The 72,089-nt window shown below is 37.6% G+C and overlaps 4 gene segments (V, D, J or C); all 4 read left to right on the plus strand.

The window, feature by feature from the left end:
* The first annotated feature begins 3,680 nt into the window (after positions 1-3,680).
* LOC121677253 lies at positions 3,681-4,402 on the plus strand. The segment is given in 2 exon segments: positions 3,681-3,720; positions 4,071-4,402. Coding segments are annotated over 2 exon segments (372 nt in total).
* Positions 4,403-20,357: 15,955 nt separating this feature from the next.
* Positions 20,358-20,823, plus strand: LOC119818623. The segment is given in 2 exon segments: positions 20,358-20,409; positions 20,494-20,823. Coding segments are annotated over 2 exon segments (376 nt in total).
* Positions 20,824-25,340: 4,517 nt separating this feature from the next.
* On the plus strand, positions 25,341-45,782 carry LOC119819797. The segment is given in 3 exon segments: positions 25,341-25,454; positions 45,304-45,373; positions 45,457-45,782. Coding segments are annotated over 3 exon segments (510 nt in total).
* Positions 45,783-59,024: 13,242 nt separating this feature from the next.
* On the plus strand, positions 59,025-59,479 carry LOC119819798. The segment is given in 2 exon segments: positions 59,025-59,070; positions 59,154-59,479. Coding segments are annotated over 2 exon segments (372 nt in total).
* The last annotated feature ends 12,610 nt before the right edge of the window (positions 59,480-72,089 follow it).

Raw genomic sequence — 72,089 nt, forward strand, 5'->3', positions numbered from 1 at the left:
ATTGAGCTACTGTAGACAAATAAGAACATTGGCAATACCTCATACTGTTCTCAACACATGTGGGCCTCCCTGGTTATTAAATCATAGACAGCTGTCTTGTGCCCATAATAGAGGTGTTCATTAATACCTCATGGTTTCTGGGAGCAGAACAGTTCACCCATGCAGGTATCTGTGTTCAAATACTCATTAGTTAATTAGAACTTTGTACTAAACAGAAAATTCTCCCTGCTGGATAATTTTTCTTGTGTAACAAGGAGCTAGGCAGCCTGAAGGGAGAGAAAAGACATCAAGGATCTTATACAGTAGCAGATCTCATGTTCTACAAATCTCATCCATGAGCTGTCTAATCCATATTTCTGGAAGCATGTATCTCTTATATCCATAGACCATGATCAGAAAAACCACAAGGGCAATGCTAATAACTAAATGACAAGGTTATCTAAATCTCACTACTTTTCATACAATTTTCTGTAAAATATAATTTTTGATAACAATACTGTATCAACAGATTCATAAAACCACACCAAAAACTGAACACAAATTCATTCAGTCAACATATAGAAAAACCTCAAATGTAAAATTAGGCACCTAGGAAATCTTCCTTATTTACTGAAATTTTGTTATAAAATAACTTTATAATCTACATTTCTCTTATTTCATAGTCTATTTTACTTTCATGTTCTTGCATCATTGTGTCATGCAAATGAATTTTATATCCTTTACATTGATATGTTTACATATGTTTCAGGATCCTCATTTTAATATGGATTTCTTACAACTTAAATTGTGTTTCTCTTACACCAACACTTAATGACTCCATTTTGCAAATGATTTCATGTTTGAAATTCTGTCTCCTCTGTTTTTCTGATCTCCTTTCATTTTATCAATATTTTAGTATATCCTTGACCTTAATTCCTCAAACCCCAATGGCCAATTTTAAGTCTCTTGGTTTATATAAAATAAACACACAAACATAATATTCACATCTTGCAATCACATATAAGTGAGAATATGTCGCATTTGTATTTATGGTCTAGAGTGACCTCACTCAGCATATTTTTCCAGTTACATCCACTTATTTATAGATTTCTTAGCTCATATATTACTACTGCTTATTATTTCATTGTTTATACAACCAACATTTTCATTATATATTTGTCCTTTGTTAGAAATATAGATTTGTTCCATCTTCAGAAACTGTGAATAGAACACCAATAAACAATGACACAGAACTGACTCTTTAGTATGATATAGAGTCACTGAGCACATGCCTGGGAGGGATATGGCTGGGACACAGCATAGTTTTATTAATTTTTGTAATACTCTACAAACTGATTTCCCATGTAACTACACTAATTTATTCTTACATCAACCTGTAAACAATCTTTCCCCAGCTCTTACTTGCATTTGCTGTACTTTGTTTTCTTATTTATAATCATTCACAGGTAAAAAGAGAGCAACAAAGTTGATTCAGTCTACATGTCACTGTGAGTTGAGGACTTTAGTTGTAGGGCATAGAGAAAACAACATTGAACTGAACTGGAAATTCTTCCTGCTTGATAATTTTTCTAGTGCCAAAATGTGTTATACATTCTGAAGGGAGAGAAAGGCATCAATAATCTTACACAGCAGAAAACCTCTTGATCTACAATATCAGACTGCAGCTAAGATGTATCCACTAGTGCCTAGTAGTTATGTAATAATGAACTACTTTCTACTTGGATTTGTGATCAGATTCATAGGAACGTATTCATCCTTGGTAAACATGTTAAAAAATACCCATGACTGGATGTGACATACTACTTACATAGTAGATCCTACTTGTACCTTTAATGTTCATATTGTCAAACTGTCTTAAAAATATCTATGTCTATTCCCAATAACTTGATACTCTTCTCAGCCTGATCCCAGAATTTCTTCGGTGCTGTGTTTCATGATTATGCAGACATTCATGATTACTCAAAGTGCTGAAAATGAATGTTTGAGTACACAATCTCAGATGAGTCATTTAACCTCCTACCTAAAGCACAATGATCATCACAAAGAGGCACTGAATATAATGTAAGATCCCGAATAAGGGCAGAACATCATGGAATTCTAATGTTACCACTTGACTTGACCATTGCACGTATGAGCTAGCAGTCTCTATAGTTTCCAGCACAAGACATGACCAAATCCAGCCAAACACAAAGACAGACTGAGAGCCTGTGAAATTGCTGAGCATGTAAAAGTGTCTACTGGCAGTCTTGACAATACTATTTTGATTGCTTGCAGCACATTGTAGAATACAAAAATTTAATTTCATAAATTGCCCCAGGGGTAATTGCATCCCCCTTTGGTGCATTTGTGCACTTCTCTCACCATTAACTAAAATGCAATCATATTTTAAAATATTGCAACATGATGGAGAGGGACTCATGAAGACCCGAACAAACATGAAAGTCTGTTTGCTTTTCAAGAATGATGAGGAAATTATACTCACTTCTCTTTGTATGGTTTCTGTATGTACTTGTGAATGATCCCACCTCTATGTGTGCATATAGCACTGATTGGATGTGCTGTGTTAATGAAGAAAAAAGGTATGGAAATCGGGAAAGAGATTAATTGGAAGGTCCTAAGTGGAGCCAGAGGGACATATTCATGGTAGATTTGATCATAATATATATCATACATCAATAAACAATTAAAGAATAAGCAAACTCATCTTGAAAACTGAAACTAATTAATATATGTTTAGAATTTTCACTCAAATTGATATTACAATATCTACAGTCTACAGACTGTGTAAATTTCCTGAAAATCTCTACACTTTTATTTCTTGACCTACCTGTTTTTCCACTTATTATGCTAGACAGTTTCTTTTAAACATTTTTATGTATTGGTATATGTATTTGTGTTGTCACAAATTCTAAGAACTAATAATGAAATACTCTTATAATGTCTTCATTTCTAAGTCGGTCTTTAACTAATATAGCTATCTACATTTGCATTGAATTTCCTTAGAGTGATGCCATTTCTTTATTCCCTTTAGATAAAATATTCCTGTTGTATTGCATATATAAACACATTTTCTTGATGGAATAATCTGTTTACAATTATTTTTGTTTCCATAATTCAGTTATTAGAGAAAGTGATGTAATAAACTTTGATATACAAGTGTTTCTATGGTGTGTTCCCTTTTGGTCATTTATGTCAGTTTTTACTTGCTTTTGATGTAATAAGATGCAAAGGCAAATATAAATTGTGTATATCTGAAAGGAGGCTACAAATTCTGAAAATTTAGCAGGTTTTGGAATTACTAATGGCCATCATCTTCGAAATCACAGTCACCTCTTATAAATCAATATGATAATCTTGTCTCTCAACTGTTTCAGGCCTGAAATCAATTGAGATCTTAGGCCCTGATGTTATTTACATTGGGTCTGCACAATGCTCAGGGAAGAAGTATGAGATCATTTCCCCAGAAATGATTAGGATTTGAACCTCAACATCTGGCTCCCTGACCAAGGTGCCCTGTACCTCCTTTTTCTCCAACTGAACTAGATCCTTATTTAAGAATTTCCCTGTTCGTGAATATGCAAATCACATGAGCATATGATGGTAAATACAGGGATGCACACACCAAAGCATCATATGATCAGTGTCCTCTCCACAGTCACTGAGCACACAAGGTTCTCACCATGGGATGGAGTTACATTGTCCTCTTCCTATTGGCAGCAATTACAGATAATACTCTCCCCAAATACAGATTTCCACACTCTCAGTTGACAATAGCATCCACTCTGCCTTTCTCTCTGCAGGTGTGAACTCACAGATCCAGCTGCTATAGTCTGAGGCTAAGCTGGTGGGTTCTGGGGCTTCAGTAAAGATGTCTTGCAATGCTTCAGGATACAGCATCACATGTCCTAAATACACTGGGTGAAGCGGAAGACTGGGCAGGGCCTGGAGTCGATCGGAAGGATTGATCCAGCAGAAAGTGAGACTAAATAAGCTCAGAAGTTCCAGGGCAAGGCCAAATCTGAATAGGAAACAGGGACAGAGGTGACAATGACACCTAAACTGTCTTTTCTCTACAGGTGTCCACTCCCAGGTACAGCTGCAGCAGTCTGGGCCTGAGCTTGTGAAGCCTGGGACCTCAGTGAAATTGTCCTGCAGAACCTCTGATGATATTACTAAATACTATATTTACTGGGTGAAGCAAAGGCCTGGTCAGGGCCTGGAGTGGATTGGAGATATTGATCCTGAAAATGGCAATACTGACTGCAATCAGAAGTTCCAGGGCAAGGCCACACTGACTGCAGACACATCCTCCAGCACAGCCTACATGGAGCTCAGGAGCCTGACATCTGAAGACTCTGCAGTCTATTACTACATGAGTCTCAGTGTTGCAACCACTTCCTGAGTGTGTCAGAAAACCTGGAGAAGCAGGAAGCTGCCCTGGGTCTGAAATGACAGAGAGATTAGCCTGGAGACTTGCTGAGAAATAATCACAAGGAGTGTCCCTTTGTCTGCCAAATCAGACTTTTAGGAACTTTGTCACCTTTTCCAAAGGGCTGCTGGGAAGGATGTGATGGCGATTCAGGATGCCTCAGAGCAAGCCATAACTGGACCAGATGTTTACCAATGACCACCTCGATTGACATTATTCTTTTTTTTTTTTTTTTTTTTTTTTTTTTTTTTCAAAATATTTATTTATTTATTTATTTATTATGTATACAATATTCTGTCTGTATGCCTGCACGCCAGAAGAGGGCACCAGACCCCATTACAGATGGTTGTGAGCCACCATGTGGTTGCTGGGAATTGAACTCAGGACCTTTGGAAGAGCAGGCAATGCTCTTAACCTCTGAGCCATCTCTCCAGCCCGACATTATTCTTTTTTTTTGTAAAGAAAAATAGGACAAACTGCTGTAGTACATTATGATATAAATATCTCTTAAGTCTTAGGGACTGAAACTGTTGCTGGAGTAGCTTGGAAGAAGCTACAAACACATCAGTAAAACACAAATCAACAGCATTTGGGCAAACAAAAGCCCCTTTCACTGTCCAGTTTTATTTCCCACAAACAAACAATGGCAGTTTGTTGGAATGGGTCCCTATAGATGTTAGGTAGGTCTTTAACCTCTCCTATAAAATCAAATGGTATGTCTTTAGTTATTGAGTTATTGATACATTGTGGTCATGAATTGCTTTTGGCAGTAGCAATCAAACCTCTTACTATTTTAGGATTAAGGATAGAGCTGAGTGTCAAGCTGTGGAATCCTGAGGGTACAGAATCTGTTACTTTGGCAGCATACTGGACTTCTCCATAGATAGCATTGGGGGCACAGCAGTAGGATTCCAACCTGGGAATATAAATGCCTGGTCCTGTTCATCAGCAGTCCTGGTTGCTTATTTGCTTGCTTCCTGATATTGTATTGTCTTTGTCACCACGTCTAGATTGACACTGACTGGATCAGTGAAATTGCATTTTACATTTTGCAGGTATGTTAGAGGAAGGTTTGCTATCCTGGGCTGATTGTCAATTTTTTGTTTATATTATTTTTGAGAATTTTTATTTTCCTCCACATTTGAAACATATAGGAAGCCACAAGGACACTGCCAGATTCTGACCTTTTTGTTCCTCTGTGCCATGCTTGTATAAAATCAGCAATAGTAAGAGAGGCATTAGCAACTAAACAATGAATCTTTGTGCAGATGAAATTTGTATTTTAATAAGCAGGTGAAAGAGATAAGGTGGGGGTAGCTACTTTATTATCAATGTGCTGCTCTATAGCTTCTTGTAGATGACTTACAAGCATGTGTAGGTTTTGTCTATAGTAAGAAATACGTCTTGGGAATATTAATATCAAGAACTTTATTCCAAGTTCTTATAGCAGCTTGGCTACTTTGTTAACTGCCTATGGGCAAGCAAGCTGTTGGGTCACTGTTTGTAGGTTACCTTGTCTGATAAAGTGATGATAAGAATATTGGTTTTGCTGGGGTTCATCAAAACAACTTTGAGATACCATCTTACACCTGTCAGATTGGCTAAAATCAAAAACACCAATGATAACCTTTGCTGGAGAGGTTGTGGGGTAAGGGGTACACTCATCCATTGCTGGTGGGAATGCACAATTGTGCAACCACTTTGGAAATCAGTGTGGCAGTTTCTCAGGAAATTCGGGATCAACCTACCCCAGGACCCAGCAATTCCACTCTTGGGAATTTACCCAAGAGATGCCCAATCATACTACAAAAACATTTGTTCAACTATGTTCATAGCAGCATTATTTGTAATAGCCAGAACTTGGAAACAACCTAGATGCCCTTCAGTGGAAGAATGGATGAAGAAACTGTGCAATATATACATATTAGAATACTACTCAGCGGTAAAAAACAATGACATCTTGAATTTTGCAGGCAAATGGATGGAAATAGAAAACACTATTCTAAGTGAGGTAACCCAGACCTAAAAAAGCTGAACATGGGATGTACTCACTCATAATCAGTTTCTAGCCATAATTAAATGACATCAATCCTATAATTTGTGATCCTTGAGAAGACAATAAGAAGATGAACCCAAATAAAAACATACAGTTATCCTCCTGGATGTTGGAAGTAGATAAGACTGCCGGGCATAAATTGGGAACTTGGGGGTGGGGTGGGATGGGGGCAAGGGGAGATGGGGAGAGAAAAGCCTGAAGGGGAGGATTGGGAGAGCTTGGGGGAAGGGGATGCTTGGGACATAGGAAGGGTGGACATGGGAGCAGGGAAGCATATATCTTAATTAAGGGAACCATCTGAGGGTTGTCAAGAGACTTGACCCTAGAGGGGTTCCCAGGTTTCCAGGGAGATGCCCCCAGTTAGGTCCTTGGGCAGCTGAGGAGAGGGAGCCTGAAAAGGCCAGTTCCTATAGCCATACTGATGAATTTCTTGCATATCACCATAGAACCTCCACCTGACGATAGATGAAGAAAATGACAGAGCCCCACATTGGAGCACCGGACTGAGCTCCCAAGGTCCTGATGAGGAGCAGAAGGAGAGAGAACATGAGAAAGAAAGTCAGGACCGTGAGGGAACCTCCATCTGGCGACAGATGGGGAAGGTGACTGAGCCCCACATTGGAGCACTGGACTGAGCTCCCAAAGTCCTGATGAGGAGCAGAAGGAGCGAGAACATGAGGGAGAAAGTCAGGAACGAGAGGGGTGCATTCACTCATGGAGACGGTGGGTCAGAACTAATGGGAGATCACCAACTCCAGTTGGAATGGGACTGATGGATCATGCGACCAAACCCGTCTCTCTGAGTGTGGCCAACAGCGGGGGCTGACTGAGAAGCAAAGGACAATGGCTCTGGGCTCTGATTCTTCTGCATGGACGGGCTCTGTGGGAGCCTTCTCAGCTTGGTCGATCACCTTCCTGGACCTGGGGGGAGTTGGGAGGACCTTGGTCTTAGCATAGAGTAGGGAACCCTGATGGCTCCTTGGCCTTGAGAGGGAGGGAGGGGAGGTATGGATGGAGGGGAGGGGAGGGAAGGGTGAGAAGGAGGGGAGGGAAGGTGGAGGAGGAGGGGAGGGAGGGGGGAGGAGGAGGGAAGGAGATGGAAAGTTTTAAATAAAAAAAAAATAAACCATGAGAAAAAAAATATATTCAGGCTTGGGAAAGAAAAGAGAAAAGGTAAAGTCCTTAAGATAAAAAAAAAAAAGAGTAGTTGGGTGTGGTGGTACACATCTTTAATCCCAACACTTGGAAGACAGAGGTAGGTAGACCTCTGTGAGTTCAATGTGTGGTGGCAAAACCTTTAATCCCAGATCTTGGGGGAAAAAAGAAAGCACTTTATGCAGCAAGGAATAAAACAATGAAAATTCAACATAGCAAATGTGAAAAAAGTAGAGGAGACAGTTAAATGAAAAGAAGCCACTGTCCATGATGAACCAGTGAGTTTCCCAATCTTCTGCAGGAGTCATACATATGACTATAGCTACTTCTTGAATACATAGCTACGTTATGTATAAGAAACAGCTCTGATGCACATATATTCTCATGTTTTTATCTGACTAGTTTTCTGCCCCCTATTCTTCTGGGACAACACGAGTTGATATAGCTGTCACATTAGGGTCAAACACTCCAATATAATATTTTCTCAGCAGTTATAGATTTCTGAATTTTAATTACAGATTTCGTTATTAATCTAATGCAATAATAAACTTCTCTTGGAACGCTGATCACAATGCTAGTGTCTGTACAAACTCTCAACAAAGGTAGCCAATAGATATGTAAATATAGTTTTCAGTGTTTTGAATAGTGTTTATCTTGTTATTTTTGAATAGTAGAATCAAATTCATGTACTTATGCATGGATGTTAATCAGGAATGAGCAGAAAGAGTGTTTCTAAGTACCTTTTAAAATATTTTAAACATTAAATTATAGAAATAAAAGTAAATATGTTGAAATAAAATTGAGGTATGTAGACACAAATATACAGCCATAGCATTTATAACTGAGTTGATTTCTGTCACCACTCATGCCACTGCAGGACAATATTAATATGCAGAAAGAGAAAATCCCATGATCATTTGTTCACTAAATATCTACCCCAAACCAGCAGTTAGAGAATGAAAAAGAGAAGGAGGAGATATTATAAGAGGACTGTGTTTTATACTATAGACAAAGTTAAATTAACAGGGTCCTAAGACTGGAAGGGCTCCTGTAGACTCACCAATCCCCAAACAGCAAATGGCAGAAGTAGAACAGGATGTTGTGCATTGAGATTTCAAAAGACTCTGGTTTACATTGTCAATTTATTACACTCAGAGCTTATAGTGTAGTTGATATGGGAAATATCCATGTTATAACACAAGGGGTTCTTTGTTAAATAGAACCATATGTTAACCCACCAAAGGCCACATTGCAAGCCTATTGCCTCTGTATAAGCATGAAGCACTTATTAACATAGATTAAGGTTATGTGGGCCTCAAAACCCTGAGAAACATTTTGGAAAAAAGTATTCCAAGACTTCTCAGCTGATATCATAGATATTTGTATTCTTGCTGATCACTGTTGTTGTCATGGACAGCAGTCTCCAATGTTCTGTGCTAGTGTCTTATTGGACCATGATAATCTCATGGACCTTCTCATATCGCATTTAATTGTTGACCTTAAGGATATTCAGGTGTCCCTTGAACCATTAAAGGGTAGTTCACATTATTGTATGTGATGAACTGATTGTCAGTGGGATGGAAGACCTCTGTGTTCACCAGGACCAGGATGGGGCAAAGAATACATTTCTTTAGACAGATTTGAGTCTAAGATCTCACCACGTTGCTGCCTAAAACAGAATCTTTTTTTTTTTTTGTTCGGTCACAAACAGGATCAATTATTGAACTAACAAATACCCTCCCTCATTAATATATAAATTATAGTGGTTCTAGTTGTAAATAATAGAGTTTCTGGTTGCATATCAAAGGATCTCCATAAGCTCTACAGCAGCACATTCTTATACTTTTGTCCCTGAGCACACATGTTTTCAACATAAACTGATGCTGGATCATGCTCTGCCTGGTGGCAGCAGCTACAGGTAAGTGAATCTTTAGTCTTAGGGCTGAGGAGAGGAATGAGGGAAAAGTGACAGTGACAGCCAATATTTCCTCTCCACAGGAGTCCATTATCAGACTCATATGTAGAAGTCTGTGTCTGAATTGAGAGATCTGGAGCTTCAGAAAAGGTGCTGCAAGGATTTTGACTCATGTCTTCCCCATTTCCAATATGAGTTGGGTAAGGCTGATGTTAGCATGTGGTCTTGAATGGATTGGAAACATACTCCCAACCATTGGTAGAATAAACTATAGACAAAAAGTTTGAGGACAGAGCCACAGTCTATGCATACACCAAGTTCAACACAGATTACATGAAGCTCAACATCCTGACACATGTGGACTCTGTTATCTATTACTGTGCAAGTCACAGAGTCACAGCACACATCTGAGTTATGTCAGAAACTCTAAAGGAGAAAGAGGCTGCTTTGGTGCTGAGAGGACAGAGAAGAGTAACATGCAGACTTGTTCAAAATTGTCATTAAGTGTTGAATAAATAAATAATAGGACTAAGAATGAATTCTATTGCATAGGCATTTTCCTAGTGACACTCCATAAAAGATTAAGAGAGGATGAAGCTTAATATTACTAAAGTTGATACATATATCTTCATGTTGATATTAATATCTGCAGACATTACTACCATAACTGGGTCAATATCTTGGAGCAGAAGTGTTTGATGACCTAGTAAATCAAAGTCTAATTCTCAAGAGATGTCCAAAATTACTTTTCAATTACTATTAAAATGATTTCATCATTCCAGTTTTAATTCATGACATCTTAGAGGTAGGTTCAGAGATTAACCACTGATCACAGGTTCCACACTCATAATCTTTCCAAGTCCCAATACCCTGCCTTGTACTCATAGCATATTGCATTGCATTGAACCATAGGGATACAATAACCTGTTCTACAGTTTTGAGGATACATACTCAGTTTGAAATGATATCTAAACAAGGAGAATCATGGAGACACGCAGCACTTGTGATTTCAGGGACTGGTCATTGAGAAGGGTAGCTTAGAACTGTGACCTGTTCTGCATGTTCTTTCATCACAGAGTACCCCTCAATGAGAAATATGAATTCTGTGATAACATCATCCTAATAATACCTTTAAGCATTTGTGAATATTCTTCTCAAATTCTAAGTCAGAACCTTGAAATTGGGTGTTGAATTAAAATTATCCTATACTCATTGATTAGTGTCTAGTCCAATTATTCTGAGAGGGGCATCATCCATCAAAATATGGAAAAAGAAGCAGATCCACTGAGAATGCCACAGAAGAGGTGTAGAAATGATAGTAGGTGCCGTGGGTCAAATACACAACAAGAAAACTCAGAGAATCAACTAACCTGGGATCATAGGGATTCACAGAGCCTGAACTGGCAACAAGACAGCCTGCAAAGGAATGGTCTAGGTCCACTGCATATATGTTAGAACTGGGTATCTTGGTCCACTTGTGGTATTCCTAATAGTGGGGATGGGGAATGTCTAAAGCTCTTTTACTGTCTTTTGGACTCAATTGTCACACTGTGTCTCCTTGACCAATGAAAGTACATGGGAGTTGATTAATCAAACTGTAACTTGTTAAACCACATTTTGTTGATATTCATGGGAGACCTGTCCTTTCCGCAACATAAATAGAGGAGGAGTATAACAGAGGGTTGTGTGTGGGAGGGGACTGGGAAGATAGAAAGAAGCAGGAAACTGTGGCCAGGATGTAAAATAAGCGAATTTATATAAAAATTGAAAATAAGAAAAAAATGCATAAAAGACCAGTGAGTTTCCAAAGCACACTACTACTGTCCTCCAATGGCAACATGGGGATTGATCAATCTGTAGAAATATTTACAACATTTTAATTCAGAAGTGAATAGATTCTGCAAGCACAATGAGTATAGCATCTAACATGGATGCAAGCATTTAAATGAAGGTCCAATTATATAGCTGCTTTACAACTCTACTAAAAGGGCCACGACATCTTATATTGCATGCAAGAGACCTCAGGCTTCTGAGCTGATGTTTGTTGGGTCCATAGGAATAAATTCGTGAATAGTTGGAACATGTCATTACTACTTAGGACTTCTTATGACACCAGAGTACATATATACCTTTTTATGTTTTCCTTCTGTGATGATAGTTGTTTTTCCAAGAACATTTATTCTCTGGGATTTCAGAACAGAGTTCTCTTTCAGTGAAGAAATGAGGGTTATTTCTTACTTGCTATGTCTTTGAATTCTCATCAAGTCCTTTTTCAACTGTTATGACTCACATACACAAAGCATATAATGACTTGGCTGTCTTAAGTGTCTTGTCAATAGATAGGAAATATCCATACACTTTATTAACTCTATGTTTCTTGAGAACCACAAAGATTCATTAGCATTCATTAATTTTTTTAGATGCCAAACAGCGTGCCATGTCTTTCTCATGACTATTCTCATATGATTACATATTGGGGGCCTGTTATTGCTTCATATGCTTTTCAATGATTTAATTGTATCATCGGGTAGTCTTATCCATAAGAAGTATTTGGTCCACATTTAACAAACCTTCATAGACATTCTCCTTGATTTGTACAGTCTAGGTGTTCTATTAGTAGTAATTCAAGATACTGATTCATGATGTTCCAGAGGAGTGGACTATAGAAGTTATCTCTAACCTCCTCCACAGGTAAATTACCTAGCAGACACTCCAGATAGCTGCAGAGACACATCTAAATTGGTTCTCATTTCAGCTGAGATATCTGACCACTGAGAAAACAATGGTGTTTCCATCTGTGTGTGAAACACAGTGAGAAGGTATGATCAAGGCTTCAGATGCAAACCTATTTGCAAAAAGACTCAGGAATAGTGAGAGTCTTGCTCAGGCACTTCAGTGGTGAAGATGCATCAAACATAGAAACAATAACACAAGGAACTACTGTGCATTTATGGTTAATAAAACCATGCCCCAGACAGATGTAAATTGGGAAATAGTCCACAAGTAAAAGGTGGATGAAAATGCTAGAAATCAAAGTGTTCATATATTTTGGAAAAGTCTCACATAATTCCATAGACATTGCATCAGATCAGCACATGCTGCAATATTCACATTGGTTTACCCTAGGAGCAAACTCTCATGCAATCTTTAAACAATATCAGGTCCTGTAATTTTGTGATTATATTTCATTATATGAGGAGGATGTTTCTGTGAAGCCATATGGATTAACCAGGCAAAGACTCCTGTACATTGTCACACATGATAGCCATCAGCATCCCACCAAACTAGACTATGAAGTGAAGACTTATGGACACCATTCTGACATGAACAGAAGAAGAAATGCCAACTTAAGTCCATTCAGCATGGTGAACTGTATGAAGAACTGTTCCTTTATAATGAGATGTTGCTCTGAGGGTGCTCTCCTATTAACTGAAAGACCCAATGACATCAAAAATCATGGTAAGTGATAGAAGAGAAACCATGCAACTGACTGGTTCAAGCTTCTTTACTCCTGGAATATTAGGCACAAATGGTTCATGGTCCTGAAGTTAGAACAAAATATATATGAGTAGCTTTGCTTTCTGTAGCATGAATGTTTGTGTTAATATTTGTAGTTACACTTCAGAAATTTAAACAGGCATATTGACAAAATACTGTGTAGTGTTCTTGGATTATCTCATTCCTGGAAGTTCCTTCCAAATTCATCCTCCTTGTGAAAACATTCAACTCTGTAAAGCTTTGCTAACACATTCTCTGTCCAAGAATAAGAAGATCCTGAATTTGGGGAGGCAGACACAGAGAGAGAAAACCATTTAAAGAGATATACCATCTACACATTGAGGATCCTTGTCAAAGGATCATCTCTCCTCTTTCATTCTCTTAAATACTTTATGGTAAATATATTGGGTTGAATTTCAAATTGGCCTGACTTTTATCTCCTCAAAGTGAAAGTATTTTTCTTGATTTGTTAACTGGTCAGTGAGTGCCACAGTTGTTCCTCCTCTTTCTTTTGACTACTGTATCTGAGTGTCTCCGGAATTCATACATGAACACATGGGGGAATACAGCTGAACTCAAGATCCACTGAGCTTCTCTGAGTTCAGGTGCTCTTCCCCTGTTGTAACAAGGTGAAAGCTGCAAAGACCCAGGTCTGTTTTTATTTTATGTATTACAAGCAGGAACAGCTAGAACTGGATTCACCCAAGCAGAGCCTGATATTGAGACAGACATTGACGATCATATAGGCATAAATTAAAATCAGTCTATCCAATATCGAGTCAGCATTGCCTAAGAACCAGAGACATTTCTCCCTGCAGCTGAGCTCAGTGAGCAATGAAGTTGCAGGGTTGCTGGTGCTAAGGGCAAACAATGCCACTTCTGTGTCAGCTTTGACAAACCAAACTGCAGGGGATCTCAGAACCAGAAGGGGGCGCAATGGTACCAAGAATCCATAGTAAAAAGATAATGTTTGAGTGGAGGTTACTCTGTATTCTCTTTGGTGCCCTTACTTAAAATCTACTAGCTAATCTCCACCTGCTGTGATTGACATGTGATCTTTCCATGCTCAAGAAAAGTAAAAAATTTTTATTAAAAATTTCAAAGGTTTAAATTTTCTTGCTTATTTTATTCAGTTTTAATTTACTGTTTATATATTTTTAAAATAAATTTTAATGTAATATGTTATAATTACTGATTTCAATCTTTTAACTTTTCCAAATCCTCCCTTCTTCCCTATCATCCAGCTCTTTCTCTCTGTAGAAAGCAAACACATAAACAAAAAATGTTTGAAATAGGAATAAAACAAGTAAAAATACACAGATCACAGAAACACACACAGAGAAAAAATTAGAGAAAGAGAGATAGATAAATAGAGAGAGACAGAGAGAGAGAGACAAAGAGAGAGAGACAGAGAGAGACAGAGAGACAGAGAGAACCAAAACTAAAGTACAAACCAAACTATCAATTTTAAACAATTCAACCCTGGAACCACCGTACTAAGCAAATTCATATTAGATGAAAAGAAATGCAGTATAAATTGATATGATAGGAAATATCTACAAACATACAATTGAGGTCATTTTGTGTTGGCCATCTATTCCTGTGCATGGATCCACCCTTAACTGTGGTTAAGATACCCGATGAGACTCAAGTACAGAAAACAAATTCTTCCTTTGCAAGCATCTGTTACTGAAACTTCCTGCTTTGAGTTGAGATCCTGTGTCTGTCTCTCTCTCTCTCTCTCTCTCTCTCTCTCTCTCTCTCTCTCTCTATCTCTATCTCTCATCACTGGAAACACATCTGTACTAAATCTTTGCAGGCATTGTGCATGCTTTCACAATCTCTGAAGGTTCATGTGTGCATCAGTCCTTTTGGAAAAGATACTTTCCTTAAGACACCCATCTGCTCTGGCTCCTACAACCTATTGAGTTTTTAATTGTTCCCATAAATAAAGTCTAACTATTAAGTTATTGGTAGTTCAACTAAAGACAATTGCAATACCTCACACTGATTTTAGACCTCTCAGTCCTCTCTGAAAATTAATTCATAGAAAGTTATTCTAACTTGGCATTCAGATGTTAAACTGATAACTCCTGTCTTTGGAAAGCAGCACTGTTCACCCAGGCAGGTACCTCTGTTGAAAGGCTCACAAGTTAAAATAAAATTCAAAGTTCATCCTTGTACTTTCTACTCAGGTTTCTGCAATAATCCAGATAACCATAGATCATGATGAAAACTGACCACTGAAATAGCACTAACAGCTAAACTACTAGTCTTATCTAGATATAACAAGGTTTGCCTACAGTTTTCTTTAATTCATTAGGTTTTATGTAAATGCTCTCTCATCACATTGTTATCTTAACACAAAAATATTGTCAACCAAAGACAACTGCAAATTTACAAGGCAACCATTTACTGTTTATTAATTCCCCATATTTTTTATAGAAAAAACCAAAGGAACAAAGGTAATTTATGTTTTCCTTTGTTGCGTAGTACACTTAACTTTACTGTAAGCAACCTCACTTCATTTTGTCATGCAACACACACTCCATGTTGTCTACATCTTTATTTTGTACTTCTGCCACAAGGTCCTATATTTACACATAGCTTTCTTATCACCCCTAATTTTGGTTTGCCTTACACCAGTTCCTGATTTCTAAATTACCAAGTGCCACTTCATGCTTGAGACTTTCTGTCTCCAGGCTTCCCCTCTGATTTTCTTTTGTTCCTGATTTATTATACTTCTCTATTAATACCTCAGGCCCTAATGACACATTTCTAATCATTTGGCTTCTACAAATGAAACCCACAAAGCAAGTATTCAAACCATAGAATGACATATAAGTGAGAACATACAACATATTTATTCCAGTTTAAACCAGTTACTTATATAGTTCATGATTCTTGTTTTACTACTGAGTAATATCCCATTGTTTATCTGCCCCAGCTTTCATTAACTATTTGTCCTTTGTTGGAAACCTAGGTTGATTCCACTTCCCATCTGCTGTGAATAGAGTAGCAATAAATAATGATGTGCTAGTGTCTTTACAGTAAGATGTAGAGTCTCTTGAGTATATGCTTGGAAGGATAAACCTAGAGCACAAGTTAGTTTTATTTAGTATTTTTGATGAAATTTCCAAAGTCAGGACACTATGTATACTATCATCAACAGTGGATGAGGATAACCCTTTCTCCACAACCAAGTTTGGAGATGGAGCAGTGGGGCTGTGTCCTGCCACCCGGCTAGCTTTATATCCGAAATAATTACACAGAAACTGTATTCTTTTAAACACTGCCTGACCCACCCTCTTATTGTTTCACCCTCTTATTGGTTAATTCTCACATCTTCCTTTAACCCATATTTAGTAATCTGTGTAGCACCACGAGGTGGTCGCTTACCAGGAGAGATCTTAACCTGCATCTGTCTTGGAGAGGAGAAGCATGGTGACTGTTTATGGCAACTGCCTGAAGCGTCTGCCTAACTGCCTTCTACCCAGCATTCTGTTCTGTTTACTCTGCCTACCTAATTTTCTGTCCTATTAAAGGGCCAAGGCAGTTTCTTTATTAACCAATGAAAGTAACACATAGACACTCCTCCATCACAAGTTTGCATTTATTATCATTTATTGTATTATCACTTTTTTCCATTTTTTAATTTAATATTTTAAAAATTTCCATCTCCTCCCCTCCTCTTCCCCCTTCCCTCCCCTCCCTTCCACACATACCCCCACTCCCTCCCTCTCCAGGCCAAAGAGCCAACAGGATTCCGTACCCTATGTTAAGTCCAAGTTCCTCCCAACTCCCCCTAGGTCCAAGAAGGTGCTCAACCAAACTGACAAGGCTCACACAGAGCCCATCCATGCTGTAGAGTCCAAGCCCATCACCATTGTCCTTGGTTTCTCAGACAGCCTCCACCATCAGCCACACCATCAGCCACATTCAGAGAGTCCGGTTTGGTTGCATGTTCCATCAGTCCCATTCCAACTGGTCTTGGTGATCTCCGGTTAGTTCTGTCCCACCGTCTTAGTGGGTGAATGCACCCCTCATGGTTCTGACTTTCTTTCTCATGTTCTCCCTCTTTCTGCTCCTCATCAGGACCTTGGGAGCTCAGTCCGATTTTCCAATGTGGGGCTCTGTCTCTATCTCCCTCCATCTCCAGGTGAAGGTTCTATGGTGATATGCAAGATATTCATGAGTATGGTTATAGGATCTGGTCTTTTCCGGCTCCCTCTCCTCAGCTGCCCAAGGACCTAGCTGGTGGCATCTCCATGGATACCTGGGAACCCCTCTAGAGTCAAGTCTCTTGACAACCCTAATATGGCTCCCATAATTAAGATATATGCTTCCCTGCTCCCATATCTACCCTTCCCATATCCCATGCCTCCCATTCCCCCAAGCTCTCCCCATCCTCCCCTTCACGCCTTTCTCTCCCCATCTCCCCTTGCCCCCAACCCTCCCCACCCCCAAGTTCCCAATTTTTACCCGGCAATCTTGTCTGCTTCCAATATCCAGGAGGATAACTATATGATTTTTTCTTTTAATAAGAAATACCTTCTTATTATCTTCTCAAGGATCACAAATTATAGGCTCAATGTCCTTTGAGGTTAAAATAGAATTTTAAAGTTGCTATGACCTGTATTTCACTGTAAGGTAAGGACTGTATTATTGTATACCATAGAGTAACCAACTAGAAATTGAATGGGAAATTCTCCTTTTAGCTTACTTTCCTAATGTGGGAAGGTGTTATTCAGTCTGCACTGGGAGAAAGGACATCAAAGATCATATAAAGTACCATATCTTGTAGTCCTCAATAACAGCCTTCCAGTAAGATATAACCACTAGTACCTAAAAGTTATGTGATGATGAACATTACATTCTTTGAGTAATTCATTGTAAATATTTATCTCAGGTAAGCATTGCCAAAACCCATGGCTTGGAGTAACATAGACCCTAGTAGACCCTACCCAAGTTTCATTGCTAACAGTCATGTTGTTAAATTGCAATATAAATATTTATTTTTACAAACAATATTTTAGTCCTGCTCTCAGCCATGATCACAAGAACATCTGTGTGCAGTGGGTAATAATGAATGTAAACATTCATACCTGGTCAAAGTGCTAAGAATGGAAGACTGAGTGCTCATCCTCAGATGAGCCCTCTGTATCCACTTTGCATCCAAAACTTCAAAAAATGATGGAATCAAATTTAAGAACCATAATATGGTGTGGGTCGCATGAAATGTCATCTTCATGCCCTGACATAGTTACTATACATGTGAATTCTCAGCAGCCCATGATCTCAACAAATTAACTAAGCCAATGTTACAGCGTGACAGTCTGTGAAGTAACTGAGTGAGTAAAGATGTCTACGTGTAAGCTTGGCAATATCATTTGAATTGCTTCGTATCTACTTGGTAGAAATGAGAACTGAATTTAATAAGCTGTCTTCCAAGGTTCTTATAGGTATCTTGGTTTATGTGTGCCTTGCTTTCACCATTGAACACAATGTAACAATTTTTTAAAAAATAATAAAAATTTCCAGTTCAGGCTATGAGTACCCCATTACCAAAAATCTTTGATAGGATTAGCTTCATAGATTGCCTAGATTTTCCATTGTACCAGTTTTCCTGAATAGAATACCTTCTGCAACCATGCAGGGTCTAAAGTAGAGGTGTTAAGACACCAAACCAGGCACAAAAATTACAATTAGATTGTCCTGCCTGGACAGTGTCCTGTGACTGGAACCTAGCAGAATTCTCATCACTGAGACCAAGGAGACTACATCAGCTACTGATGGGAGCAGATTCATAGTCCTAGAGCCTTACTTGTTGGACAATTTTCTTTCTACTGGGTTGATTCATCCAGGCTGATGATATGGCACTTGCCTGGTCTTTTTGTAGCTTGCTATGCCAGATTTTAAAACTGTTCCTGGGATGTCTGCAATTTTCTGGGTGGAGACAGAACAGGACACATCTGGGGGAGAGCAGAAGATGGGTAAGAGAGAAGAGTAAGAAGAAACTTTGATTGGGATGTACATTATGAGAAAACAATTAAAAGTTTAAAGAAATATTGCAACATGATGGGCAGGGATTCTTTGTCGGCTAACTCCAGGCTTTGGATCTATTGGTACTGGACGATTGAAGAGAAAATTATAATCACTTTTTGGAAGGTCTCTAGATGCTCCTTCGTCACATACCAGCTGTGTGTACATAGATTGCACAGTTTGGACTTACTCTGCTATTATGAAATAAAACTGAGACATTTTGGAAGGTCCCAATGAAGTCAGAGGAAAATAGTTGGGGATAGACATGATTACAATTTAATTTATACCTGAAGGAAAATATTATACAATAAACACGATTATTTTGAAAAATGAAGATAACAATTTTATATATGTTTAGAATTTTTATACTAGTCCATTTTACACTGTGCTATTTCCCCCCACACCTCCTAACCTTTATTTTCTTGATATTACTTTTTTTTCTATATTCTGCTAGACAGTTTCATTTTTAAGTTGTTAGATATTTGCACAAATAGTTCTGTGTATTTATTCAATATATAAAATCTTCTTAGAGTTTCATATAGTATCTGTATTTCAGAGATAATTTTAATTAATACAGTTATCTCCAGTTACACTGATTTTTCTAAAGGTGATATAAATTCCTTATTCTTTCAGATGACCTAATCTTGTTGTGTTTCATATATAGTGAGGTCTTATTGCTCTAATTATCTACTGAAAGTCACAAAGTTTATTTTCATAAGATATGGCAGATTGTGCTGCATTAAACATCAATGTGCAAATATTTCTGAAGTATATTTCTTTAGGTCATTTCAGTGAGTTTTTGTATGAAAACTTCTAGTATGGCAAATATTAACTATATTTATCTGAAGTTAGGTTGTAATTTCTCAAAATTCAGCAATTTTTGAAATTTCCAGTTACTACCGTCATTTAAACCACCTTCTGTAAATCAATCAGACAAGGTGACAGAAAGTGGAGAAACTGCCTCAGGCCAGAAATCTATTGAGAGCTTATGTCCTGTTGTTATACCCACAGCATATGCAGAACTGAGGGAATGGTGTGAGATGCATTTCTTCAGACAGGATCAGGAGCTGAACTTCACCATTCTGTTGGTTGACTCAAGTGTCCACCACCACCTTCTCAAATTGGGCTAGGTGCTTATTTAAGAAATCCCTTGTTCTTGAATATGCAAATTTCCTGAGTCTATTATGGTAAATACAGGAATGTCCACACCCAACAACAACATATGAGCAGTGCCTCTCCATAGTCACTGAGCACACAAGGCCCACACCATGGGATGGAACTGTATCATTCTCTTCATTGTGTCAGTAACTACAGGTAAGGAATTTCTCTTTTCAAACCTGAGGAGAACACAGGGACTGAGGTGACAATGTCTCTGGCAATCTACTCTTTTCTTCACAGGTGTCCACTCCCAAGTACAGCTACATCAGTCTGGGCCTGAACTGGGAAAACCCGGGACCTCAGTGAAATTGTCCTGCAAAGCTTCAGGCTACACCTTCACTAGCTACTATATGCACTGGGTGAAGGCAAAGACCTGGACAGGGTCTGGAGTGGATTGGAGAAATTAATCCTAGAAGTGGTGGTACTAACTACAATGGGAAGTTCCAGGGCAAGGCCAAACTGACTGCAGACAAATCCTCTAGCATAGCCTACATGGAGCTCAACAGCCTGACATCTGAAGACTCTGCCATCTATTACTGTGCAAGACACAGTGCTGTAACCACATCCTGAGTGTGTCAGAAACCCTGGAGGAGAAGGAAGCTGCCCTGTGACTGACATGACAGATTAGCCTTAAGACATTCACAGAAACAAACATTCTGAATGTTGCTTTGTCTCTCACTTTTATGTAACAAATTTTCAAAATTATTTCTGTGAATGAAGGGATGCTGAATTAGGATGACTATATACCACACCTTCACAATGTCTTCACCAATGACCACATTCATTGAAATGTTTCTTCATTAACTAAACAATAAAAAGTGAGAATTGTGATTATGAAGTATGGTAAAAATATCCATCTCTGGATTCTAAGAGAATGGAGCTAGTTTTTAATAAGCTGAAATATGAATTTGAACATTAAAGTCCAAATAATAACTGCTGGAGAAACAAAAGTCCTTCAAAATCTCAAATGTTACATGACTTCAGGTTTAGAGTTAACTCTGGTTGTGTAGTCCTGCAGAATTTCCAGTCTCTTAGAGTGTCATGTATGTGTCAAAATACACTGCATATAATATAATTCCTGTAAGATGTCCAAGGATTATAAAATTACTTTTAACAAAATCATTAATCAAATCAATGTATGTACATGTTATTTGAGGCAGGTTGTGAGATCATACATTATTTCCTGGTCCCATTTTACTTCTTTCTTTGTCTCAGAAACCTGCCCCACAGTCTCAAACATTTATACAACATAGAACTATATTGATAAGTCATTATCTCTCACAGGCCATTGGATATCAACCTAGTGGTCACCTTTGTTTTACCGTGTGTTCGTATTTTTAAATGATTGAGTACTTGTGAACATCATCAGTCATTGTGCTGTCTACCAACTCACTTCATCACCAGCATTCACTGCAACAGCTATATCCAACAACACCAAAGAAAAGACTGGGTTTCATGGAGATCTGGAATTCAACTGAGGCACAACTCAATATTCATCCTTGAAACATATACTTAATATCACCTTAGATAATGAAGGAAGAAGAGACAAACATAATTTTTGCACAGAGTGAGCCTTTCTAAATTTTCTGGTGAAGGACAGAATCTATGTCCACAGATAAAGCAGAATTATTCCAACTACCCTATAAATGTGCTTGAACTTGAACAGAATCATATTCTGTGTCATCATATGGAAGAGCAGTCACACAAATATTTTTAAAGGTAGAATGACACTGAACACTAAGTCTAAGATTAATATTGTGGAACTGATTTCCTATAAAAGAACAGCCTCCTCCAAAGCATTGATATGATCCTGTCTTCTAGATTTACAGGAATTTTTGGATAACATATTTTGCAACCAATTAACATCCTCTGTAGTATGAACCTGTTGTACTGAGGCAGTTGTGTATACCACAGTTCTTATAGTATTAATGTGTATAATGATACCCAGATAAAGCAGCATTAAGTCATTTTGACCTATTAATTACATTAGTAATTTCTTTTATAGCACATGTTAAATAGGTTCATCCATATGTCCTAGGTTAAGAAATTGATTTTGTAAACTTTTTGTTTATAATAAATGAATGAGAAAGTACAATTTATCATCTCGCTTCATGCTGAAATTAGGGCATTGTAGTTGGGAATCCAAAAAACTGCAATGTTGGCCAAGTCCAGTAAGTGCAGGTTGTTTCTCTCATTGTTTGTGCTCTGAAGGACCATCTGAGACTATGGATGCGTAGTCTGTGATGGTGGACCAGGATAGAGATTCTGAGGAGACAGCTAAAGTTGATGTTGGATTTGCTGGAAGTATCGTGGTTGATTTGAAATCTGTTGGACAGGTAGACTAGGGACAGAAGTACAGTTAAGTAGTTCAGAAAAAATATGGTGGAATCATAGTCTTGGTAGATGGGAAAACAGATTTTTAATATTGAGAGAGAGAGAGAGAGAGAGAGAGAGAGAGAGAGAGAGAGAGTGAGAGAGAGAGAGAGAAGTGTACTATTAAGAAAACTACAAGAGCTAGTTCCAGGACAGGCTCAAAAAAAAAAAAAAAAAAAAAAGCTGCAGAGAAACCCTGTCTCGAAAAACCAAAAAAAGAAAAAAGAAAAAAAAAAAGAAAATAGGCTGGTGAGAAACACATCACAGCTTGGTTGTACTTTTCTTAAGTTTATCTCAACCTGTGAGTATTGGTGAATTTACAGTGACCTTTAGACGCCTATAAGAACCTTCATAAAAAGACAAAATATCCATAACATTTTTATTATTTGTGGTTATTTTAATTGTGGTGGTATTTTGACAGAATCAGAATAATAGTTTATCAGATTTTATTAATTTCTGTCAAAATTAAGAAACTTGGGAGTCCCAATGTTACAGCAGAATAGCAATAGAAAATATCTGGAATGTTTCTTGCTTATATACCTCAAATCACTTTTGTATCATTATTTAAACCTTCTCATCCTCAAACCTTCATAATTGCTTTTATCAATCTCAATAGCTTGTATTTACATATCCTAAGTTATTTTCTTTCTTCCCAAAACATTTTTTATTTAAGCCTTCATATATATCTCTACCTTAAACCTTTACATTTATATCTCATAAAAATTTTCCACTAATTTAAACCTTTATGTCTTACTTAAGCTTTCTTATTTTTGACCTTAATATATGTTGTCATAACTTTAGACCAAAATTAGGCCCATATACCTAGTATAATTTATTTCCCTTGGCCTACATATTATCACTGAAGGTTTTATGTTCTCAGATCTTACAAAAAATTGTGCTTATATATCTTAAAACATCTTTTTATTTCTTATATTATTTTCATCCTTATAGCTTAAGCTTAAATTTTATACCTTTTTTATCCAACTATGTCAGGAGACATAGGTGATTGGTTAATGAAGTACTCACTGTAGGTTGATTTCCTTTAAACAAAGGAATAATAAAAAGTTATTTTGAACCTGTTTGGTGAGTTTATTTATTTATTTTTTTGGAATTTGGCAACAGTGCAAATTGCTTTTAGGCATTATATTAGCCATAAAAAGTGAGGTCAGTGGCTGAATTTTTCTTTGAAAACAAAACTGAGAAGGCAGCTGAAGTCTCTGGAACTTGCTTTTTAAGTTACATTCATTCAACAAAATATATTTTGAACCATAAGCTTAATGGTCCATGTATCAATGAAAGTGACAGAGACCCAAAAGTGTACATCATTTGAAGAGAGGCTCGGCAACAAGCAAGAGTCATGGCACAGTTTTGTCTGTAATGTGAAACTTAAACATTTTTAATGTATAGGAGCTAAGAAAGGGATTGTTTATATCACATAGCATATTTAATGTCCTTTCCTCCTAATTATCTTCAATAGCTCACAATTTAAGTAAATTTATTCTTAATGGTTTATAATATAGGTTGTCTTTATAAACTTATAACTTTATATTTAATCCCTGTTAGATTTAGAGAGCTTTTAAGGAGGCAAGGAAGTTAAATTAGGAAGCTGAAGGAAATTATGAAGGAGCAGAGAAGGTAATTGTCTTGGTAACAAAAGTTTAAATCCAGTAGTCTCCAAACAGACTGACAGACTTTTCAGATAGAAATATCCCAATTTTCAGAGGAAAGACTTCCCTCTCCATGTGATGGGGGTGAGGTAGGGCTAAAGGAAGCTTACTGACACACCAGTATTTTTCTAGTAGAAATAAAAGAGTGAGTTCCATAGTAGCACTTACTGATGAAGGGGAAAGAGAAATTAATAAGGAGAATTATCCTAAGTGTTGTGATTAAGATATGGGTTTGAGAATCACACTTTAAAATTTAACAAGAAAGTATCTTAAAAGAGGGTCTCCAAATACCTTCTCCATGGGCAGTGACAGACATGCCTCCGGGTCCTGAACTATAATGTTTAAGAAACCCCTTTATTTTATGAGGAACAGATGATATATTATAAAGTGTAGGCCAATTTAATTATGATATTTTATAGTTTTTTCTTCTAAATCAGAGGCATCATGAGGATGTAAAAGCTCCTTAAAAGTGTCATCAGATGTTCCAAATCATTGTTTAACTGAACAACTAAATCTCCATGCTTCAGTAAAGGGGGTTCTTTGGAAACAGGAGTTCCTTACATACCTTACATACAACACTTACATACCTCTCAAGAGAATAAATTCCTTTAGAAGCATTGTCAGGGAGATCTGTCTCTACTTCTGTAGACAGAATTTGCTTAAAGTCCCCCCAAAGAAACCACTTGAATAAACATATTTTCAGGACCATGTTTAGTTTAGCAATATATTATATCTTTTTATCTTCTTTTCTTCAACTTATAAGTCTTAATTTACATGGTCTGAAATCCAAGGACTGGTCTTTCTACAAAAAAAAACCTGACATAATTTGTTCTTGAACATTAATATTATTTTCTTCCTTCATTCCTTCTTTCCTTCCCTTCTCTTTCTTTTTCTCCTTTTGTCCTTTCTTCCTCCTTTCAAATTTTTCCTTCCTTTCTTCCCTCCCCCTCTCTTTCTCTTCCTTTCTTTATGGGGACACTTTTAAGAATATCTATATACATCTGTCCTTTTTATAGGAATTAGTAACTTCCTACTTTGGAATCCTCAATGACGGCATTAGATAAGACCACTGGACAGGATATCCAGACATTACAAAAGGCAATGGTAAACAGATTTGAAAAGATTGAGGAAATGATCAGATTTGGTGAAGAAGAACAAAAGGTAAAAAAAAAAAAAGGCAAAATTTAACCTCATCCATATGTAAAACTCTCCAGGATAGCTTGCCTTTCCAGTAATATCATCAGAAAAAGTATCTGGCTCCAAGTACTCTAAAGTTGTCAAGGAATATACATGGGAACCCATACTTATGGCTGATCCAAAAGAAATTAAATAAGGAATTGTAGCTTATGAACTACATTCATCTTTTGTTAGGGAAATTACCAAAATGTGGGCTTTCATTAGCAAAGCCACACTTCAAGTTTGGGCTCAGTTAATCTCAGCAGTCTGAGAAAGTGGAACACAATTGCTTTGGAGGTGCTGTTTAAAAGAGGAAGCAAAAATTTTAGAGCAACAAGAAAAAGCAAAAGGACTTGAGATTTCCCTAGATCATATTCTAGGTCAAGTACTTTATTCTGATCCTCAGGATCAAGCTCTTTATGATGATCACACCTTGTCCCTATGTACCACAGCAGGTTAAAAGATTTTGGACAGGACTTAGGACCAGGAAAGTGAGTTGAATCATATTTTTAGGTTAAAAAGGGTCAGATAGAACCTTTTAGTGACTTTTTCCAAAGACTAACTAGGGCTGTACAAATAGGGGTGACTGACCCAGAAGCAAGGTGTGTAATAATTAAATATTTGGCTTATGACAATGACAACATTGAGTGTAAACAAATCCCTGGGCCTTTAAAGGTCAGATCAGCACCCATGGATGAATGGGTCTTGCATTTAATAAATGTCGAGACACTTGACTATGGTACTGAAGTGTAGGTAAGAGAAGCAATTTCCAATGGTAAGAGATGACATCAGAATACCAGATGTTTTACTTGTGATAGAATGGGACATCTGAAAAGGGATTGTAGACAATGGATTCCTAGGAATAATGCCTCCTCTGGGAATGACAGAAATAGGAGGACTCAGACTCCAGGTATATGTAGGAGGTGTGGCAAAGGTTGACATTGGACCAATGAATATAGGTCAATGACAGATAGACAAGTCAACTCAATACCATTGGGAAATGCCATGGGTGGCCTCTCACAGGCCCCCATGACAAATGTGATCCAGTCATTTCCAGTTACTGTACAGAACATGTCTTGCCTATAAAATTAAAAAATCCAATGCCTGCTCTAAAAAGCAATACTGGTCTGAATAATGTGTTAAATATGGAGGATGAGCAAAAATCTCCAGTAGGACAGAGGAAATGTATATTTTTCTAGACTTCTATAAATGATCAAAGACCAAAGCTAAAAGTTTATATAAAAGGCATTTTTATTGGAAGTTTATTAGACACAGGCATGGATGTAAGTATTATTTCTCCAGAATCTTGAGATCCAAATTGGTCTCTTTAAGAGGTAGATGTTCAGTTCCTGGGAATTGAAACCCTATCTCAGGTGAAACAAAGCACAGTATAGGTTGAATATATAGGGACAGAAGGGCAAATAGGTACTAAGACAATATATAGCCAATATTGCAGCAAATTTGTGGGGTTGTTTCCTATTGCAACAATGGAATACCCAAATTAACATTCCTCCAGCCCTCAAAATATGTTTTGGAGGCCAATATTGGAAGATATTACAAAAGATGGACACTAGCCATTCAGGCTGTACAAGAATACAGAGCAATTGATAAACCTTCAGAGGTACCAACAGCCCTACATTTAAAATGGTTAACTGATAAACCAGTGGTTAGCAGTGGCCTCTAGATGAGGAAAAGTTGCAGGTTTTAGAACAGCTGGTACAAAAGCAACTAGATGCTCGACATATAGAAGAATCTAACAGCCGTTAGAATTCTCCTGTATTTGTTGTTAAAAAGAAATCTGGAAAACAGACAATGGTTACAGATCTAATTGATATCAAAAAGGTTGTTCAACCTATAGGCCCTCCACAATCTGGAATTCTGCTGCCTTCTCTGTTACCAAAAGGATGGCCTCTCATAGTTATTGATTTAAAGTATTGTTTCTTCACTATACCTTTTCAAGAAAAGGATAGAGAAAAGTTTGCCTTCATAGTTCCTACTTGTAATAATTCTCAGCCCACTAGAAGATATCAATGGACCATTATCCCACAGGGAATGCTCAAAATCCCCACCGTGTGCCAATACTTTGTCAGCCAGCCATTGGAAATAATACTTAAGTGATTTCCTAGGTAAATAATCTACCTATTTTTACATTTTATATTGATGATATTTTATAATATGATTTAAATACAGATACTTTAGAAAGGATGTTTTAAGAAGTAAAGGAATTCTTGCCTAAATGGAGATTACAAATTGCTCCTGAAGAGATTCAAAGAGGAGATTCTATTAATTACCTATATTTCACAATAGCCTTACACAAAATTAGAATACAAAAAGCACACATTAGGAGAGACTGATTATGGACACTTAATAACTTTCAAAGATTATTGGGAGACATTTCCAGTATACAATCAGCTGTTGGGATAACACCTGATCTTATAATTCAATTAAACAATACCTTGGATAGTGATAAAGACTTGAATAGTCCCAGAAAATTAATAGGTAAAGCAGAAAAGGAATTGGCAATTATTGAGGAGAAATTACAAGAGGGACATGGGGATAGGATTGGATGAATCCAAATCTTAATTGTATTCTGGTCATATTGCCTTCCAGAATTTCTCCTATAGGAATTTTAATGCAGATGGAAGATATTACCTTAGAATGGATCTTTTTACCATATAAACCAAGTAAAAAAATTAAAAAAGTTATATGGAAAAAGTCTCTAAATTGATCATAAAAGGCAAATTGAGAATCTGTCAATTAGCAGGTATAGACCCAGCAGAAATTATAGTGCCTTTTACTGCTAATGAAATAAAAAGTTTATGTTAAGACAATGAACCCTGGCAAAGGGCTTGTGCTATTTTCGTGTGGGGGAGAAATTAATAGCAATTATCCCCAAAGTGATAAACTTAACGTTAGAAAGAGAATTTCTTGATTCTTCCACAAAGTATACATGATGAACCAATAATTGGAGCCTGTACATTTTACACTGATGCAAATAAAACAGGGAAGGCAGGTTACAAAGGTTCTTGCTTCATGAAAGAGTCTGTGAGACATTCTGCAGGGCACAAAAGAAAGTATCTGAACTGTCTTTGAAATTTCCTGCTTTATTTAAATGTCTGTTGGATACTATAGGACTGTAGGCTGAAGATGGATGCCCCAACAGTACAAAAAAAACTTTGGGTGACTGTCCAGACAGGCAGATGTCTCTGTCATTTCTAGAATTTTGGAAGTTGCTTATTTCTTGTTTAATTAGGTAATATTATATACTTCTGGAGTCTTTGATGGAGTGGAAGAATAGATAGATATAGTTTCCATTGTTATGATAAAAGATAAAATAGATACATTGTAACTGTAATTCTTGCTTTATAAATGTTTTGTTATATGTAATTTTGCTATGTTGAAGTTAAAGCCTTTCTTTTTTGTTTAAACAGTAAAACAGGGAAATGATTGAGGAAGATCATCTGTCTATGTGTTACTTTCATTGGTTAATAAAAAAACTGCCTTGGTCCTTTAATAGGACAGAAAATTAGGTAAGCAGAGTAGACAGAACAGAATTGTGGGAGAAAGAAAGCAGAGTCAGGCAGACCCCTCAGGCAGACACCATAGCTCTCCTCTCAGAGATGGACACAGGTTAAGATCTTTCCCGGTAAGCCACCACCTTGTGGTGCTACAAAGATTACTAATATGGGTTAAAGCAAGATGTGAGAATTAGCCAATAAGAGGCTAAAACTAATGGGCCAAGCAATGTGAGTACAATTTGTGTGTTGTTATTTTGGGTGTAAAGCTAGCCATGTGGGAGCTGGGTGGTGGGACACAGCCTAGCTCCTTCTACAAGTAAGGTGGAACAAAGGACTTATAATTTTCTCCAGAAGATAGAAATGCATGCTATTCTTATGGTACTAAGGGATTTGAAAGAACCTCACAATATGCAGAAAGATTTATCTTACATATTGAAACTGCTGAATTTATACCAGATGATACATAATTGACTTCATTGTTCATCCAGGTGAAGACATAATCAGGAATAGGCTTTGTCCTATATACATAACACACATCCAATCCCAAATGAGTCTGGCATGTCCTCTACCACAAAGTAACACAGAAATTGGTCAATTATTGATTGGAAATGTGTTGCAGGCCTCTGAGTTGCATGAAAAAAAAACATGTCAATAGCAAATTTTTAAAGAAAGAGTTTTCTATTACATGGTAACAAGCTAAGGATACTATAGGGAGGTGTCCTACATGCTTTTTCTATAGTCAAACATTATTGTCAGCAGGGAGTAACTCCAAGGGTTCTCAAAAAAATGAAATATAGCAGATGGATGTGTTCCACTTTATGGAATTTGGTAAATTAAAATATGTACACTTCATAGACACATAATCAGGTTTCCAATGGGTAACTGCCATGAGCTCAGAATAGCCTGATTCAGTAATCACACGTGTATTAGAAGTTATGGGCATTCTTGCACAAATAAAGACAGAAAATGGTCCAGGATATGTATCTAAGAAAATGAAACGGATTTTGCTTATTTTAATATAAAGCACATTACAGGTATACAGCTCTGATTGACATATGATGTTTCCATGCTCAAACATAATAAAGATTCCTTGTCAAACTCCTCACAGTTTTATGTATTATTTTTAAATTTTATTCAGTTTTATTTACTTTTTGCATATTTTGAAAAATTGTATAATATATTTTGATTACTAAATCTCTCCCCAATTTCACACCATCTTTTTCTCTCTGTAGAATGCAAATAGTTAAAAAATTAAAATTAAAAGCATTAATAGCCGGGCGGTGGTGGCGCATGCCTTTAATCCTAGCACTCGGGAGGCAGAGGCAGGCGGATCTCTGAGTTCGAGGCCAGCCTGGTCTACAAGAGCTAGTTCCAGGACAGGCTCTAGAAACTACAGGGAAACCCTTTCTCAAAAAAAGCATTAATAATATGTAAGAAAGAAAAACAGGAACTTACATACATATAACCTACAACAACACTCTACTTTGAAACTATCATTTATAGGTAAAGGATAAGTAAGACAAAAGAAATAATGCACAGTGTGAAACCAGAGAAAATATCTATAAAATATTGCATGCATTCTGTGTTAGTCATCTACTGCAGGAGATGTTTGCAGTTAATACACTCAATAATACTCCAATAGAGAAAACAAACTTTTCATTGCAAGGAAGTATCAAGTATAGAACTTATTGGTTAAGTAATGAAAACCTGTTTCCATGTTCTTCTCTGAACATTGGAACCCCATCAGTATATACTATGTGCAGACTCACCATGCTTTCCATTCCCCATGATTTCATATGTGCATCAGTCCTCCAGAATCTAGAAGACATTCTTTCCTTAGAGTTATACACCACTTCCAGCTCTTAAGATTTATTCACATTTTAAATTCTTTCTCAGAAATAATGTCTAACAATTGAGCTACTGCAGGCCAATAAGAACATTGGCAATACTCCATACCTGTGGTGCCCCTCTGATCATTAAATTATAGAAAGCTGTCTTATGCCAATACAGAGGTGTTCAATTAATAACATATCTTGTGGGATCAGAACATATCTTGGGTGATCAGAACAGTTCACCCATGCACATATGTGAGTTCAAGTACTCATTAGTTTATTAGAAACCTATCTTGACCTTAAAAGGAAATTCTACCTGATGGTCAATTTTCCTAATGCAGGAAGATGACATACTGCCTGAAGGAAGAGAAAAGACATTAATGATTTTATACAGAAGCAGACTAAAATACCATTCATGAGCTGTCTATCTCATATTACTGGAAGCATATATCTCTTATATCCATGGAACATGATCAGAGAACAACAGGAATAATGCTAATAACTAAAGGACAAGTTTATCTACATCTCACTAGTTTTCATACCTTTTTCTTAAAGATATTATTTTTTATAACAATAGTGTATCAGTAGATCTATAAAACCACACCAAAATATGAACACAATTTTTTTCCTTCAACACATAGAAAATATCATGTGTGAAACTAGGCATCTAGGAAATATTAAGGATTTTCTGTTTTTTGTTACAAAAATAACATAATTTACATTTCTCTTATTCCATAGTTCACTTTCCTTTATTTTCATTTTCTTTCTTTGTGATATCAGGCCACATGCATTCTCTATCCTTTATATTTATATGTTGGGATATGTTTCAAGATCCTCATTTTAGTATTTTTTTCTTATAACATAAATTGTGTTTCTCTTAAACCAACACTTAATATCTCCATTTTGAAACATCATTTTTGAAATTCTGTCTCCTGTGATTTCCTGATCTCCTTTAATTTTATCTATATTTTAGTATGTCCTTGACCTTAATTACTCAAACCCAAATGATCAATTTTTTGTCTCATTGTTTTTATAACTTAAACACACAAACATAATATTAATATCTTGCAATTATATACAAGGGAGAACATGTAGCATTTGTCTTCATTGACCAGGTTGACTTCACTCAGCATATTTTTCCAGTTCAATCCACTTATCTATATATTATTTAGTTCATATTTTACTATAGCTTATTTTTCCAATGTTTATACAACCAATATTTCTATTAAATATTTCCCATGTGTTGGAAATATGTGTTTGTTCCATCTTCCAGCCCCTATGAATAGAATACCAATAAACATGGACACATAAGTCACTCTTTAATAAGATATAGAGTCATTGAACACATGCTTTGGAAGGATATGACTGGGACACAGCATAGTTTTATTGATTAATTTTTGTGAAAATCTACACACTGAATTTTTGAGTAACTACACTAATTTAGTTTTACCTCAACCTGTAAACAATCTTTCTCCAGTTCATGCCTGCATTTGCTATACTTTATTTTCTTGCTTATAATCATTCTCAGGAAAAAATGGATGGATTTTCTGAGAAACTGCAACACTGATTTGCAAAGAAGTTGTTCAAGGTTGCATTCCCACCAGCAATGGATGATTGTTTTCTTTACTCCACATCCTTTCCAGCATAAGCTCTCATTGGTATTTTCGATCTTAGCCATTCTGACAGGTGTAAGATGGTATCTCAAAGTTGTTTTGATTTGCAGTTCCCTGATGACTAAGGATGTTGAACATTTCTTTAAGTATCTTCTGGCCATTTGAGATCCTTCTGTTGAGAATTCTCTGTTTAGTTCAGTACACCATTTTAAATAGGTTATTTAGAATTTTAATATCTAATTTCTTGAGTTCTTTATATATTTTGGAGATCAGTCCTTTGTCTGATGTTGGGTTGATAAAGATCTTTTACCATTCACTAGGCTGCCTTTTTGTTTTATTGACCATGTCCTTTGCTTTACAGAAGCCTCTCAGTTTCAGGAGATCCCATTTATTTATTTTGCTATCAGTATCTGTTTTATTGGTATTATATTTAGGAAGTGGTTTAATTATGTTCATAGCTGCATTAATTTTTAACAGCCAAATCTGGAAACAGCCTAGATGCCCCTCAAAGAATGAATAAATAAAATGTGACATATTTACACATTACTCAGTGGTAAATACAATGAAATCTTAAATTTTGCATGCAAATGGATGGATTCAGACAAAACTATTCTGTGTGAGGTAATCTAGAATCCAAAAACTGAATATGGTATGTACTAACTCATAAGTGAATACTAGCTATAAACAAAGGACATTAAGCCTATAGTTTATGACCCTAGAGAAGCTAAGTAATAAGGTGAACCCAAAGAAAAACATATATAGTTCCACCTGGAAGTTCGAAACAGAGATTGCCTGACACAATTGGGAGCATGGGGTTGGGAGAAGAAGGGAAAAGAAGGGTCAAGGGGAATGTTGATAAGAATTTGAGGAAATAAGATAGTTAAGATGGAGGAAGGACAGACATGGGAGCAAGGAGAAGAATGTCTTGATTGAGGAAGTCATTGTGAGGTTAGCAGAAACCTGGTTTAGAGAAATTCCCATGAGCCCAAAAGAATGACCCTGGCTAAAACCTTAAGGAATAGAGGAGAAGGGGCTTGATCTTCACTTGTCTTGTAGTCAGACTGATGAATATCTTAAATATCACCATAGAACCTTCATCCAGCAACTGACTGAAACAGAGGCAGAGACCTACATTGGAGCACTGGACTGTGTTCCCAAAGTCCAGTTGAAGAGTGGAAGGAAGGAAGATATAAACAAGGAGGTCAATACCATGATGGGTTCACCCACTGAAACAGTCTACCTGAGCTCACCAACTCCAGCCAGACTGGGAAAAAAAGAACATATTACCAAACTAGTTCCTCTAGATGTGATTGTCAGTTGTATGGCTGGAGAATATTGAGAGGCCACTGGCAGCGGCACCAGAATTTATCCCTACTGCATGCATGTGATCCTATTCTCTTTGGATGATTACCTTGCTCAGCCCAGATATAGAGGAAGGGCCTTGGAACTTCTCTAAAGCAAATGTGACTTAACCTCTTTGAGGATTAGATGGGGTGGGGTGGGAGATTATGTGAAGGGAATGGGAGTTGAAGACTTTAGTTGTAGAGCATAGAGAAATCCATGTTGAAATTAACAGGAAATTTTCCCTGATGGTTAAATTCTCTAATGCACAAAGGTGCTATGGAGCCTGATGGCAAGAAAAAGACATCAAAAATCTTACACAGCAGACAACATGGTCTGCAATATCAGCCTTCAGCTAATATGTATCCAAGTGCCTAGTAGTTATATAATAGCATACTATTTTCTACTTGGATTTGTGGTAAGATTCATGGGGAAGTATTCATCTTTGTTAAACATATCAAAAATTACCCATGGCTGGGGAAGACATCCTACTTAGTCAATTATAGTTGTATCACTAATGGTCATTTTGTCAAACTGTCATATAAATACATATGTCTATTCCCAATAAGTTGATGCTGCTCTTAGCCTTGATACCAGAAGTTTCTTTACAGTGTGTATAATGATTAATGCAAATATCCATGAGTGTTCACAGTTCTGTATAGTTTCCAGCATAAGACCTGAACAAATCCAGCCAACCACAAAGACAGACTGAGAGCCTATGAAGTTGCTGAACAAGTAATGGTGTCTACTGGTAGTCTTGGCAATACAATTTCGATTGCTTTGAGCCACATGGTAAATAAGAAAATTTTATTTCTTTAATTGCCCTCAGGGGTTGATGCATCTACCTTGGTGCTTGTGTGCTCTGCTCTCACTATTGAATAAAGTACAATGGTATTTATATTATTATAACATGATGGAAAAGGTCTCCTAAGAACCCATACAAAGCTGAGAATCTCTTTGCGTTTCATGATTAATGATGAAAAAATTTATCGCTTTTCTTTGTGATATATCTATAGGTTCTCTATGTACTAGTGAATGATTATACTTGTATATGTACATGTAACACTGATTGGAGTTACTATGTTATTGAAGCAAAAGAAGTCAAGATTTTTGGAAAGATATTTATGTTGTTACTACCTCTGAAAAGTCACCAAATACACCCAAAAAGATAGACACTTGTAGTAGTGTCAAAGTCTTCCACAATAAATTGGAACGGAGTATAACAAGGGTTTACTTCTTTGGGGTAAACACTGAGTAAAGATAGTGATGCACAGTCCTCTGAATAGTCTGAGAACTAAAACAAAATCAAGAAAATAGGAAGCTGTACATGTTTTTTATCTGCACCTATAGTACATGAGACCATGCCCTAAATGGGCTGGTATCTTAAAGGCTATTGGCTGATGAAGTTCCCACAACTTTTGGAGGAGTCTGCTTGTTCTTCCTGGCCAACCAGAACCAAAATAGTGACACAGATACTGTATTAATTAAAGTACTGATTGGGCCCTTAGCACTAGCTTCTTATTGGCTTAATCTTACATTTTAATTATCCATTTCTATTAATCTCTATTTCACAATGTGGTCATGGATTACCAGCAAATATTGGCATGTCTTACTCTAGGGTGTTTCCATGGCATCTTTCTATAACTCAGCATTCTTCCCAACACTCCATTTAGTTTTCTTAGCCCAATTCTCTTCCCATACAGCTCTGAAATAGTTCCAAAGCAGTTCCTTTATTAATCAATGAAAGCAACACATAAACAGAAGGACCTCCTAAACCACATAACAATATACAGAATGTTAATGGGAACCTATGCATGTGAAAGATCTAAAATATATTAATCAAGCAGTAGTATCTTATGGCATGATTTCACCATATGTGAGGGAGTTGATAAAGACATGGGCTACAAGAAATAAGGTTATTCCAGATAAATGTCTTCAACTAGTCTCAAGTATAAACGAACATGGCACACAACTTTAGTGAAAGAGTTTTTGGAGATAAGAAGCTAAAACCCTTTAACTTTAAGATAGAGTCAGAGGTATTGAGGCTTTCTGAGATCAGATTCTTAAGAAGGCCCTTATTCTGATCAAGATAGGCAAACTATATATAATAAATGTATCTTGACCCTATGCTGTAGAGCTGTCTTGCATGCTTGGAAGAAGATTCGATAACCAAGAAAATAATTTAATCACATACTAAGGTGATACAAGGCCCAAGAGATCCTTTTAGTTAATCTTTATAAAGATTAACTAAAGTTGTATAGATAGGGGTAGCATATCTAGAAGCCAGACGAGTACTCATTGAATCTCTGGCTTTTGAAAATGCTAATTTAGAGTCCAAAAAGATACTTTAGCCTTTAAATATAGATCAGCACCAACTGATGAATGGTTCCTACACAAGCCAATATTGAGTCCTTTGAGTATATCACGGAGGATATTTATCTACCAGCACAGGTCAGAAATGGAGATTGGAATTCCAGCTCTAGGAATTGGAATCTAAATGAAGCCACTTGGCTTTGGGGCAAGCACTCATACTTTCTGCTACTTTCCTGCCATGTCTGTCATTGCTGCCACTACACCAGAGGAGTCAGTCATGAACAACATAGATATTGACCCATTAATCAACTGATTGGGACAAATAGAGGCTTGGAAAATTCAGGGTTCCTCTAGGAACCTGACTTAGGTCCTCTGCATATGTGTTATGGTTGAATAGTGTGGAGTGTTTGTAGGATTACTAATTGGGAGTAGATATTATCTCTGACCCTTTTGTGTACTTACAGTACCCCTTTCTTCCTAATGAGTTGTCTCATCAAGACTTTATGTAATGGTATGTGCTTGGTCTTATTGTAGCTTACTGTGCCCCATTTGTTGAATATCCCTGGCATTCCTCCTCTTTTCTCAGAAAAAGCAAATAGAGTTACATTGAGGAAGAGGGGGAAGTATGGGGAAGTGTCTGGGGAGGAAGAGGACCTGTCATCATCATTTATGCCCCAGCAATGTTTAAACAACCAAGGACAACCCACTTACTGCAATTCTCCAGTTGGTCTTACCATGGGCAGGTTCTAAATTCTCAAAACTTAGCAGACTTTGAAATTTCCTTTCACCACCATCAACATTGCCACCTCCTTCTGTGCATCAATCTGATAACCATGTTACAAAGTAGAACTACTGCCTAGGGCGAGAAATCTTTTGTGAGCTTAGGTCCTGATGTTATACCCAAGCATCTGCATGGAGCTGAGTGAAGGTGAATGGGATGTATTCTTCAGACAGGAATAAGACTCAGACCTCAGCATCCTGTGATTTGACCCAATTGTCCTCTGCATCCAACTTCTCCAGCTTGACTAAAATGTTCCCAACTCATGAATATGCAAATAACCTGAATCTGTTATGGTAAATACAGGGATATGAACACCCCAGAGCAACTTATAGTTATTGTCCTCTCTATGGTCATTGAGCACGGAGGTCTTCACTGTAGGATGGAGATGGATTGTTCTCTTCCTCCTGTCAACGACTACAGGTAAAGGACATTCCTGTTCCAAACTTTCAGAAGGAACAGGGAGTGAAGTAAAAATGACACCTAAAATGACATTCCTCCACAGGTGTTCACACCCAGGCCCAGCTGAAGCAGTCTGGGCCTGAGTTGGTAAAACCTGGGGCCTCAGTGAGTTGTCCTGTAAGATTTCTTTCTATACATTCACCTACTACTTTATTACTTGGGTGAAGCAGAGGACTGCAGAAGGCCTTGGATGGACTGGATGAATTGATCCTGAAGACAATGAAACTAAATATGCTCAGAAGTTCTGAGGACAGATACACTGACTGCAGACACATCCTCTAGTACAGCCTACAGAGAACTCAGCAGCAGCAGCAGACTCTGCAGTGTATTACTGTGTGAGACACAGTGTTGCAGCCACATCCTAAATGTGTCAGAAGCCCAGGAGGAGTAGGGCCAGAGATGAAAGAAAATATTAGACTAGAGGCTTGCTCATAAATAATCATCTGAGTGGCCATTTTCTGCCTCCTCCTCACAGTACTATAGTTTTTCTATTTTTTCTTATTACAAATTTAAATAATATGACCTGTTTGAAACAGCCCTCGTGTATATCATACCATGACAATCTTTTCACCAGTGACCACCTCCATTGACAAGTTTGTTCTTTAATAAAAACAATAAAATCTGAAAGCTGTGATTATGCTTTATGATAAAAATACCTCTAGATTATTAATCAGTGGGCCCTTTGTCATAGTAGCTTTCAATAAACTAAAATGCATATTGGCAAGTAAGAGTTAAATATATAATGTCTGGGTAAACAAAAAATATTTTCAGGCTCTTGAGTGTTGCATAACATCAGGTGTATAGTTAGATGGGGCTTTGTGGTCCAGCAGAAGTCCGGTATCTTAGAATGTAAGATATGTATAAAAATGCACTACCACATAGGTGTAATTCCTATAAGTTGATATTAATAAAGTAACTTCCCCCAAAATCATTAAATCAATCAACACATGTGCTAATTTAGGTAGTTTATGAGATCATACATTATTCCCTGGTCCCATATTTACTTCCTTCATGGTCTCAGAAACATGTCCTACAGTCTCAAGTCTTAACAGAATGTGCACCCATACTGATAAAGCATCAACTCTCACAGAGCATTGCATACCTGGTGGTCACCCTTGTTCTAAAGTGTGTTTGGATTTTTGTCTGGTGGAGTGCTTGTAGACTCCCTCCATCAGGGGAGCTGTGTATCAACTTCATCATCAGTGGTGACTGCTACAGATAGATTCCATAACACATAAAGAAAGGACTGTGCTTCAAGGAGATGTGGAAAATGGCTATGCACAGCTCACCTTTCATTCTTGAATCATTTACTCAACATCACCTTAGGACACTGAAGACAGATGTGAAAGTCATAGTTTAGGCCCTGTGTATGAGCTCATATACAAACTTGTATTAGCTGATTGTCCAAACCAGCAGGTGGCACTGTAGATTCATCCACCAATGCCTGAGAACTAAAAGATAGCAGAAGCTGATAAGGAAGTTGTGCACTGACTGATTTCCTCTGTGGATTCCATTGCTAACATCATTACATTCAGTGACTGTGGAGTAGTTGAAATATGAGATCCCTGAGCTACAATACTTGAGAGCTTCTTTGTTTAATACAATAAATGCATGAGGTCAAATTGTAATATATGAGCCAAATTGGAATCCTTCTGCCACTGGATAAGAATCTAGGTCATGAACCGCTCATTATTATAGGTTAAGAATATTTGGGCCTCAATATCATGCGAAATATTTGGGGGGAAATTGTTCCCAAAATACAGAGCTGAAACCTCAGGTGTGTCCACAGTTCTGCAGACCACTGGTATTGAACGGATAACAGCAGTCTCCAGTGTTCTATGCTAGTGTCTGATGGGAGCAGCATGGTTAAAGTATCTTCACAGCATCACAGTTATGATGGACTCTGAGGAGGATCACATGGCCCATGAACAATTGGCATGTGGGTCACATTAACAAACATGGATGTGATGATTTTATTCTGTGTGACTGGAGATCTCTGACTGCAAAGGTGTAATAATGGAACATGGAATGCATTTCCCCAGACAGGTTTAGGACTTGAAATTCACAATCCCACTGACTCAGAAAACCTTTGCCTTTCTGTTTCAAACAGATTCTGGCTTTGGTCTAAGGAAGGTTCTTCCTCATTTATGTGTAAATTTCAGAAATTATGTTTGTAGATACAGTGATGTCTACCTACGGCACAGTATCACATTAATATTCTCTTGCTCACTGTCCCTGGGCACGCAGGTTCTCAGCACAGACTGCAGTTAAATCACCCTCAACCTTGTGTCAGCAGCTATAGGTAAGAGTGTTCCCAGACCTAGGCTTGGTGAGATGCTGGAATGAAGTGACAAAGGCATCCTTTCCAAACTGTTTATTCTCATGTTCAGCTACAGCAGCCCGTGGCTGAACTGAGGAATCCTGGAGGTGAATTAAATATATCCTGCAAGGATTTTTAATCGTATATTTTCCACTGGGTACTGCAGATACCTGGACATTGGCTTGAAAGAATTGGATAGAAAATACCAAGCATTTGCAGAACAAAGAATAGACAGACATTTGAGGACAGAGCTCCACTGGATGCATACACGATGTCTAAGAATTCTTACATAGAGCTTAGAAGCCTGATATGAGTAGTCTGCCATATATTACTGTGTAATACATAATGTCACATCCACAGCTGGGTTTTTGTGAGAAAATCTGAAGGAGCAGGTGGCTGTCCTTGGATGAGAGGACAGAAAAGTTTAACTAACCTAAAGACTTCCTAAAACCTGTGGTTAAGTATTAATGAAAAGAACAATAGGACTAAAATTAATTCTCATTGCATAAGGAAATTTCCTAATCACCATGCAAGCAAAAATGAGTTAGTTCCTTGGGCAGCTGAGGAGAGGGAACCAGAAATGTCCAGATCCTATTGCCATACTCATGAATATCTTGCATATCACCATAGAACTTTCACCTGGCTTTGGATGGAGAAAATGACAGAGCCCCACATTGGAGCACTGGACTGAGCTCCCAAGGTCCTGGTGAGGAGCAAAAGGAGGGAGATCATGAGCAAGGAAGTCAGGACCGTGAGGGGTGCGTTCACCCATTGATACGGCGGGACAGAACTAATGGGAGACCACCAAGTCCAGTTGGAATGGGACTGATGGAACAGGCGACCAAACCGGACTCTCTGAATGTGGCTGACGGTGGAGGAGGACTGAGAAACCAAGGACAAAGTCGATGGGCTTAGACTCTTCAGCATGGACGGGCTCACTGTGAGCCATGTCAGTTTGGTTGCTCACCTTCCTGTACTTAGGGGGAGTTGGGAGGACCTTGTGAAGGACCTAGTGAAGGGAACTCTGATGGCTCTTTGGCCTGGAGTGGGAGGGAGTAGGAGTATGGGTGGAAGTGAGGGGAGGTAAGGGGGAGGAGATGGAAATCTTTAATAAAAAATGAGAAAAAAAATTTGTAACATTGACCCACATATTCCCCTGCTATTGCCCCTTTGGAGCAGAAATGTTGGTCACATATTATATAAATGTCTAAATCCTGAGACATAACCAATATTGCAGTTGGGATATTAATAACACTGATTCATCAATACAATCCATATTTATGTGCTTTGAGAAATAGATTCAGAAAATAAGCATTTTACATAGTCTTCTCTAGACACAATAATTTTCACTGTAATCACAAGCCTGTTACATAATGTGATACTCAATTTGTCCACTTAGGAGACGATGCTCTCATCTATTCTGCACAATCTCACAGAGTCCAGGACTTTGTGAATAAATTCCCTTATGAGTACAGGATGCCTTTGTGAATCTTAACATCTCAAGCGGGCAAGTATTTCTCTATTATCAACCATGATAGGTATCAGCATTCCACCATACTGCTGTTTTTTTCCTTTCTCTTCATCCAATTCCTACTTGCATTTTCCCCAGTTCCCCCATCTACTCTTCCATTTCTACTCAGTGGAGGGCAGGTTTCCCATGGGTATAAAAAACATGGTATAACAAGTTGCTGAGGCAACTCAATATGAGGAAAAGAGTCCCAAAAGCCAATAAAAGTGTGGGAGAAAACTACCATCTCACTTTTCAGAATCCTACAAGAAGACCAAGTTACATAACTGTAACATATACAGAGGGCCTTGGTCAGCTAAATGCAGGCACTGCTTTTCAGTTATGACTTTGGAAGCCCTTATGGGCTTAAGTTGACTTTTTGGCTTTTCTTTTAGTGGTCGTGACACCTCTGGAATCTACAATCCTTCCTGACACAATTCTACAGCATTCCCTGAGTCTGCCTAATGTTTGACTGTCTCTTTATTTGTTTCGATTAGATGTTTTGTGAAGCCTCTCCGACTAGGTTAGGAGAATAGCGTTAGTAATTATTTCATTAATTTTTCACAGTCATGTGTGGTTCTATCCTAGGTCACTGAGCTATCCATACTCTGGATCATGGTCCTCCAAGCAGTGTCAAGGGTGGACTCCTCGCATGGCATGTGTCTTAACCTGGACCAGTCATTGCTTGACCACTCCCACAATTTCCGTGTCACCTATACCCTAGCACATCTTGTATCCTGGAGTTTGTGGATGGCTGGGTGTCCCAGTTCCTCCACTGAAAGTCTTACCTGGTTATTGGAGATTGTCAGTTCAGATTCTCTATGTCCTATTGTTAGGATTGTCAGTTAAGGTCACCTTCATAGATTCTATAGAATTTCTATTGTGATAGGTGTCTCTCTCTTCCCTGAGATGCCTCCCCAATCCAGTTGTCTCTCCCAGCACTCTCTCTTCATCCTCCGTACACTTAACCCCTTCTGTTCCTTCCCACTTAAGCCTCACCTACAACCATGATGTCTATTCTCTTTGCCACCCCAGGGAGTGTCACGTTACCCCTTGAACTCTCCTTGTTACTTTGACTACCAGGTCTGTGTATTGTAGCATGGTTCTCCTTTACAGATATTTTCCACTTACAAGTGAGTACATACCATGTTTGTCTTTCAAAGTCTGGATTACCTCACGCAGGATGAATTTTTTTATTTCTATCCATTTGTCTGCAAATGTCATGATGTCATTTTTTAATAGCTGAGTATTACTCCATTGTATAAATGTATTACAATTCTTTATCCACTCTTTGTTTGGGGGTCATCGAGTTTGTTTCCAGTTTCTGGCAATTATGTAAAATGCTGTTAAGAAAATAGTTGAGCAATTGGACTTGTGTTAGTGTGGAGTGTCATTTGCATATATGCTAGAGGTTGGTATAGGTGGTTCTTGAGGTAGACGTTCCCCATTTTTGAGAAAGTGGCATATTAATTTCCAAAGTGGCTGCACAAGTTTGCACTCCCATCATCAGTGGAAGAGAGTTTCTCTTTCTCTATATCCTCTCCAGCATGATGTATTACTTGTGATTATAATGTTAGTCATTCTGACAGGTGTAAGATGGAATCCCAGAGTCATTTGGTATTTGGGACTTCTGAGTGCCAGCCTCAGTGTCCGTTCAGTGTTCATGATGGCTAACGATGTGAAAAATTTCTTAAAGTGCTTCCCCAACATTTGAGATTCCTCTGTTGAAGATTCTCTGCTTAGATCTGTACTCCATTTTTATATTGAATTATTTGCTTTTTATGTCTAGTCTTGAGTTCTTTTTATATTTTGAATATTAAACCTTGATCTAATGTAAACTCTGTAAACTGCCATTTAGTTCTTTTGATGGTTTTTTTGCCTTACAAAAGCTTTTTAGTTCCATTTATTAACTGGTGATCTTATTGCCTGTGCAATTGGTGTTCTGTTCAGGAAAATTTTCCTGTGCCAATGTGTTCAAGGTCGTTTCCGCTTTCCCTTCTATCAGGTTCAGTGTATCTGGTTTTATGTTGAAAAATTTTATCCACTTTTCCCTGAATTCTGTGCAGGGTGATAGATATGGACCTATTTTCACTCTTCTATGTGCTGACATCTATTAAGACCATCATTTGTTGAATATGCTTTCTTTTTTTTACTTTGTATTTTTTTTGCTTCTTTTTCAAAAATCAAATACCCCTAGGTGTGTGGATTTACTTCTGGGCCTTAGTCCAATTCCATTGGTCAACTTGTCTGTTTTTATGTCAATACAGTGAAATTTTTATTATTTTTCTCTATAGTACAGCTTAAAATCAGGGATGGTGATACCTCCATAAGTTCTTTGATTGCACAGGATTGTTTTAGCGATCATCAAACTAATTTCCAAAGTCACTATGCAATTTTACACTTAAATCAACATGTGACTATAGATTACCCTTTCCCCACATGCATGCCTACATTTTTTTTGTCTGTTGTTTTCATGTTCAAAGTCACTCTTATTGAAGCAATAATGTTTTAATTTTAATGTCATGGGTGAACTAAGGACTTTGGTTGCAGGCCATAGAGAATCCAAACTTGAACTGAACAGGAAATTTTCCCTGCTGGTTATGTTTTCTAGTGCAGGAAGGTGCTATGAAGCCTGCAGAAAGAGAAAGATATCAATAATCTTACACAGTACCAGACCTTTTAGTCTACTCTATCAGCTTTCAGGTAAGAGATACCAACTAGTTTTCTTGTTCCATGCCTAATAACTGCCTTCTAATTGGATTTGTGACATGCTCCATAGGAAAGACACCATCCCAGGTAAACATGTTTAAAAAGTCAGGATTAGTAATGATATAGCCCAAGTATACCCTAGTTGTATTGCTAATGGTCATGATGTCTGTCTATAACTATATGTTTATTAATAGTAGATAACGCAAGTGGGGGATGGATTCCCTATGGATCTCCGCCAGCTGAGTGGCTGTTAGGACTGGAAGAATGCATAGGTAGTTAGAATCACTGTTTTAGAAGTGTACTTATGAGTTAGTGGATAACGTCCACCATTGCCATATATATAGCATTTATTAGACTTAATGAGTTATTCATTAATAAAGCAAAAGAGATCAATATGTTAGAAGAAAGATCTTTCGGTTTGGGAGATCATGAGGGGAGCAAGAGGGACATAGTGGGTGAAAATATAATCAAAATATATTGCATTCATAAATGACATTGGACATTTTCAGTTCTATGTCTTTATATATGTGCATTTACAAATATTTCTAATTTTATGACATCTAAGGACTACAAATAGGACTCAGACAGTATCTCTTCATGAGAGGGCCTTAAATTAATTAATAATATCATCACGAATTGCATTCTTTTTCCTCAAAATTATATAAGTTCCTTATACATTACTGATGAATAAATTATATTTTATAGCATATATACTGTGTTTTCTTGATACAGTCAATTGTTCAAAGACATGTAGTTTATTTCTATTATTTACCTACTGTAGATAATGCTGCAATAACATTTGTGTGCAAAATTATCACTTTTTTGGTTTTTCAAGATAGGGTTTCTCTGTGGCTTTGGAGCCTGTCCTGGAACGAGCTCTTGTAGACCAGGATGGCCACGAACTCACAGAGATCCACATGCCTCTGCCTCCAGAATGCTAGGATTAAAGGCTTGTGCCATCGCGGCCCAGCTGACATTTTCACTTTTGATCATATGTGTAAGTGATTTAGTTTGCAGTCTTCTGGAGAAATACTTCCCAACTTCATGTATATGAAAAAAGACAAGAAGTTCTCATGATTTACAAGTTTTAAATCCTTTTCACATCTACCATCTGTAAATTTTTTGTCACAAGAGGAACAATTGTGTCTCACTGAAGTCTCTTTGTAAATTGAGAGCTTATGTCTTAATGTTACATCCACAGGTCTGTACAGGGCTTGTGGATATAATAGGATATAATTTCATTTCCTCAGACAGGATTAGAACTGGAATTTAGCATCCTGCTGCCTGACCCAAGTTCCCCTACCTCTTTCTTCTAAAGCTGTACTAGGTCCTTATCTAAGAAATACACTGCTCATGAATATACAAGTCACATGAGTCTATGGAGGTAAATACAGAGATGTCTACACCCTAGAACAACATATGATCCGTGTCCTTTCCATAGTCACTGAGCACACAGGTCCTTATCTTGGAGGGGAGCTGGATCACTCTCTTCCTCCTGTCACTAACTACAGGTAAGGGGGCATTCCAGTTCCAGATCTGAAAGGGGAACAGGGACTGAATGGACGATGACACCTAAACTGTCTTTTCTCTACAGGTGTCCACTCCCAGGATCAGTTGCAGCAGTCTGGGCCTGATCTTGCGAGTCCTGAGACCTCAGTGAAATTGTCCTGCAGGGCCTCTTATGATATCACTAATTACTATATTCACTGGGTGAAGCAGAGTCCTGGTCAGGGCCTAGAGTGGATTGCGAGGATTTATCCTGAATATGATAATACTAACTACAATCAGAAGTTCCAGGGCAAGGCCACACTGACTGCAGACACATCCTCCAACACAGCCTACATGGAGCTCAGAAGCCTGACATCTGAGGACTCTGCAGTCTATTACTGTGCGAGACACAGTGTTGCAACCACATCTTGAGTGTGTCAGAAACCCTGGAGGAGCAAGAAGTTGTCCTGGGACTGAGATGACAGGTCAATTAGTCTGGAGACTTACAAAGAAATATTCTTTCTAAGTGTCTGTTTTTCTGCCTAATTTTCTATAAATAAAATGATCCTAATTGACCCCCATTTACATGTTTCTCTGTAATAAAACACTAAAGAAGGAAAAACTGTGTTAATGCCTGGTGACAGAATTATCTCTGGATTCGAAGACACTTGAACCCTTTGGAGTAGTTTTAAATAATGTATATTATGAATTTTACCAGTGAATTTCACATACACAGGATCTGACCAAACCAAAACTCCTCTCACATTCTTAAGTAGCACAAATGTGTGTTTTTAAATTCTACCCGTGTTGTGCAGCATAATTTCAGTTTCTCAGAATGGAAGAGATATTTACATCATAATGTACTAACACATAAGTGTAAATCTTATAGTTTGACAAAAATATCATTAAATTACTTTCCATACAACTGATTTATTTATCCAGTGTATATACATGTCACTTTAGAATAGGTTTGAGGTTATTCATAATAATCTGATCTTAAGTTTATTGCCTTTCCAGAACTAGTACCCTGACCTACAGACTCAGGCTTTGACAGACACTGACCTTCTTTGATATACCCTCATCCTTCATGTTCCTCTGGGTATGCTGAAGTCACTCTTGTTCTATAGAGTGATTGTTTTTGGATACCTGGACCAATAACAAGCAACATGGAATCCTATGGTACTCGATAATCTCAAGGGGTTAATTCAGTAAGAAATCTCTGTAGTGTAGAGGGATAGTTTGGCTTGTTCCTGTAACCAACATAAATCCCTTTGAAAAAAGAATGCTATGTACTGATTATCTGTGTCAAAAACTTTATATGTTGTGGTATACAGCAATCTTGTTGGCCTATTCTATGATAGAGACATTTAAACCAGTGTTGAATTTAAAATACAGTCTTCATAAATCACACTCCTGTCTCCACCAACAGAAAAACATTAATGATCAGCTGGAAAGGGAATCTCTTGATTCTGTCCTCTGAATTGAAGAAGACTCAACAATGTTAAGGCATCAGGCAATTGACTGTAAGACCTTGATTCAAGCAGTTGTCTGTTGCGTGCTGTAGAGCCATTTTGAAGTACCCAAACCCCTTATACTGCAAACTTAAACACCTTATACTTCCCCCTCTATACAGCCACTGTGGAATCAGTGTGACTGATCCAGAGGAAGGCTGGAATAGACCTACCCCAGCATCCAGCTATACCATTCTGGAACATATACCCAAATGACTCTACATCCTACTAGAGACACTCACTCAATATTGTTCACTGGCACTCTACAGATAATAGACAAAACCTGTAAAGCGCCTCTTTATTCCTGTCATCATCCATTCCAAGATTCTTCTTTTCTTGTGGAACAATTCTACTCCCTGCCTTTGATGAGGACATTTATGATGATCTTTGAATCTCATGGAGATAATGTCAGATATATTCCTATTTCAATATATATAATTTAATCATAAATGAAAAGTCACTGTGACATTGAAATGCCATGGAATATGAACCAAATGTAGGTGCAGATTTTATTGCCCATCCTTCCATGAGGGTTCACTGCCTCAGCTGGTTCTCACCATTGAGGGTTTTGTTTCTTTATGCAATGTTACTATAACTTTGTGATAAGTGCAAACTCATGGTTTAGACACATCTTGATGTCTTTATATTTTAAACATTTAAATAAGAAGTTTATTACTAAAAATGAGTTGATCAGTTTTAACATAGATTTCTTTAAAGAAATCAGTTTATTCATTTTTTTTCTATAATTTCAATTATGTTCCTATCACAAAGTCACTGTGAAAGGTGTTCAAAGTTAGGCAAATAATTGTCTTTCTTAATTCTAAAACATCCATAGTGTCAAGAAAATAGATTAAATTGTGCTTTAACATCACAGTACCAGTGAATGAAATCCTAGACCCTGTGTGCTGACTTTCAGTGTCTTCTGTCCTTCTGGTCCTCCTTCAGGATGCTCGAGGTCTGAGAGAAATGAGCTAACTAATCATGACTTTGTCTACAGTTTATGTTTTATGTTGGTGCTCTTTTTAAAGAATCAGAGGGAAGCATAAAGATGAAACTACTAATATTGCATAAATAGAAATCTTCAATAAATGAGGCAGGAAATTAACAGATTAGTAGTTAATGAAATATCACCCTCACCCATGAAATTATAGACTGCATAGCTGCCAGCCTGCAAGGGCACCTACTCTTCCCTGCTGCATTTACACAGTACTTGTCATATGTGTTATACACTGAATACCTGGCTTCACCATGTGAACTACTTTCTCTGGGGTAAAAGATGAACTCAATTGAGGTCCTCTGTCTTTCCCCTCACAGACTGGCTCACCCTGAGTCTTAATATCTCAGTATTTTATGAAAGTCAACACCTGGCAAGAATGCAAATCCCTCCTGGATTCACCCAGGTCTGGGTTGAAAAACCAAAGCTGGGTATGGGTACTCACTGGTGTGCAGCCCTGGACAGACTTTCTTCTTCATTCCCACTTCTGATAAACCCACCATGTGAGTGCCAAGGCTCACTATGGGGCAGACTTCTATATTATCACCTATTCCAACCTTATCCTCTGCTTTCCTTTTTCCAGTTTTCCTGTCCCAGGTTATGCAGAAGGAATCTGGCCCTGGGCTGTTGTAGCCCTCCCAGTATCTCATACTGACCTGCTCTTTTTTTCCTGGGATTTCACTGAGCACTTCGGGTATAGGTGTGGTTTGGATCTGTCAGGCCTCAGTAGCTTGTAAACATTTAGTGTGATGATACTAAGTTCTACAACATATCCCTGAAGATTCAGATCACAGTCTCCAAGGACACCATCAACCAGGTATTCCTCAAGATCACCAGTGTGTATTCTGCAGATACTGCTACATACTATTGTGCACGAAAGAGCACATTGACACAGCCTCAGCTGACAGCAGCACAACAATCCAGGCTGCTTCTCAGCTCTATGCCTTCCTCCTAAAATTTGGGGGTTTGGGAGTGGACACAGTTTTCCTGCTAGCCTCTGAGTATTCTTCTACACTATTTGTTTCAGAGCCCTGGCTTCCTGATACAAATGAAGTCCCTTTTAGAAATTATTCAGGAATGAGCATCTGTTCCTAAGTTTTTTGTGGAGGCCTAAAAGTATGAACCTAGTTCCACCTTGTCTGAAAGTCAGAGAGTTTTTCATTGTCCAAAGTTGTTGACAAGTGCAACTGCACATCCTGACCTAGGGTGTAGTTACTTGGTCCTTTTGACATTCAGATGGTCCATATAGGTAGATCTACTCCACACTGTCCAATGATCAGGATTTTCAAGCATACCTAGGCTCCTCATTTTGAAATAGGAGTTTTCACCTTCAGAGTGACTGCCTTCAGGCTACTTTTCCTAGTGTGAGTTCACTGCCTAAACAACAGAGTGCTAATGACTTGATGTTCTAGTATTGAAGCAAATAACTGTTCCACTTGTTTTTTTATATCATGTTAAAGCAGTTTTTTGTCTTTGTCCCCCACATTGTATTGGGGTATAGAAGTGCATGAAAAATTAAATGCAGGCAAATTTCAGTATTCACTGGGACTCCCTCCTGATATTATCCTATGTTTCTATTTTATTATTTTTATGCATATATTCATACTCATTACTGCCTTTTTATGTTCATTCCCCTACCTTTGTATGTGTTAACTTTCCTGAAGTTGGTCTCCATCAGTTTTTCAAGTATTAAGGGTGTCTTGTTCCTAATTCAGGTGGTTTAGTGTTGTGTTTCCACTCAGTCTTTGGCCTCAAATCCCCCAAAGAGCAGATTCCAAATTATTGCAACCTTCAATAAACTACTGGATATTTGGAAGATTGGCTATCTTTATTAGCCTGTACCAGGTGGCTGTCTGGGCTGATCTAAGTGACCTTGTGCTCAGAATCTCCTGGGTGGGAGAGGAGAAGGCCACTATCTTCCTGGGAAAACATTCTGCTAGGAAATTTCTTCTTGCCCCTTTCAGAATAAGGGGTGAGGGTCCCACATCTTGCAGGTCAGATATTTCCATTGATTCATAGTGGAAAATTAGAGTTACATAATAGCAACAAAATAATTTCATGTTTAGGGGTCACTGCAACACGAAGAACTATATCAAAAGGGTGCAGCAGTAGGAAGGTTGAGGGCCAATGTGCTAAAGGAATAGAACAATAAAATAATTCCCAATGACATCCCTGTATATGCGTATTAATCTGTGCTTCACACAAGTATCATTAGTTTTGCTTCTTCTTTTATAATATGGGAAATAACATAGAGAATCTCAAATGGACAATCTATAGAGCATGAGCGATATTGGACCACTCAGTTATAAATCTGTTGTCTTAAAGAGACGTTCTCCTCAGGTCTCAGGGACTGAAGTAGAAGAAGAGCTAGAAAGACTTTAAGATCCAGAGGTGTTGAATGAATTGAAGAAAACAGTCTCTTCCAGACAAATAAGATTGATGCATATATAAACTCACTAGAATGTGGAAGTAGATACAGGGCTTGCACATGTTCAAACAACATAGGATTCTACTGCCAAGAGGGGAAATAAACAGCATTCTAGTCCTAAATAAGAAACTATCTGCAATTGTTGTGAACATGCAAAGAAAAATTAGTGCACTTCAGGGGAATTTCACTGGCTGAATTAAACCCACTTCCCAATAGGTCTTATACTAACACTAGTAAATCACACAGTGACATTTTTGAAGATGTTTCTTTAACTACATAAATTTATTTGCACATTTTCGTTTCTTGTTGATCTTTGGTTTATATATTTTTGTTTCTGATTCTTGTGTTTTGGTGAGTCTGTGTCTGTGAGTGTGTGTGTGTGTGTGTGTGTGTGTGTGTGTGTATGTGAGAAAGAGAGAGACAGAGAGAGAGACAGAGACAGAGATTCAGAGAGAAAAAGAGAGATGAAGTTGCTTTTGAAAGATTGAAAGAAAGGCTGTGCAATTTAGTTAGCAGGGAGGTAAGGAAAATCTAGAAGTAATTTGGATAAAGAATAAGTATGGTCAGAGTGTATTGCTTAAAAACAATTTTTTCTATAAAGAAAATTTAAATAAAACACGCTAAAATCCTCTCAAAAATTGTGTAATGAATTTTTCAATAAATGAGGCTATTGTATATAGATTAAATATATTTATTAATGTTTCTGGCATGTATACGAACAAGCTGGTTGGAGAGTTTCAATTTTCTTGTCAGGTTCCTACTGAACTATTCATTCCATCCATTATAATCTGTCAGAATCTATGATGATTTCTTAATCTTTTACTGTAAAGAGGTTTTATCATAGCATGGGCAGAGTTATCATAAAAAAGTGCTCTCTTACAAATGTACTCAAGCACAGACACAGTCACACATCTCTTTGTAACTGATATCAAAGATTATAATTCAGTTTCCATCCATTTATTTCTCATTGTCTTACATGAAATCATTAAGACAGGATTCATTGTCCAGTGCAGATCTCTAGGATTCAGACTCTTCCTAATGTTGGTTCATTTTCATTTTCTCTAAGTCAAGTTGTCACTCATTATCTATTCTTGGATACACAGGCCTGTTTTAGTACTAAGTTCAAAATTGTTTCAGCTCTAAGAATGATACAGTCCTGAGATGAATCAGTATCTACTCATTTATATCAATGTTCTCACTCTCCTGTTCAATAATGTGCAATTCTTTACTCTGTCAATAAAACAATACAAAGTTTGCTATGAACAGAAGTGAATTGGATCATCAGTCTTCAGTTGAGAAGTTTCAAGATATCACTATTTGACACAGACAATGACTTTCTTGTCCTTGATGTTTCTGATTCATGAAATTCATGAATTTTATAAGATGAATAACCTGAATATCTTGTTTGTAACTTCTGCTGGAGGAAAGTGTACAGCTCTCTAGAAACATATCCAAACTTTTGGTCTTGCACCTGAAGTATAGGACTACTGAAGAAATCGTGCTGTATCAGTCTTTGAGTGAATCAGAGAGAGGAGATCAGAACTAGGTTCCAGATACAATCGTTTTTTCAAAGAGTGTTTTGAATAGTGCAAATGTTTCTCAGGCCCTCAGCAAGGTTGAAAGCATCAATTATAGCACAGTGAAAGAAAAAAAAAACTGCTGAGAATTCTTATGAGTGAAAGCAAGCCCCGTCAGAGAAGTATGAAAATACACACACAGTAAAGTGTGAGTGAGAATGCTAGACATAATGTGTGCATGTATTTTAAGGAAACCTTTGCCCAGCTCAACACACATTGCCAAAGCTCAGCCTGTATTGTGATCCTCACATTAGTTTAACTTAGGGAAAAAAAAAACTTATGCCATCTTTTTATGATGTCACTGTGTCTAGACTTTAGTGCATGAATCCAGTGATGATAGGAAAATATCTTTGTAAATCCACACTGTTGAATCAGCCAAATTTTTTGCACATTCACACTCATGATAGCTACTAGCGTCCCATTATGCTGTGCTATGAAGAACACCATGATGCACTTTACCCAGGAGAGCAGAGATGTTAAAATCCAAGGGGAGCACCACCACCTCCTGAATTACCCTGGATTGTAGAGATAACTGCTCCTCTATATGAAAAGAGAATCTTGTCCTCAGGGTGTTTCTCAGTGTTCTGACAGCCCATAAAACATCATATAAATTCTGTCTTGTGATTAAAAAGAAGTCATGTAATGGACTGGTCCCAGTTTACTCTATCCTGCAATATTAGGTCCATATGATTTCTGATCCTGAAGTTAGAGCAAAGCATATGTGAATATCTTTACTTTCTAGAGCTACATTTTTGTTTTATTCTGTAAAACTGAATTTCTGACATTTAACCACACCTGCACACAAAATCTTACATAGTGCTCTGAGCTTTCTCATTCCTGGGAGCACAATCCAAAACAGTCTTCATCAGTGAAAACGTTCATCTCCTAAAAAGCTTTACTAACACATTCTCTGCCAGATATTGTCTAAACAGATCCACTTCTTTATACCTGAAATACCAGGTCTAGATATTAGCCATATCTGGTATTTGAACTGTTGACCAAAACTGAGTCAAGGTATAATGGAACCATACTTATGAACCCTGTCAAAAGTGCAGCATGAGAAACAGATTGAGGCATGGTATACAATCTGTGAGTGTCCTCTTTTCCATCCTTGCCTGTGGTCCATCAGGCCTTGAGGACAAAGGGGAAGAAGTGTTGAAAGAAAGCTGTGTTAAGTAGCCTTTAATGGGAATGGAGACAGCCCTCTGGGAGACTGTTTTTGATGAAAAAACTCAACTTTATTCCAAAGTATGGAAATATGGAGAATTGGGTTGTCTGTGGAGATACCATAATTTGCATCAAGTTGCAAGGTTCTATCATACAGTTAAATTAGTAAGAGCATGGCCCTATCAAAATTTCTAGAGGACTTGCCTAATTACTATCTCTGTCATCAAAGGAAGGACACTTGCAGGAGATGTGTTAAGGGTAACCCTTGAGATAAGTCAGGAATCCTGTGCCTCGAGACGTCTCCCAGATCAGCCTAAGTAGAAAGCAGGAAACTTTTGCTGTGTGGGGGGAGACCTCCATGTAGCCCAACTTAGAGATTGCTGTCGGCTATTGAAGACTGTAACATCTGATCAGTCAGCAATGTCTTCCAACACATTCACTACATTTCTACTTCCTTCTTCCTTTATTTTTCTGAAGTTGTTAACGGATCTATATGTACCACAGTGGTGCCTCCTGTTCTGTTGGCTCTTGTGTATGGAAACGGGTGGGAGCATGAACTAAGTACAAGACTGTGTGATTCTCTGACTTCGGTGTTCTGTCCCAGGTATGGATAATGAAGGCAGCCAAGATTCTGCTCTTTTCTGTGGTCACCATGTTACAACGGGGAATTGCTAGAGTTGGATACATACAACTGTCACCAGGGTAAAACCTAGTTTTGAGAGGGACATTGATAATTATATAGGCATAACATAAAATCAATTTCTGGAACATCTATTCAGCATCTCCAGGTTAACCAAAAGCCATCTACATATTCAGCTGAACACTGTATTTATTGCCTCTGCTACAAATTAAACCAGACTGTGCAATTTCAGTGCAAGCCATGACAAATCAACTTGCAATGGAGTTAAAGACCAGCAAGGGGCACAATGAAGCTAAGAATCCCCATTAGAGAGATGGGATGAAATGTGTGGAGGGGATTCTGTATCTTCTGTGGTTTCCTTTCTTAAAGTCTGTTAACTGACGTGCACCACCTGTGACTGAAATATGATATTTCCATGGTCATACTTAGTTTTCTTGTCAAACTCCACATGGGTTTGTATATTCTTTTAAATTTTTTTTCAGTTTTATTTACTTTATACATTTTTGAAAAATTGTACAATATATTCTGATTACTGAATCCCCTCCCCTATTTCACACCCTCTCCTTCTCTCTGTAGAAAGCAAACAGTCAAAAAAGAAAAATTAAAATAAAACTTGTTTATGTAAGAATAAAAACAGGAACTTAGATACATATAACCTATAACAACACTCAAAATGAAACTATGCTATGTAGGTAAAAGTTGAATAAGACTGAAGAAATAATGCACAATGTGAAATCAGGGAAAATATCTGTAGAATATTGCATTCATTCTGTGTTAGCCATCTACGGCTGGAATTGTGTGCAGTCCTGATTGAAGTAAGTACACCCAATAATACTTCAACAGAGAAAACAAACATTTCCTTTGCAAGGAAGTATAAATTATAGAACTTCTTGGTTAGGGGATGAAAGCCTTTGTCCTTGTTCTTCTCTCAACATTGGGACCCCATTAGTATCAAATCTGTGCAGACTAGGCATGCTTTCCAGTCGCTGTGACGTCATATGTGCACCAGTCAGGTGGTGTCTGGAAGACTCTTTCCTTAGAGTTATTCACCACTTTTACCTCTTAAAATTTATTCATATTTTAAATTCTTTCTCAGAAACAAGGTCTAACTATTGAGCTAATGTAGACAAATAAGAACATTGGCAATACCTCATACTGGTCTCAACACCTGACCTCTTCTGTTTCTGTCCCATTTAAGCCTTACCTCCAGCAATGATGTCTATTCTATTTCCCATCCCAGACAAATTCATATGTTACCCCTTGAATTCTCCTCGTTACTTTGATTGTCTGTGGATTGTAGTATGGTTCTCCTCTACAGATAATATCCACTTACAAGTAAATGCATACCATGTTTGTCTTTCGAGGTTGTGGTTACCTCTCTAAGGGTGAATTTTTCTAGTTCTATCCATTTTTCCACAAATTTCATGATGTCATTTTTTAATAGCTAAATATTTCTCCATTGTGTAAATGTATCACAATTTCTTTATCCACTCTTTGTGGGCCATCTAGTTTGTTTCCAGTTTCTGGCTATTATGTATAATGCTGCTATTAACAAAATTGAGCAAGTATCCTTGTGACAAGGTGGAGTGTCCTTTGCATATATGCCTGAGGTGTATAGGTAGATTTTGAGGTCGAGATTTCCCATTTCTGAGAAAGGGAATATTGGTTTCCAAAGTGGCTGCACAAGTTTGATCTCCCATAATCAGTGGAAGAGAGTTTCTCTTGCTCTACATCCTCTTCAGCATGATGTGTTGCTGTGATTTTAATGTTATTCATTCTGACATGTGTAAAATGTAATCTCAGAGTCAATTTGTATTGGGGACCTCTGAGTGCCAGTCTCAGTGTCCCCTCAGTGTTCATGATGGCTAACAATGTTGAAAAAAATTTAAACTGTTTCTCTAACATTTGAGATTCCACTATTGAAGATTCTCTGTTCAGATCTATACCCCATTTTATATTGATTTTTTTCTTTTTTATTTATTTTTATTGAGCTCTATATTTTTTCTGCTCCCTTCTCTTAATCCTCCCCCAATGTCCACATGCTCCCTATTTACCCAGGAGATCTTTTCTTTTTCTACTTCCCAGGAGATTAGACCTGCATATGTCTCTCTTAGGGTCCTCATTGTTGTCTAGGTTCTCTGGGAATTGTGATTTGTGGACTGGTTTTCTTTGCTTTATGTTTAAAAGCTATTTATGAGTGGGTAAATGTGATAATTGACTCTCTGGGTCTGAATTACCTTACTCAAAATGAAGTTTTCTAGCTCCATGTATTTTCCTGCAAAATTAAAGATGTTATTTTTTCTACTGTGTAGTAATCCATTGTGTAAATGTAGCACATTCCTAATCCACTTTTTTTGGTTGAGGGACATTTAAGTCATGTACTCACTATGTTTATAGCAGCATTGTTTGTCATAGCAAGGACATTGAAGTATTTCGTTTTATGTCTAGTCTTGAGTTATTTATATACTTTGAATGTTAACCTTCTGTCTGACGTGGTAAAGATCTTTACCACTCTGTAAACTGTCATTTAGTTATTTTGATAGTTTCCTTTGCCTTACAAAAGCTTTTCAGTTTCATCAGGTGCTATTTGTTAATTGGTGATCTTATTGCCTGTGCAGTTAATGGTCTGTTCTGGAAATTTTCTCCTGTGCTAGTGTGTTCAAGGCTATTCCTTTCTGTATCTTTTATCAGTTCAGTGTACCTGGTTTTATGTCGAGGTCTTTTAACCACTTTGCCTTGAGTTTTATGCAGGATAATAGATATGGACCTAATTGCACTCTTCTACGTGCTGACATTTATTTAAGCCACCATTGTTTAAGATGCTTTCTTTTTTCCATTTTATAATTTTTTCTTCTTTCTCAAAAATCAAGTGTCCATAGGTATGCAGATTTTTTTACGGGCCTTCAGTTCAATTCCATTGATCAACCTGTCTGTTTTTTGTCAACACAATAAAATTTTTATTATTTTTCTCTACAGTACAGATTGAAATCTGGGATGGTGATACCTCCAGAAGTTCTTTTATAGTACAGGATTCTTTTAGCTATCAACAACATAATTTGTACAGTTAATACAAAAGTTTACACTTACGTCAACATGTGATTATAGATAACCCTTTCCCAACATGAATGCCTGCATTTTTTGTCTTTTATTTTCTTGTTTACAGTCATTCTTATTAAGGCAATAATGTATCATTGGGGTTGTTTTAATCTGAATTTCATGGGTGAACTAAGGACTATGGTGGCAGGCCATCTTGAACTGAACATGAAATTCACCCTGCTGGTTATGTTTTCTAGTGTAGGAATGTGCTGTGAAGCCTGCAGGGAGAGAAAGATGTCAATAATCTCACACAGTACCAGGCTTTGCAGACTAATCTATCAAGCTACAAGTAAGCAGTACCAATTAGTGGTTCCTGTTACATGTTAAATAACTGCTTTGTAATAGGATTTGTGACCTGTTCTACAGGAAAGTCACAATCCCAGATAAACATGATCAAAATCATGACTAGGAATGATATAGCCCAAGTAGACCCTAGTTGTATTGCTGATGGTCATGTTGTCTCACTGCATATAAATTATATATTTATATTAGTGCTGGTTTCAGCCTTGATCATGGACGCATCTATGTACAGGGTATAATGATTATTGTAGACGTTCATGACTGTTCAAAGTGCAGAGAATGAATGACTGAATACTCAGTCACAGTGAATCCTCTATATCAACTTCCTCCTTCCCCCAAATCAAGGATCATCATGAAACAGAGAAAAGAGAGAATGTAAGGTTAAGAGAATGAGGATGAGCACCATAGAATTCTGTCTACAGTGATTGATGTATTCTCATTGCACAAATGTCCTGTTAGCAGCTGTTGTTACCAGCATAAGACCTGCACAAAATGAAATAAGTTAAAATTATAGCATGAAAGCCTGTGGAAAGGCTAAGAAGGTAAATATGTCTCTTAGCAAAACTGACAATATTAGTTTGATTTCTGAAAGCCACCTCTTACAAGAAGAGAACTGAACTCCATAAGTTGTCTTCTAAGTTCCTTGGCACATGTGTGCCCTGCCCCTTCCTCCTACTAAACAATGTATATCTTAAAAGACTACAACACAGGTAGTGGAGGGACTCCCCATGGATCACTGCCAGCTGAGGAGATGTTAGGATTGCAAGAATGCATATAAAGTCAGTTACTTTTTTTTAGAAGTATGCCCATTTAGTGGCTACTTATGACCTAGTCAATAACACATATCATATCCATACAGACAGCATGTATTAGACTTACTGAATTATTAATAAAACAAAAGAGATCAATATGTTAGAAGAAAGATCTTTTGCTTTTGGAGATCATAAGCAGAGCAAGAGGGACATAGTGATCTAGAACATGATCAAAATATATTGCATTCATAAATGAAAATTGCAAGGGATGAACAAAATCATTCTGAAATAGCAATATTCAGTATGTTTAGAATTTTTCTTTAGGTGTATAATGTCCACTGTATATTTTTCCCTATAAAGTTATCTTAACATTTTCTTGCCCTTCCTTATCCATTTGCCACTTTTATTTCTTTGGAAATTTTCAGTTCTATGTCCTTAAATATGTGCATTCACAATTATTTCTAACTATATGATATGTAAGGAATACGATAGGACTTAGATAATACCTGTTTCTGAGGGGGTCTTAAATTACTTCATAATGTCATCACCAATTGCATTCATTTTCCTCAAAGTTATATAAGTTCCTTATACATTACTGATGAATAAATTATGTTTTATAGCATATATATCATGTTTTCTTGATAAAGTCATTTGTTCAAAGACATGTGGCTTGTTTGTATAATTTATCTACTGTAGACATTGTGGCAGTAACATTTGTGTGCAAAAATATATGAGACACTTTCACATTTCATCATTTGTGTACGTGTTTTAGTATACAATCTTCTGAAGAAACACTTGCCAACTTCATGTATATGAGAAAATATTAGAAGTTCTCATAATTGACAAGGATTGAAGTCATTTCATAACTACTAACTGTATATGTTTTGTTGCAAGAGGAAAAACTGTCTCTGACTGAAGTCTCTTTGTAAATTGAAAGTTTATGACTTCATGTTACATCCACAGGCCTGCACATGACTTGGAGATATAGTATGGGCTTCATTTCCTCCGAAAAGATTAGAACTTGAAATTTAGCATCCTGCTGCCAACAAAAGGTCAACTACCTTTCTTATAAAGCTATATTTGGACCTTATCTAAGAGGTACACTGTTCATGAATATACAAATTACAAGGTAAATATAGAGATGTCCAACCCCAGAACAACATATGATCAGCGTCCTCTCCACAGTCACTGAGCACACAGGTCATTACCATGGAATGGAGCTGGATCACTCTCTTCCTCCTGTCACTAACTACAGGTAAGGGGGCATTCCAGTTCCAGATCTGAAGAGGGAACAGGGACTGAACGGACAATGACACCTAACCTGTCTTTTCTCTACAGTTGTCCACTCCCAGGTACAGCTGCAGCAGTCTGGGCCTGAGCTTGTGAGGCCTGGGACCTCTGTGAAATTGTCCTGTAGGGCCTCTGAGGATATCAGTTATTATAATATTCACTGGGTGAAGCAGAGTCTTGGTCAGGGCCTGGAGTGGATTACGAGAATTTTTCCTGCATTTGGTGAACCTGACTACAATCAGAAGTTCCAGGGCAAGGCCACACTGACTGCAGACAAATCCTTCAACACAGCCGACATAGAGCTCAGAAGCCTGACTTCGGAAGACTCTGCCATCTATTACTGTGCAAGACACAGTGTTGCAACCACACCCTGAGCATGTCAGAAACTGTGAAGGAGCAGGAAGTTGCCCTGGAACTGAGATGACAGAGAAGACTAGCCTGAAGATTTACACAGAAATAATCTTTCTGAGTGTCTTTTTTCTGCCTCCTCTATAAATAAAATGATGCTAATTGACCCCTATTTACATGTTTCTCCATAATAAAACTGTAAAGAAAGGAAAACTGTGTTAATGCACAATGACAGAATTATCTCTGGGTTCGAAGAGATGAACTTTTTGGAGTTGCTTCGAATAAAGTATAATATGAATATTACCAGTAAAGTTCACATAAATAGCTTCTGACCAAACCAAAACTCTTACAGTCTTGGGTGACATGAATCTGTTCTTCTTAATTCTACCTGTGTTGTGCAGCAGGATTTCAGTTTCTCATAATGGAAGAGATAACACATAAGTGTAAATCTATTAGTTGAAAAAATATTATTAAATTACTTTTCATAGAACTGATTAATTTACCCAGTGTGTATACATCTCAGTTATGAATAGGTTTGAGGTTATTCATAATAATCTGATCTTAAGTTTACTGCCTTTTCCAGAACCAGTACCCTGACCTACAGTCTCAGGCTTTTACAGACACTGACCTACTCTGACACGGCATCATCCTTCATGTTTCTCTGGTTATGTTAAAGTCACTCTTATTATATAGAGTGATTGGTTTTGGATACCTGGGCCAATAACAAGCAGCAGTAAATCCTGTGGTACTTGATAATCTCAAGGGGTTAATTCAGTAAAAAATCTCTTTAGTATAGAGGATAGTTTAGCATGTTCCTGTAACCAACATAAATCCCCTTGAAATATGAATGCTATGTACTGGTTATCTATGACATTATCTTCATATGTTGTGGTAGGTAGGAATCACATTGGCCAGTTCTATAGTAGAGACATTTAAACCTCTGTTGAATTTAAAATACTGTCTTCACAAAGCACTCTCCTGTCTCCACCAACAGGAACGCATTAGTGATCAGCTGGCAAGGGAATCTCCCGATTCTCTCTTCTGAATTGAACAAGACTCGACAATGTAAGGGATCAGTCAAGTGACTGTAAGACCTTGATTCTAGCAGTTGTCTGGTGCATGCTGCAAGCCATTTTGAAGTGACCAAACCCCTTATACTGCAAACTTAAACAACTAATGTGCCCCACTCTGTACAGCCAGAGTGGAATCAGTATGACTGCTCCAGAGTAAGATTGTAATAGACCTACCCCAGTATCCAGCTGTGCCACTCTGGAGCATATACCCAAATGACTCTACATCCTACTAGAGACACTCACTCAATCATATTTGCTGCTACTCTACAGATAATAGCCAGAAATTGGAAAGAGCCTCTTTGCTCCTGTTATCATCCATTCCAGGATCATTTTTTTTTCTTGTGGAACCATTCTACACCTTTCCTTTGATGATGACATTTATGATGATCTTTGAATTTCATGGAGATAGTGTCAGATACAGTCCTATTTCAATATATGCAATTTAATCATAAAAGAAAAGTCCTTGTGACATTTTAATGTCCTGGAAAATGAACCAAATGTAGGTGTAGGTCTAATTGCCCATCCTTCCTTGAGGATTTAATGCCTCAGCTGGTTCTCAGCATTGAGGGTTTGGTTTCTTTATACAGTGTTATTGTAACTTTGTGATAAGTGCAAACTGATGGTTTAGACACATCTTGATGTCTTTATATTTTAATCATTTAAATAAAAAGATGGTTTATTCTTAAAAATGAGTTGATCATTTTCAACATAGTTTTCTTTAAAGAAATCAGTTTACTCAAGCATTTTTTTTATAATTTCAGTCATGTTTATATCACAAAGTCACTATGAAAGGTGTTCAAAGTTAGGCAAATCCTTGTCTTTCTTAACTCTAAAACATCCATAGTGTCAAGAAAAGAGATTACATTGTGGTTTAGCATCACAGTTCCAGTGAATATAATCCTAGGCCCTGTGTGGTGACTTTCAATGTCTTCTGTCCTTCTGGTCCTCCTTCAGGATGCTTGAAGTCTGAGAGAAATGAGCTAATTAATCATGTCTTTGCCTGCAGTTTACGTTTTCTGTTGGTGCTGTTTTTAAAGAATTAGAGGGCCATATAACGATGAAACTACTGATATTGAATAAATAGAAATCTCCAATACATGAAGCAGGAAATTAACAAATTAGTAGTCAATGAAATATCACTCTCTCCCATGCAATTATAGACTGCATAGCTGCCAGTCTGCAAGGGCACCTACTCTTCTCTGCTGCATTCACACAGCACTAATCAGATGTGTTGTATACTGAATACCTGACTTCACCATGTGGGCTACATTGTCTGGGGTAAAAGGTAAATTCTAGTGAGGTCTTCTGTGCCTCTCCTCACAGACTGACTCACCCTGAGTCTTAATACTTCAGTACTTAATCACAGTCAGCAACTGGCAATAAATGAAAATCTCTCCTGGATTCACCCAACTCTGGGCTAAAAAAAACAAAGCTGGGTCCGGGTACTCACTGGTATGCAGCCATTCACAGACGTCCTTCTTCATTCCTGCTTCTGATTTGCCCTGCATGTGAGTGTCAAGGCTCACTACCGGGCAGACTTCTATATCATCACCTATTCCAACCTTATCTTCTGATTTCATTTCTCCACAGATGTCCCATCCCAGCTTATGCTGAAGGAATATGGCCCTGGGCTGTTGCAGCTCTCTCAGGATCTCATACTGACCTGTTCTATCTCTGGGTTTTCACTGAGCACTCCTGGTATAGGTGTGGGCTGGATCCATCAGCCCTCAGGAAAGGGTTTGGAATGGCTTGCAATCATTTGATGGGATGATACTGAGTTCTAAAATACACCCCTGAAAAGCCAGCTCACAGTCTCCAAGGACACCAACAAATGGGTATTCCTCAGGATCACCAGTGTGTATGCTGCAGATACTGCGACATACTACTGTTCACAGAGAGAACATTGATACAGCCTCTGCTGACAGCTGTGCAATAATCCAGGCTGTTTCTCAGCTCTATGCCTTCTTCCTACTATTAAGGTGTTTGGGAGTGGTCACAGTTTTCCTGCTAGCCTCTGGGGATTTCTCTATACTATTTTTTTCAGAGCCCTGGATACCTGATACACAAATGACCACCCTTTTAAAAAATATTCAGAAATGAGAATCTGTTTCTAAGATTTTTGTGGAGGCCCAAAATGTGAACCTAGTTCCACATGTCTGAAAGTCAGAGAGTTCTTGCTTGTCCAATGTTGTTGACAAGTGCGACTGCACATCCTGACCTAGGGTGTGGTTACTTAGTCCTTTTGACATTAAGATGGTCCATAAGGTAGATCCACTCCACCCTGAACAATGATCAGGATTTTCAAGCATACCTTGGCTCCTCATTTTGAAATAGGAATTTTCACCTCAAGTGACTTCCTCTAAAGGATACTTGGTCTAGGGTGTTCACTGCCTAAACAACAGAGTGCTAATGACTTGATGTCATAGTTTGAAGCAAATAACTGTTCCATTTGTCTTTTGTATCATGTTAAAGCAGTTTTTTGTCTTCTTCCCCTCATTGTATTGGGGTATAAAAGTGCATGAAAAATTAAATGCAGGCAAATTTCAGTATTCACTGGAACTCCCTCCTGATACTATCCTATGCGTCTATTTTATTATTTTCATGCATGAATTTATACTTATTACTAACTTTTCTAATCTTCATGCTCCTACCCTGGTAAGTGTTAACTTTCCTATAGCTGGTCTCCATCAGTTTTTTTAAGTATTAAGTGTTTCTTCTTCCTAACCCAGGTGGTTTAGAGAATTTTTTGCACTCAGTCTTTGGCTTCGAATCCCTCAAAGAGCAGATTCCAAATTATTGCAACTTTCAGTAAACTACTGGGTATTTGGAAGCTTGGCATTACTAGACAAACATTCATAAATTTAATCATTGGTCAAGGTGGCTTCGTGTAAATTACAAGACAACTCAGGCTCCTGCCAAGGATATAGGTTGCTCTTCGCAAACTGATGGTAAAACCCTATTGCTAAAGACAACACTTATATATCTCATTGAACATGGAGAATTTGAGTTGGTATCTTACTGGTGGTCTCATCTACTGACTCCATAGCAGTACAAGGTACTTGGCAGGCTCTCAGAGGAAAAGTGTAATAATAAACCTAACAACAATCTGTGACCCACCATGGTGATCTGCCTGTTAGAAATGTTTGTGTATTCATGAGTGGCACAAATATTGGGGAATTAATCAGCCATTCTTTGATTGGATTTAAAGACAACTTCATGAATGTAAACCATGCTTGAAACTACTAGAAGATTCTAGAACTTGTGCTGAGGTTGCTTATGGGAAAACCAATATTATGCTAAAGCCATGATTTTCCACATGAAGGGTATGACCTCTTTGGGAATTGAATAACCCTTTCACAGGGGTCAAAGAACTCTTTCACAGGGTTCACATATCAGGTACCTAGCAAGTCAGATATTTACATTGATTCATACTGGAAAATTAGAGTTACATAATAGCAACAAAATAATTTCATGTTTAGAAGGTCATTACAACATGAGGAACTATATTAAAACATTGTAGCAATAGGAAGGTTGAGGGCCAACATGCTAAAGGAGTATAATAATAAAATAATTCCCAATGACATGCCTGTATATGCATATTAATCTGTGCTTCACACAAGTATCATTAGTGTAGCTTCTTTCAGAATATGGGAAATAACATAGAGAATCTCAAATGGGCAATCTATAGAGCATAAGTGATATTGGACCACTCAGTAATAAATGTGTTGTCTTAATCAAACGTTCTCCTCAGGACTCAGGGACTGATGTAGAAGAAGAGCTGGAAAGACTCTAAGAGCCAGAGGTGTTGAATGAATTGAAGAAAACAGTCTCTTCCAGACACAATAGGATTGATGCACATATGAACTCACTACACTGTGGAAGTAGATACCAGGCTTGCACATGTTCAAACAACATGGGATTCTACTCCCAAGAGGGTAAATAAACAGGACTCCCAATCCTAATGAAGAAGCTATCTGCAATTGGTATGAACATGTAAAGAAAAATTAGTGCACTTCAGAGGAATTTCACTGGCTGAATTAAACACAGTTCCCATTAGGTCTTACACTAACACCAATAAACCATTTTTGAAGATCTTTTTAACTGCATAAATTTATTTGCACATTTTCTTGTCTTGCTGATCTTTTGTTTATATATTTTTGTTTATGATTCTTGTGTTGTTAGGAATCTGTGTGTGAGAGAGAGACAGAGATAGAGATTTAGAGTGACAAAGAGAGATGGGGTTGTTTTTGAAAGACTGAAAGAAAGAAAGGCTGTGCAATTCAGTTAGAAGAGAGGTGAGAAAGATCTAGAAACAGTTGGGAATAAGAATAAGTATGGTCAAAATGTATTGCTTAAAAACATTTTTTCAATAAAGAAATTTTAAATGAAACACGCTAGAATCCCCCTCAAAAACTTGTGTATTGAATTTTTCAATAAATGAGTGTATTGTGTATAGACTAAATATTTTTATTAATGTTTCTGGCATGAATGAAAAAAGCTGGTTGGATAGTTCCTAGCAATTTCTGGTTAGTTTCCTATTGCACTGTTGATTCCATCTCTAATAAACTGGTAGAATCTATGACAACTTCTAACTGTTTTACTGTTCAGATGTTTTATCATAACATGGGCAGAGTCATTGTAAAAAGTTCCCTTACAAACATACTCAAGAACAATCACAGTCAAACAAATCTTTGTAATTAACATCAAAGATTATAATTCAGTTTCCATGCACTTATTTCTCATTGTCGTACATGACATCATCAGGACAAGATTCATGGTCCAGTGCAGATCTCTAAGATTCAGACTCTTCTTTTTTTATGTTGGCTCATTTTCATTTTCTCTATGTCACTCATTATCTATTCTTGGAAACTCAGACCTTTTTCACTACTAAGTTCAGAATTGTTTCAGATCTAAGAGTCACCCAGTCCTGAGATGCATCAGTATTTGCTCACTTATATCAGTGTTCTCACTCTCCTGTACAATAATGTGCAATTCTTTACTCTGTAATGAAGCAATGCAAAGTGAGTGATGTACCATAAACAGAAGTGAATTGGATCACCATTCTTCAGTTGAGAAGGTTCAAGATATCACTATTTGATACAGACAATGACTTTCTTCTCCTTGATGATGCTGATTCATGAAATTCATGAATTTTCTGAGAAGAATCACCATCAGATCTTGTTTGTACCTTTTGTTGAAGGAAATCGTACAGCTCTCTAGAAACATATCCAAACTTTTGGTCCTGCACCTGATGTATATGACCCCTGAGGAAATCATGCTGTATTAATCTTTGAATGAATAAGAGAGAGAAGATCAGAATTATATTCCAGATAAAATCCTCTTTTCTTTTCTTTTTTTCCTCATTTTTTGTATTAAAGATTTCCATCTCCTCCCCCTTCCCTCCCCTCCCTTCCACCCATACCCCCACTCCACTCCTCTCCAAGACAAAGAACCATCAGAGTTCCCTTCACTATGCTAAGTCCAAGGTCCTCCCAGCTCCCCCTAATTCCAGGAAGGTGAGCAACCAAACTGACAAGGCTCACAGTGAGCCCATCCATGCTGTAGAGTTCATGTTGATTGCTGTTGTCCTTGGTTTCTCAGTCCTCCTCCACTGTCAGCCACATTCAGAGAGTCCGGTTTGGTTCCCTGTTCCATCAGTCCCATTCCAACTAGACTTGGTGGTCTCCCGTTAGATCTGTCCCACCATCTCAATGGGTAAACGCACTCCTCATGGTCCTGACTTCCTTGCTCATGATCTCCCTCCTTTTGCTCCTCATTGGGACCTTGGGATCTCAGTCTGGTGCTCCTATGTGGGGCTCTGTCATTTTCTCCATCCAATGCTAGGTGAAGGTTCTATGGTGATATGCAAGATATTCATGAGTATGGCAATAGGATCTGGAAATTTCTGGCACCCTCTCCTCAGCTGCCCAAGGACCTAGCTGGAGGCGTCTTCCTGGACACCTGGAAACCCCTCTAGAGTCAAGTCTCTGCCAACCCTAGAATGGCTCCCTTAAGTAAGATATATAATTCTTTGTTCCCATATCCACTTTTCCTATATCCCAACCATCCTATTCCCCCGAGCTCGTCCCATCCTCCACTTCACACTTTTCTCTCCCCATCCCCCCTCCCGCCATCCGACCCCACCCCTATGTTCCCATTTTTTGTCCGGCAATCTTGTCTACTTCCAGTATCCAGGAGGATAACTATATGTTTTTCTTTGGGTTCACCTTCTTATATAGCTTCTCTAGGATTTTTACGAATTATAGGCTCGATGTCCTTTATTTATGGCTAGAACCCAATTATGAGTGAGTACATCCCATGTTCATCTTTTTGGGTCTGGGTTACCTCACTCAGGATGGTGTTTTCTATTTCCCTCCATTTGCATGCAAAATTCAAGATATCATTGTTTTTTACCGCCGAGTAGTACTCTAATATGTATATATTCCACACTTTCTTCATCCATTATTCCACTGAAGGGCATCTAGGTTGTTTCCAGGTTCTGGCTATTACAAATAATGCTGCTATAAACATAGTTGAACAAATGCTTTTGTAATATGATTGGGCATCTCTTGGGTAAATTCCCAAGAGTGGGATTGCTGGGTCCTGGGGTAGGTTGATCCCAAATTTCCTGAGAAACCTCCACACTGCTTTCCAAAGCGGTTGCACAAGTTTGCATTCCCACCAGCGATTGATGAGTGTACCCCTTACTCCACATCCTCCCCAGCAAAGGCTATCATTGGTGTTTGTGATTTTAGCCATTCTGAGAGGTGTAAGATGGTATCTCAACATTGTTTTGATTTGCATTTCCCTGAGTGCTAAGGAGGTTGAGCATGCCCTTAAGTGTCTTTTGGCCATTCGAACTTCTTCTGTTGAGAATTCTCTGTTCAGTTCAGTGCCCCATTTTTTAATTGGGTTAATTAGCATTTTAAAGTCTAGTCTCTTGAGTTCCTTATATATTTTGGAGATCAGACCTTTGTCTGTTGTGGGGTTGGTGAAGATCTTTTCCCAGTCAGTAGGCTGCCTTTTGTCTTAGTGACAGTGTCCTTTGCTTTACAGAAGCTGCTCAGCTTCAGGAGGTCCCATTTATTCAATGTTGCCCTTAATGTCTGTGCTGCTGGGGCTATATGTAGGAAGCAGTCTCCTGTGCCCAAATGTTGTAGAGTACTTCCCACTTTCTCCTCTAACAGGTTCAGTGTGTTCAGATTGATATTGAGGTCTTTAATCCATTTGGACTTGAGTTTTGTGCATGGTGATAGACACGGATCTACTTTCATTATTCTACAGGTTGACATCCAGTTATGCCAGCACCATTTGTTGAAGATGCTTTCTTTCTTCCATTGTGTGCTTTTAGCTCCTTTATCAAATATCATGTGTTCATAGGTGTGTGGGTTAAGATCTGGGTCTTCTATTCGATTCCATTGGTCGACTTCTCTATTTTTATGCCAATACCAAGCTGTTTTCAATACTGTAGCTCTGTAATAGAGGTTGAGGTCAGGGATGGTAATGCCTCCAGATGTTCCTTTATTGTATAAGATTGTTTTGGCTATCCTGGGTTTCTTGTTCTTCCATATAAAGGTGATTATTGTCTTCTCAAGATCTGTGAAGAATTTTGATGGGATCTTTAAGGGAATGCATTAAATCTATAGATTGCCTTTGGTAGTATTGCCATTTTTACTATGTTGATCCTCCCAATCCAAGAGCAAGGGAGATCCTTCCATTTTCTGGTATCCTCTTCAATTTCTTTCTTCAAAGACTTAAAGTTCTTGTCAAATAGGTCTTTCACTTCCTTGGTTAGAGTTACCCCAAGATATTTTATGCTATTTGTGGCTATCGTGAAAGGTGAAGCTTCTCTGATTTCTTTCTCTGCTTCCTTATCCTTTGTATATAGGAGGGCGATAGATTTTTTTGGAGTTGATCTTGTAACCTGCCACGATACTAAAGGAGTTTATCAGCTGTAGGAGTTCTTTGGTGGAGTTTTTCTGGCCGCTTATGTACACTATCATATCATCTGCAAATAACGAAAGTTTAACTTCTTCCTTTCCAATCCTCTTTTCAAAGAGTGTTATGAATAGTGCAAATGGTTCTCAGGCCCTTTAGCCATGTTGAAAAGCATAAATTATAGCGCAGTGAAAGAAAAAACTGCTGAGAATTCTAATTAGTTAAAGTGAGGCCTAACAGAAAATTATGAAAATATAAACACAGTAAAGTATGACTGAGAATACTAGACATCAATGTGTGTATGCATTTTAAGGAAACATTTGCCCAGCTCAACACACATTGCTGTAACTCAGCCTGTATTGAGCACATGTCCTTGTGGCACCCTCATATGTCAAAGAAAAACTTCTAAAGCTTAAATCATATATTAAACCCCACACACTAATAGTGTGAGGCTTCAACATTCCCCTCTCACCACTGGACAGGTCAATCAGACAAAAAATGAACAGAGAAATAAGAGAAATAACAGAAGTTATGACTCAAATGGACTTGACAGATATCTATAGAATATTACATCTACACAGAAAAGAATATACCTTCTTCTCAGCACCTCATGGAATCTTCTCAAAAATTGACCACATACTTGGTAACAAAACAAACCTCCACAAATACAAAAAAAATTGTAATAACAAAATGTACCTTATCAGATCACCATGGTTTAAAACTATAAGTAAACAACAATACTAATTCCAGAAATCCCACAAATACATGGAAATTAAACAATGCTCACCTTAAGTCAAGGAAGAAATAATGGGAAAAATAAAAGACTTCCTAAAATTCAATGAAAATGACCACAAAACATACGCAAATTTGTGAGACACAATGAAAGCAGTTTTAAAAAGAAAGTTCATAACACTAAACACCTACATAAAGACAGTAGAAAAATACTACACTAGTGAATTTCAAAGAATGTTTGAAAACTTTAGAAGAAAAAGAAGCAAACTCATCTAAGAGAACTAGATGGCAGGAAATAATCAAATTGAGAGCTGAAATCAACAAGATAGAAACAAAGAAAACAATAAAAAATCAATGAGACAAGAGTTGGTTCTTTGATATAAATCAACAAAATAGACAAACTTTTATACCAACTAACTAAAAAGCAAAGAGAGAATATCCAAATTAACAAAATCAGAAATGAAAAGGGGAACATAACAATAGACACAGAAAAACATACAGAAAACGATCAGATCATATTTTGAAAACATGTGCTTTACAAAATTTGAAAACTTAAAGGAAATGGACAACTTTCTGGATAAACATCACTTACCAACATTAAATCAAGACCAGATAAGCAAATTAAACAGACCTGTAACTGCTGAAAACACAGAAATAGTCATCAAAAGTCTCCCAACCAAAAGTAAATAAATAAATAGATAGATAAATAAATAGATAAATGAATAAATAAATTAATAAATAAAATCTCAGGTCCAGTACGTTTCAGCTCAGAATTTTACAAGACTTTCAAAAAGATAACTAATACCAATACTACTCAAATTATTCCACAAAATAGAAACAGAAGGAACACTGCCAAACTCTTTTTGTGAGGCTATAATTATCCTGATACCCAAACCACAGAAAGATATTACTAAGAAGAAGAATTACAGACCTATCTCACTCATGATCATTGATGCAAAAATACTAAATAAAATACTGGCAAATTGAATACAAGAACACATCAGAACTGTCATCCACCATGTTTAAGTTGGCTTCATCCCAGTGATGCAAGGATGGTTCAACATATGAAAATCTGTCAACATAATTCACCATATAAACAAGCTGAGAAATAAAAGCCACATGATCATCTCATTAGAAGCCAAAAAGCCTTTGACAAAATAAAACATCCCTTCATGATAAAGGTCTCAGAGAGAGCAGGGATACAAGGAACATACCTAACCATAATTAAGGCCATATACAGGAAGCCAACAGACAACAAGAAACTAAATGGAAAGAAAAATCCCAGCTATTCCACTGAAATAAGGAACAAGATAAGGTTGCACACTCCCACCTCATCGATTCAATATAGTTCTTGAGGTCCTAGGTAGAGCAATAAGACACCAAAAGGAGATCAAGTGGATACAAATTGGAAAAAAGAAGTCAAACTCTCACTGTTTGCTGATGATATGATAGTTTACACAAGTGATCCCAAATATTTTACCAAGGACCTTCTACATTTCAAGAACACTTCCAGCAGTTTAACAGGATACAAGATTAACTCAAAAAAAATCAGGAGCCCACCTGTACACGGATGATAAATTGACTGGGGAAGAAATCAGAGAATCAACACCCTTCACAATAGCCACAGATAGCATAACATATCTCGGAGTAACTCCAACCAAATAAGTGGAAGACTTCTATAACAAAAGCTTTAAATCTTTGAAGAAAAAAAATTGAATAAGACATCAGAAAAGGGAAAGATATAATATGCTCTTGGGTAGGCAGAATTAACATAGTAAAATAAAAGCAATCTACAGATTTAATAAAATGCCCATTAAAATCCAAGCAAAATTCTTCAAAGACCTCGAAAGAGCAGTACTCAACTTCATACGGGAAAGGGAAAAAAAAACAGGATAGCCAAATAAAAGAACTTCTGGAGGCATCATAATCCCTGACTTCAAACTCTGCTACAGAGCTACAGTACTGAAAACAGTCTGGTATTGGCATAAGAACAGACAGGACAACCAATGGAACTTAATAGAAGACCCGAATATCAAGCCACACATCTTTGAACAGCTGATCTTTTATAAAGAAGCAATAAATATCAAATGGAAAAAAAAGATAGCATATTTAACAAGTGGTGCTGGCATAACTGGATATCAACATGAAGAAGAATGAAAATAGACCCATATCTATCATCATATACAAAACTCAAGTCCTTATGGATCAAAGGCCTCAAAATAAAGCCAGCCACACTGAAACTTATAGAAGAGAAAGTGTAAAATACACTAGAACACATTGGAACCAGGAACCTCTTCCTTTATATAACCCCAGCAGCCCAGACACTGAGAAAAACAATTAATAAATGGGAATCCCTGTAGCAGAAATTCTTCTGCAAAGCAAGGGACATGATCAACAAGACAAAAAGACAGCCTACAGAATGGGAAAAGCTCTTAACTAACCCCACATCAGACAAAGGCCTGAACTCCAAAATATACAAAGAACTCAAGAAATTGGACACCAAAAAGTCATATAATGCAATAAGAAATGGAGTACAGACCTAAACAGAGAACTATCAACAGAGGAATTTTAAATGGCTGAAAGATACTTAAGGAAATGTTCAACATCCTTAGTCATCAGAGAAATGCAAATCAAAACAACTCTGAGATTCGATGTTACACCTGTAAAAATGACCAATATCAAAAACACTGATGACAACTTATGCTGAGGAGATTGTGGGGAAATGGGAACACTTCTGCATTGCTGGTGGGAGTGAAAACTGTTACAACCCCTTTGGATGTTAGTGTGGTGATTTCTCAGAAAATTAGGAAACAACCTTCCTCAAGACCCAGTAATACCACTTTGGGGTATATATCCAAAGGATGCTCAATCACGCCACAAGGACATGTGCTCA

This window comes from Arvicola amphibius, chromosome 7 (genome assembly GCF_903992535.2).
Source record: "Arvicola amphibius chromosome 7, mArvAmp1.2, whole genome shotgun sequence".
NCBI classification, from domain to species: Eukaryota; Metazoa; Chordata; class Mammalia; order Rodentia; family Cricetidae; genus Arvicola; species Arvicola amphibius.